This window comes from Cyprinus carpio, chromosome B9 (genome assembly GCF_018340385.1).
Source record: "Cyprinus carpio isolate SPL01 chromosome B9, ASM1834038v1, whole genome shotgun sequence".
NCBI lineage: Eukaryota > Metazoa > Chordata > Actinopteri > Cypriniformes > Cyprinidae > Cyprinus > Cyprinus carpio.
Genome location: NC_056605.1, coordinates 14,984,326 through 15,056,414, shown reverse-complemented (window position 1 = coordinate 15,056,414; position 72,089 = coordinate 14,984,326). Strand labels below are relative to the sequence as shown.

Genomic DNA, 72,089 nt, shown 5'->3' with positions numbered 1-72,089 from the left:
TATGTGTCCATGCTGCTGTTATACATGTTCTCTTGAGAATGAAAGGTGAAACACTTTAATTCACAGCTTGTACTGCTGAAGATGAAAGAATACCACATGTATCCTCCCTGGGTTTTTTTGTACCACTATTTTAAGAGCCTCTGCAACATTGTTTTTTAAGCATATTTTTCAATAATTTCAAACATTACATAAGCAATCCCATATTTTAACAGCTAACCATTTGCTCTGTGATGGAGAGCTGTTTTTATTAGCGCTTTGCTGGTGAACTGGATGTATTCAGGGGATGGGTGAAAGCTTCAAGGGGGAGCCATTTTAGGTTGGTAACATGATTTTGCGTGACCCCTGGGGGCATGAGGAAATGGTTTCCGTTTGGGAGCAAGCACGTGGCAAACTACTCATGGACAGCCTCAGGCATTAAGTCTTTATGTAGCATTCATCAAATCCGTGAACCCGGCGACACCATGCATCATAACAAATAAAGCAACTACAATACACCACAACAGATGTATGAGCGAAGAGAGAAATTGAGTGTAGAAAAGAGTGATAAAGATAAAAAAGGGAACTCGAGAAATAGAGATTTAAAGATGAGCGATGGCAGTGATGAAGAGAAAGAGCGAGGACAGGCATTGTGTTTCCAGTCATTTATTTCTTTAAACAGTTTAATTTTGCAAAAATCAGACAAAGCGAGAAAGATTGTGAGAGAAACAGAGTGAGAACAATGGATTGGAGGCCTGTAGTCATATGTTTTCTCACACAGTTCCTTCCTCTCAATGCTGTGTGTAAACCGCAGCGTGTGTGATTCAACTTACTAAACTCTGCCCTTCAGCTCCTCTGAATATTGATGATTTTCAAGTTTTTCCACCATCAGTGAGGCTGATTCATTGCTTCCAGCATCCTAACCAAACAGAAATCATCTTTGATCTGCACATTTTGAACAACATGTCCCAACATGGGTTTTGCTCGCTGTTATTGGTAAACTAAAAGCGATCTTGCTGCTGCAAATGCAGTTTCTGTTTTAATGGAACAGTTCTCCTGAACATAAAAAATTCTGTTTTACTGTTTTGTTTATTCCATTGAGTGCAAGAGGAGTCGAACATTCATGAGCAAATGAAAAAAAGTGTGCAACATTGATTACAATGCAATCTAGACAGTTTAGTTGATTGTAATGGGAGCATCATTGATTGTAATCAAGGAGGTTTTACCTGGAGAAAACTATCCGTTAGCATTTCCATTCATATTAAAGGGATAGTTCACCCAAAAATGAAAATTCTGTCATTTATTACTCACCCTTATGTTGTTCCAAACCCGTAAGACCTTCGTTTATCTTTGGAACACAAATTAAGATATTTTTGATGAAATCCGAGAGCTTTCTGACCCTCCATAGACAGCAACACAACTACCACGTTCAAGGCCCAGAAAGGTATAAGGATTCTTTTTGATGTGCATAGAAAACAAAAATGACTTTCTTCAACAATTTCTTCTCTTTTGTGTCAGAAGTTTTTGAATAAAGTCGTTACTTTTGTTTTTCATTGGTTTTTTTTGGCACACAAAAAGTATTTTCGTAGCTTCACAAAATTACGGTTGACTTACTGATGTCACATGAACTATTTTAACAATGTCCTTACTCATTTTTGGGTGAACCATCCCAAGATCCACATAAGCCTCCTGTGCGCTGGCGTCCAGGTGCGGGTTAACAGGTTAGAGGCAGCTGCTCGCCTAGTGCAAGATCTCCCAGAAATATGATTTGGTGTAGTGATGACAGTTACCAGCAGGTGTTGTATTTATCTTTTGAGTTTAACAAAAGACACACTGGTGTTTCTTGTCAATCAATAAAACCAAGCAACATGTCATAAATATTCTTTTAGCATGGTTTTGTCATTCGAGCTGTTCTGGGCTCATTGAGACAGGAGTCTGTTTAGCGTTGTGTGTTTGGATCTGATGGGCCACACTGCACTCAAGTCAGTGAGACGGAACGGTATTAAGCGGCACGCTATGGGAATTGGTTCTGCGGGGACTGTGCTGGGGTCAGCGTGAAACAGATTTTAAGTGATGTGATGTGGGAATTGCTGATCCGCATGGGCCACATTAGCGTCTACCCCTGGGGTTTCAGTGCTATGCTCAAGGTCAAGACACAGGACTAACCTTCTCTCTTCCTCTCACATCCCTCTTTTCTCTTGTTACTCTCTCAGCATTTCTCTCACTCTCAGTCCTCTTTGCAACTTCATACTCTCTCCTATGTTTCCCATTCAAAATGCTCTCTTTCTGTCTTCTTTTCTTCTCACATTCCTAGCTTTTCCTTGACCATTGCAGTGTTTGAAACTGTTGTTACAACCTTCTTACAAGATTTTCTTTTCTATGGGAAATGCAATTGGAGTGAAGATGTACAGGAGAAATAACAAATCTCAAGAAGTGTGTGTGTGTGTGTGTGTGTGTGTGTGTGTGTGTGTGTGTGTGTGTGTGTGTGTGTGCGTGCCGAATTCAGGTGTTGTATGGTGCCTTCCTTTGAGATATTGAAAGGGCTGAACACACCTTGATTCTTTCGCACCATAACCTTGCTGTGCAACTGTTGCATAATCAAATCATGGCTCTGTCTCATCCTACACTGAGGAGAAAGCAGTGAGCTGTGCTCTCAAATTCTGAAAGAGATGAGAAAATAGGAGAGCAGAGTATAATGGGGGCTGGAAAGGCAAGAAAGCAATTTTTGAAAAGGCTGAGCCAAATGTTGGGGAGTAATTAACTAAAAGTACTGATGTATACTAACTACATTTTTCAACAGAATGACGGTAGCTCCTTTTCTCTAATGACTAACTTTTCCCAGTAAGTGTTTCATAAGCAAATGCTACAAATGCTGTTTTTAAAGTCAAGTTGTGTTGTACAGTCAGGCAAGCTAAATGAATAATCAGTCATCTCTCTCTCATAATGAAATGTGTGATTCATTGTAGCATTGAACTGCAGTGAATCAGACTAGTGAATCAGTGTGTTTCTATAGCTTATACAAGAATAGTGCTTCGGATAAAAGCGTCTGTCAGATGCATCTATGTAAATGAACTGGTCTCCCCTTCCCTCTCTCTGTAGCTTTTTTTATATAAAGAAGTGATTAGTTTGCTTTTATTCATTGCTATGATTTCATGCTTCAGTCACATAAATTAGTGTCTATTCTAGTTGCATTAAGTCTACATACAGTATATGAATTCAAGTTTGACAAGTTATTCATTAAAAATGTTTTTATACAAGAAAAAAATCTTCAGATTTAAATTATACAATTATTTACTAAGATATTTATATATTTGTGTATATATTAACTATTTTTAAAGAGTAGCTTCACAATGACAGAGCAACCTTTTGTGTCCTGGTTCCTAGATATATCTCCTAAGCAAAAGGTCCTGGTAATCTCACGTTTCCTCTATAGAGTTTCAGAACAGACCTCAACACTGTCTCTAACTGTGCTCCGATGTATACCAAAGTCTGCAGTCAAATGTCCAACATAGGCTCAGTTCTGTAAAACTAAAAAAAAAAAAAAAAAAAAAAAAAAAAAAAAAAAACCTATACAATCGCTGCACTTTCCATTTGAAATTAACATTAGAGGCAGTAAAACTGACAACTTTTATTCCTTTTCACACAAAGTATGATTTGCAGGTCCACAGTTTCAAATAATAAAGCCTAATTTTCCCACAATTACTTGAGGAATATCATGATATGAATTCAGAACAATTTTAACATGCTGCGAAATTTGAAAACTGATACTTCAGGTCAGATTGAGTTTGACCTATCTGGCTCTGCCATCTTGAGTTTCATGACAGAACTTTTAAAATATTTAAAAAATACATCTCAAGCAAAGTTAGGAATAGTTCATCCAAACATGAAAACTGTCATCATTTACTCATCCTCATGTCATTACAAATCAGTCAATTGTTTTCTTCTGTAGAAAATTCTCAGTCCATACAAGTCAGTGGGTTCCACAATGAAAAATAAATAAATTAGAAACAATTCTCACTCAGAAATTGCTAGTATTTTTTATTTTTTTATTTTTAGAGAGAAGTGTTGTTTTGGTCTCCACTGACTTTCATTGTATTTTGTTTAAAAATATATTATGGTCAACAGAAGAAAGTAATACAGATTTAAAATGACATATAGTGATTCAATTATGGTCTCATATGTGTCATATGTAATACTGAGTTATTAACCTCTGAGAAGTAGGATTTTCCACTGGGTTTGCATGACAGGATGGAGCTGTGAAAGTGAAGCAGCAGCTCTTGTCTGATGTTGCTGGACAGATGTTTCAGCATGTTCTGCGCTCTCAAATTCTCTCCAGTTCAAAAAGGAGCACACTCAGTGCACACTACCCCTTTTCAGATGTCAGTTATCTTCCCCTGCATCTCTTTTCTCTCTCCTCTTCTGTCTTTTACAACCAACTAGCACCTCAACATAACTCTCTCATTTCCCTCTCTCTTTCTATACTTACTGTATGTAGCCTAGTATGCTCAGATCGCTGTATCTCTTTTTCACCAACCTGTCTGCTCTCACCGTTGCCGTGGCGACGCACCATTGTCATGGCAACGTAGACGGGCTGGGTGGGGGGATGGGGGGAGTCAGAGCAGGACCGAACGCAAAGAAATATGAAAGAGAGAGACAGGCAGAGAGTGGAGAAAGTCGGCAGTCTTTTCTCATTAAACGATAAAAGAAGGCACACGGCTTCTAATCAACGTTCCACTGCCAGTTTATCAGCACAAAATATCAGGCCGCCATCTCCTCTGAGTAAATAGCAAAGGGACAGTCCATTTGCTTGCATAATGGGCACCATTATTAATAGTGATGCTGGTATTAACTTGCAAGGTTGTGCCTTAGTTTTCTTGCCTGAAAAGTGAGAAGGGAGACGGTGAGGAAACGCATCATCAGGTCTGGTTAGGAATCTTTTATTTTCCATTCCCCCATATCCTGTTGAAGGCAGAGGTGGCTGGGGTTTCAATCGGCCCTTAACAAGTGAGACGGGATGCAGGTCAGTGGTTCTGTATAAATACGTTTAACCCCATTACCGGCCGGTGTGAACGTGAATACAGGGATACTGATTCAGCAACCAGACCAGCGTCCCCAGGGAAACCCTTCACACACACACACACACACATACACAAATGCACATTACCTTACCTCCATACCAGAATAAAGTGTGAGCCAGGCATGGAAAATCAATGTCAGATCAATTTTCCTTATTTCCCACAGCTGGAGCAGCACGTATGGCTCAGCAAGCTTGCTCTCTCCCTCTTTTTTCTCTCTCTTTAAAGTGGGCACTGTATGTTGAAATAGTGCCCTAATAGAAATGCATTAAAAAAACTTCCGAGCCGTGTACTGAATGTGTGGGGGGAGAAATAAAAACAGATAAGCTATTACAAAGATTGATGGCTACACTGAAGAAACGAGTCTATTCGCTGTCTGGATCGTGTGAAGATATGCACAATGCTTCCTCACCTATTCGCTTCCCAACAAGGTCCTTCATCTCAAAAAACCTTTGCTTGCTTATTTTGTAGGACCTCTGTGTGACATTGGCTCAGGTCGTGTTGAAGACCCTTAAGTTCATCTCTGATGTCCCTTTCAAAAAGCGCAACGTTAATTGAATTCATGTGTCTAATGAGGTCGAGACCATCTCCCTTTGATATTTTAACAAGGTCAGCTTGAAGGACAGCAGAGCGAATGGGTTCTGCTCATTTTGTTACGACTGAGCAATCAAGAGACTTGAAATCTCCATTCTCTGTGGTTTCAATCTAAATCCCATCTATTGAAATATGTATTATAGCTCCATGTATATGGTTGTACTGTACATTTCAATGAACCTACATCTGAACAGCTGGGTCGTTTTAAACCCTAAAGCGATGATTTAAAATATCTACTGAAATCTTAAAGAGGAAAATAGTGCCCTAACACTGTAAGTTTTAGCTTGGATGATTTGATCTTGAAGGAATTAGCAGAAGAAAAAAAAAAACTGATGTTAAAATTTATTTCTATTGAATATTGATTACAGACTTTCATATTTTTGCAAATCTGAGCACAGTTTGTGAGAAAACCCAATTGAAGAGACACATGGGACTGTACAATCTGAAAAGTTTTAGACCAAAATTTCTATTTCATCTTCATTGGTATCTAAAATTAACAACTGAGTACCAGCCTCTGATACTGATATCAATCCGAAACGGGCAACAAATAAACAGCCTTGGGCAATGGATTAAATCAAAGTAGGGTTGTCAATGTATTCAATAATTTAATGTCAGTATATTTTAAATATTGGGTTCAGCACATTGATTTAGATGAGACTGTACTTAATGTAGTGGAATATATGTGCATACAAAAACAACATACAGAGGTAGATTTTCTTTCATCTATGGTGTTCTCATTGATTTACAAAAATATGACATTTCATACTTGAAGAGCTGCAGTGCTAATTAAAGTAAAGCCATCAAAAGAGAGAAAATGATTTTAATTTAGATAAACATCTTTGACTAGTAGAAAAATAAATGAATTGTAAAGTTTTACCAAGTTATAAATATTTAAACATACATGTCACATGTCAGCTTTTTTCTTTCTTGTAATAGTACAGATTCCTTCTGTATTCTGTCCTCTTTTATCCAGGTATCCAAGGAGTTGGTATGAGTTTTTTTTTTTTTAAAAGATGTCTCTTACTCTCAAAGGCTGTATTTATTTGACTGAAAATACAGTAAAAACAATAATATTGTGAAAATGTATTAGAATTCATTAGTCTGTTTCACTGCAAACTTTCACTGAGAACTTTTTTGCATCATTTTTAATTCATATAATATGTCCTTGCTGAATTAAAGTATTAATTTCTTACTAACCCCAGTTTTTGAAGACTAGTGTAGTGAATTTTTCAACATTTTATTGTATCACTGCACATTTTAGTATCCGTACACCATGCAAACTGTTTTTGATGCCTCATATTTCCACACAACTCAGAGCCCACATCGTGTGCGGTCACGTCTGCTGACTTACATAGTCGGGGTGGAAAAATGACAGCTTGAAGTATGCTGAATCGGATTTGTTTGAATCCTCCTTGGTCCTCAGCTGCTGATTTTGTTCCCTTTTATGGGCGGAGAACATCGGAGGCCTCGGCATGTCGGGGAGTGAGAGAAGGGCATGGTTTGTTTGGACTATAAGAGAAGATGAAAGGCTTCGGAGGTCAAGTGGTGTGTTCACACCAGAACTCCACTGCAGCGACTTATGATAATCTGAAAGCGTGAAAAAAGGAGCGAGAGAGGGAGGAACAGGGGTGCTGGGGTAGAATAGATGGGGAGAAAAGCATAGAGAGAGAGAGAAAGATCCCTGGCAGGGTTCATTTTGTGGGGGCTGCTGTTGCGAGCTCACTTCTGCCGATGTGCTTTGCCTTTTAATGTGGCTGTCTTAAAGGAAGACAAACTCCCTGTTTGCTACCCTGCTTTGTAGGGAGGTAATTATGTTTGTATGCACAAAGGAAACGCTATAATGCTCAAATACACCATACCCATTCAAAAGCGCCAATTTATCCCTTATGCACCCCCCCCCAACACACACACACACACACACACACACACCCACACACATTCGCATGCCGTCTTTCATTCTTTTCATAACTCTGACGTGCCAACAGTCTTCCATGCTGCTTGCCACCGAATGATTTGGCCACTTTGTGCCCACTTAAGGTTTTTCTCTTTTTCACCGTTCCCTCATTTTTCCCCTCTGATGAAACACGATGAGTACTTTCCGGCCATTCCAACCAGCCGGTTAATTACAATGAATTAAGCACTCTGATTTAATTAACCTTTTTAGAATTGGTTTGCTGGCACTGCGGTGGGTGGGTTCTTACATCCTGTTGACATTGTACGCAACAGCGAAGGACATCATTCTGTTTTGCGTGAGGGCGACTACTGGGCCACATGATAATAGCCTAGCTGTGAGGACAGGAGGAGATATTCCTGGCTAGTTCTGAAAAAAAGAAAAAAAAAAACATGTCTTGCACCAATGAACCACACTTAAGTTGTTTTGAAAAGAGGGGTCTGGGGTTCAGTTTGTGCAGTATGGTTTGCTGTTGATAAGAACGCAATGCAGCAGTGAGCTGCTATTGATTATATATAATGTATTTTACAGCAATAAGCAGCTTCCAGTGATATGAAAATACTGTAGTTATTTGAAAATGTACCATGGTTTAAACTTTAGAGCAATATAACATAATGTTAAGCATTATAAGAGTCTGTATCCACTGTGCAGATTCCATAGGTTTATAAAAGCACATCACACATTTACAAGGCCTTATGAGATTAGTTTAGTGTCATTTTAATAATATTTTTACACGATTATAATATTTAAAGGGATGGTTCATCCAAAAATTTAAATTCTGTCATCATCTAACCCTAGGGAAGTCATGGCCTGATGGTTAGAGAGTTTGACTCCTAACCCTAAGGTTGTGGGTTTGAGTCTTGGGCCGGCAATACCACGACTGAGGTGCCCTTGAGCAAGACACAGAACCCCCAACTGCTCCCGGGCGCCGCAGCATAAATGGCTGCCCACTGCTCCGAGTGTGTGTTCATGGTGTGTGTGTGTGTTCACTGCTGTGTGTGTGTGCACTTTGGATGGGTTAAATGCAGAGCACAAATTCTGAGTATGGGTCACCGTACTTGGCTGTATGTTACGTCACTTTCACTCATGTTGTTACACAATCCTGTATGAATTTCTTTTTTTCTGCTAAATACAGAAGCAGGTATAGTATTTGGAAGTTTACGGTAGCCGTTGATTTCCATATTATGGAAAAAAATATATAATGGTTAATTAATATTAATATTTGATTACCCATTCATAAATGTTTGGAACAACTTGAAGGTGAATAAATAATGACAGAATTTTCATTTTGGGGGGGAACAATCCCATTCAATAATATTTTGAATTAGCTTCTATTTTTATATTTTCAGTCTTTGTTTTCATTTCAGTTTGTTTCAGTAATTTTGTTATGTGCTTTTGTCCATTTTTATTTTTTATATATATGTTTTATATATAGTTTTAATAATTAGTATTTAAACTTATTTGTTTCAGTTAGTTACTAAGGTCTAATATTTTATTTCCACTTTATTTCAACTACTAAAAATAACATACAGATTTAGTTTTAGTAAAACAATAATGACACTGGATTGGTTCTCCTCAAAATTAAAATTCTGCCATTCATTTATTTGTCTTTTACATTTACATTACATTTATCTTTTTAAATCCATATGCTGAAATTTTGAAAAATATTTATGCAACTATTTCCGAAATACTGTTCATAGTGACCATGTCTGTCAAGCTACAAGGACAAAAACATTTTAAAAGCACTATAAAAGTTCACATTTTCAGTAAAAATGACTGAAAAGTTCCTTACACTGGTATTATAATGCACAAGTCATATAGGCTATTCTTGTGATGCTCTTTGTGTTTCCTGTACAACAAATAATAATAATAATAATAATAATAATAATAATAATAGATTTGATTAATTTTGAGTGCAGTGTCCCTTTAAGATGTTCAGCCCGTGCTTTGTTTTCTAGATTTTGGTCATTAAGCCTTTGCATAATTTTCTGTTCACCGACATTCAGCCACTAGTAATCTTCTAACAGGACATAAATGATGAGGTGTGTCTCTGTGGCTTTCACGTGCACATGGACAGTATATTAAATTACTGATGTGAACCTGTCTGCTCGTGTTACACAAACATAGCATTTTGCTACTTGACTGTGACACAATTTGCATCAACTGCCACACTAAACTGATGAAGTCTGTTGTGAGAGCTTAATGAATAAGGCTGTTCTGTCTCATCTCTGCCTCCCCCTCTGATATCAGTCTACAGCAATAATATCTTCTCATTTACTGAGAAGGATGGCTGCGGGACCCCTCATCTGTCGGTCGGTGGGGGTTGTGTGTCTTCCTCCCCCCACGTGCCAGAGCATGGATGATCTATTCTAATCGCATCAATTGCACATTACGTCACATCCCATGATGCATCACTCCTCTTTAGCCAATCCATTACATATTTATCACATGGATGCTTTGTTGAAACCACCTCTGTACCAGCCACACGCTCTCAGACCCATCCGTAGGAAGGCTGACATGTGGCATTGCTGCCACTTGGGGTTTGGTTTGGGATTCAAAACCTAAAAAGCGCAACCTGTGAGCGAAGGGGGCCTAAAGAGGGCTATTGATCGGTGGCCGAGTGACGGATGGCAAAATAAAAGCTTGACAACCCCAACCCAACACCCCCCAGCAACACCTGATCTTCAATCAGCTGAACCGTGCGCCGCAGGATGCCACCAGCTACAGGCGCACGAGCTGCAGGTTTTACTACCCCCCTAAGAACAGTCGCAGGTCTAATTGGCAAACTGCATTCCAATATGCATATATCACGGCAATGAATACTTAAGCAGGGTTGTATTTAAGAGACGCCATGCGCCCAGAGCTCCCCTCTCTGAGCCCAGACATCAGCATTGCAGATTTATGCCGGTCCACTGTGAGGGAAAACATAAACACACGAGGCATTTGATGAAATTTGTCCATTAATGTGTCTCAGCGAGGGGGTTGGGGGCCCCTGAGGTTCATCATCAGAAAGCATCTACAGTGATCTCCTGGCTGCTTGTTGTAGCCGTGGAGTGTGTGTTGGCATGGAGACAGCAGCATGGAACATGCGCCCCTCCTGCGGCTAACAATAGCCTCGCCACAGTCTAATCATGACTCAGCCGTTAGGCACGAAATTAAAGAAAAAAACACAAATTAGGTACATGAGGAAGAGGGAAAGATGGGGAAGGGGCCGATTGCATGTAATTCAGACGATGGCGAGAATAACGGCGCGCAAAAAGCCATTATGTTTGTTATTGTTGATTCAGGCTGCATGTTATCAGATGGGGGAACAGTGCCAATTATAAATGCTTCTGTGTAGTCTCTCCATATCTCTTGCTTGACCACTCTCTCTATCTGCCTCTTTCGATGCAGATGCTTTTCTTTGGCCAAATCAAATTACAGAGAGGGTTAGTTATTTGATAAACGCACAAAAACAAGGAAGCACACTCATGCTTTCTTTCCCACATGCACTTCCTCACTTTATGTTAGTGGACATTTTCATGTTGCCTTGCCAGTTCAGATAATAGTTTATTTTAACCCATTTGTGCTGTTGAGATTGACTTTACCTAACACTCTACATCAGTGCTGTATGTGTGACAATAGTAATGACATATTCACATTTATTTTCTTTTATAAATACTTTTATTACTGTATGTTTCGTTGATCTAATCAAAACCTAGACAAATATTTTTATACGATTGTATATATATATATATATATATATATATATATATATATATATATATATATAAATATAATATTTTAATAAATATAAAAATATAATATAATATAAGATTTGTGTCAGGGGTTTTAAACTTATATATGATGTTTCCTTGTTAGAGACCCACATATAAAGGGAATTATATGATTTAATAAATCAAAACATTTATGTGTAAAACATTATTTTTGGTATTTTAAAGACAAAAATATTTAATAATAGTTTTTAAAATTGACAAAAAAAATGCCTTTTGCACTGAATTTATAAATTCTGAAGTATTACCTAAAAAAAATAATAATAAGTTTTATTATGCTAAATTTAACGTGTATCCAAGATATTTTGATTTTTTTAATTTAATTTAATTTAATTTAATTTAATTTAATTTAATTTAATTTAATTTAATTTAATTTAATTAATCTCACATATTATCCAATTTGGTGAATGTAAAATAAAACGTGATTTATGTTATTTATTGTTATGCATTTATGTTATATTTCATGCAAAATTTTAATTTCATTAACTTTAACAACTGTAAAAAAAAAAAAAAAAAAAAAAAAACCTGTTTAAAAACCTGTGTTATATCAAAATATAGACTTCCCAGAAATGTTATCTACTACAGTATATTTATGGTTCTGTTTCTGTTGATCAGTTTTCCATTTGCAATGAATATTAAAGGGATAGTTCACCCAGAGATTAAAACTCTCATTATTTATTTATCCTCTTGTCATTCCAAACCTGTACTTTCTTCTTTGGAACATAACAGAAGATATTTTGAGAATTTTTTTTTTCTTCCTAACAATGGAAGTTAATGGTAACCAAAACAAGTTACCAGCATTTTTCTAAATATCTTCGGTTGTTATGCAGAAGAAAGGAAGGGATAAAGGTTCAGGGTGACATAATGGTATGAATTTTAGGGTGAACTATCCCAGTTATAATTTTGTCTAATAATTACTCATACGATTAGAAAAAAGTGTCAAGCTGATACTTATGAGTTAAAATGCTGTGGGCTCTCTCAGACCCCACAGAACATGAGTGTTAAGAGCACGGAAGGTAAATTCTTGCTTAAAAGCTTCTCGTTCAGACAAACCGCTCAACACGAGCAGACGTACTAAACTTACTCTCAGCGCCACAAACACAATATTCTGCAATCACGCCGAGCAGAGCAGCTCGCCTTTGCCTGCTCGTGCAGAGTTCACTCCACATTAACTTCCTCAGGTTTCATGTTAATGAGGGATCCTGTTCCCGTTTAATAGCTGGCTGTGCTCAAGCCTGCACTGAAAATCAATTTCCAGTCATTTCCACAGAGCATGTCTTTTGCAGTCTCTTCAGGAGTAACAGAGGCCCTACCAACAGAGAAAAATCCATTATGGAGAGAGAGGGAGAGGAGGAGATATGTCCAGACAGAGAAAACAAGGCAAAAAGGAATCATCGATGAGAGGAAAGAAGCTAAGGATGAGAGGATAGATAAAGGGAGAGAAAGAAGGTAGAGAAAGTAACAGAAATGTTGAACATTTATCAACAAGCAAGTGTAAGAAAGAAGATGGTGTACTGAGAAGGAAGGAACAGAGAAAAGAACAATCAATCGCAGATCTGCCAAACGAATGGGACATTCGGAGATGTTGAAGGCACATATAGGATGCTCAGATTGATGGGAGGAGGAAAAGAATGAAGCACAATGAGGAGAGAGAGTCCTGCACCTAATGACACATAATAGGCCCGTAACACTTAACAGCAAACAGTTCCATTCCACAATGCGGCCACATAGCAGAGGACATTAAATATTCATTTCCACCTCTTGAGATGCCGGTAAGCTGCGTCATCAGTTTGACAGCCGATCATTATAACAGCCTCAGCAGCAGGACACTGGAGAGACAGCAGCCATGAGGAGCACGCTTTCGCTTTAGGATCTGAACACCGGCCTCTGCTTAACTACAACTGTGTCCAGCAGGCAAATATTTTGCAGTCATTGAACCGTAAAACAACCCAAAACAGAGTAAAGCTAGTAGCTTTGAAAAACAAACATTACATTCAAAGAGGAAATGCGTTTGAATGTTGTAGTCAGATTGGTTTTTCATGTAACTTATGCAAAATCACCCTCAAAGATTATGGGAACCAAGGCACATTTGAAATAATTGATGACCATATGCAAATATTTTTCATAAAGTGCTGGATATGGAGGGAAGTGAGCTCATTAAATTAAAATTAAAGTGCAAATGTGGAAGATGGGAAGTGACTCTAAAATTAGCACAGGATTTTCTGTCCAGTGCATTATCTGTGCAGTGAATGAACCTTTGTCGCCGCAAGAGAGCTCGTAATAGAGCAAACTAGAATTGAAGAAAGCAATATTAACAGTAGACTAGGTTATGCTCATCATAATCATGGTCTCACACGCTTCTCATTTTTGCTGTAATTAGTTCAAATGGCTCTATTATGGTTTATCAGATATCCATTTTTAACATCCAGTGTCAATAGCGTAACACTGGCTTACAAGGTATCATCCAGTGTAGTTAAAAATATTTTTATAGTAATTTGTTATTAAATAGTATACATTTGCATTTCTGTAAAATTGAATAAATTAATATGTAAATAAATACATCTTACTTTCAAAAAGGTTATGTCTGGAATGGAAAATTAACATACTACAGAATAATAATATAATAATATTAATAATAATAATAAATATGATCATACATTTTTAATAATACTAATGCAGCACAGTATGCATTCCTATATGCAAAAATATGCAGTTCAAAACTATTGATTTCACAATGACTTCTTATTTCCAGTGAGTGGAGTGCCATTCATTTATCTTAAAAATAAATGTTATTTTCCATCTTTAATCCCATTTTGAATAGATTCTGTTAAAACTTTAACATCTAAGATGTTCAAATAACTGTGTCTGAACTCACTTCTGTTCCATTCGACACTCTTGAAATGAAAGGTGAAGTTCGGAGCATCGTGGGATATAGTATTCTGTGCATATAGTGCAGATTTTCACAAGCACATCTGTTTATTCCATGTATAAAGCCACACTGCATAATACTGCAAAATAAATAAAAAGCACAAAAAGTCTAGTACAGTATATTCTGAGCAAACCCTAAGTCTAAGTAATTCGCATATACAGTAAGAGTACTTCAGCTGCTTCCTCTGCAATGAACTCAAAGTGAGTGTGCCGATGCACTTCCTGACTCACAGCAGGGCTAATGCATGTGTGTGTGTACGTCCTGCCGTGTTTGAGACTGCAGCTCAGAGCCCCCGTTACACAACAGGCTCACTAGGCTATTCACACTTGTGTTGCAGTGCTGGAGTCTGCACGCCATCAACCCCGTTGTGTCCTAGCTTAACCGCTACTCAGGGAGAGCTAGTCTGTCTGCGTCTCACTAACACTGCTGCTATTGAATCTGTTTGATATCAGGCATTAGTCTCTAAATATGGCCATGATGATATCTGAATCTTTAAAATATGTGTTCACATTTTCAGTGACCTTGTATACATCAAGTTACTGTGTGATTCTCATTATATCAAGGTGATGTTTGTCTCAAAGTGAAGTCTTAAGAATGTCAAATGGAAATGGTTATTCCTTAAGAAACTCAAGGTCTTAATGTATACATACATAGCATAGTGCAGCATTTTCCTCCTATGAAACATTAGGATCCACCTTAGTTCCTAAAATCCTGAATTCTAATAACAGAACTGCTAATGAAATGTCACAATAGCCTCTTTGACCTTTCCATGTTCAGTAACACTAGACATTAGAGCAAACATGCCCTTTAGTGCTGCTGTGAAACTACCATCCCTTGTTTAACATTTAGATTTTGATGGAGGAATCCCGGAAATTATTTCACTAGGGCTGCATCCGAAATTACACCCTCTTTGAGTAGGTACTTTTTTGAATATGTAATTATTTCACGACCGATAAAAAGTATGTTCTATATAATATGAATGTGTGCGGTGATGAACTGCATTTGTCAGGTTGTTGTTGTCATGTGACCTACCAGCATCAGTTGCGTTGCTTCTCTGTTATCTTCCCCCATGGCCTCATGGGATAGTAAAGTGTCCATTAGATGCACACTTCAGAATTTCGCCGGAAACAGTAGGTCATTCTGGAACTTTTTGCGTGTAGTTTTAATTCAGACACACTACTCTTTTCATATACTTATTGTCCTGCTATACAAAGTAGTAAAGAAGTATGTGATTTTGGATGCAACCCACCTTTCCATCTTAAAGGAACAGGAAGTGAAGCTGAATGTGCTATCAGGAGCATCTCTCTTTCTCTTTTCCAAAGGGAGTGTGCTGTTCCTGGAAGCCCCTTTTCAGTGGGGGCAGACAGAGTCAGCGACATGTCCATCAAAACACATCAGCCTCGAGTCCCAGTATCCCAGCATCCCCTGTGCTCTCATTCACTCTCTGCCAGCGAGCTACACTTCACTGCGTGCTCAAACACAGTGTTTTTCCCCCTGAAACTCACCATTTTATATGTGTACTTGTATAGCTGGCGTGTGAATATTATGTGGCCGTAAAAAGCGGCTGAAATGCAGCATAACATTATTTACACTAATAAAATGCTGCAACGCGTCTGATTAAACTCGTAGATCAGGATCAGTTCTCTCTATTCATACCGGTTTTCCACTCTCTTTGCACTCGTTAATTAGCATATTAGCGAAACTTCAACAATAAAGGCTCGTTCTCCGCAACAACAGCCGTTTAGCGACAGGGCTCTTGTTCCATTACAAAAGAATAATAGATTCACAAGGACACATTTCCTCCAACATATTCAAGATTCATGCCCCAGGAATGTATCTGCACGTGAGAAACCCAGACAACAGACATCTGGTGTCATAGACATCCCAAGGCGTACCTTATCAGCCGTACACAAACGGTAAAGCACTGCTAAATCCCTCTTCGGCTGTTGAGAATCTAGTTTGTGACTTGCTTCAGTTTTTCATATTCTGTCATTAAACTCCTGACAAATACATAGGTTGTTATATTTAGTTTTTTGGATACTAGTATGTTGGTGTCCCTACAAAGCTTCTCAAGCAGGGTCGGCAACAAAGAATACTACTTTTAATGGATCTAATATGTTTAATGTTCCCAAGAGATATTAAATTAAGTAATTTTGGCTCAAATCAGCATGAATATTGTAGAATTTTGCCAGCTGTGACATTATATAGTGATACGGAGATGTACCCAATATATAACTCACTCTCGAATGTGTATTGAGGATTACAGTATGGATTCAGTATCATTCTTGCTTGCTTCCTCACAATCTACATTCTGACATTTGCATGTTCTCCTTCATCCGTAACCATATTTATCAGTTGTGGATAGACAATGTGAGGTTGCATTAAAATCGTGCCAATAAAATATCTGTTTGAACTGCTATTAGTTATATCTTTTGTTTGTTAATCTATTCCTACTCCTGCTTTAATAATTGGGATTTAGGTGGTGCAGCATTTTGTAACATTATGTGTAACATTATGTGAGTCTGACATGCAGTAGGTTATGTGATTCTAGGGCATTTGCAGATGGGTTGGACCACAGAGAAAGACACTGAATTTGTGTACTTTGTGGTTGTTGCTCAGCATTATGTTTTTGCTAGGATAGGCGATGGTTAGTTTACCATGGCTTAAAATAGTGAATGCAGAATCACCAAAGCCACCATATCTTACTTGCATGTTTGCATTAAGTATTACTTATTTTCTGTGTGTGCGTGTGGTGGCAGAAACAGCTGAAGAGTCTGGAGTGAAGGACAGAGTAAAGTGCTTTTATAAAATTTAACATATTAATTCAAAGTCAAGGAGATTAAGTTGAGCAGAAAAGCTTTGCTTAACTAGAAAAGGTGCTGTGATTGCCAGTAGTAGAAAGTAAGACTTTCGATAAGAGTCCACCCATCTTGACCATACTCATGCTGTTCCTCCTCGTAATTAGGCTTTACGGCTTGATGTGGTCAGAACTTAATAAAATAGGATTATCTGAAGCCTACATTTTGGAGACAAAGGTGTGAGTCAAAGCATATGTTAACCTTGGTTATTTTTTCCCCTAAACGCACCCCATTCTGTCAACATCTGCCTTTCCCCTCCCCACAGAACATCATTTATGTGCATTTGGATTCTGTCATACTCTAATTCATCACTCAGTGGTTCTACTTAGCAGACCTTGACAAGCGTTTTAAAATCCCCCCACGTTTAAATAAAGACACGCATTTATACAAAGCAGAGCAACCTTGAGTTAGTGAGGAGCATTATCCCTTGTCCATAAAGACATCCTATTCAAACTACTTTTTTTTTCCACACTTTTGTGTTTTAGATTGAAGTACATTGAAGCTGCATGTTCTGGGTGGATTCCAGGAGGATGAAAGTGACAGACAGAGAGAGCGAGAGAGAGAGAAGAGGATGTGTAGCTGCATTACCCTTTTTTGTACGTACGCTTTTTTATTTATTATTATTATTATTTCAAATATGTTTTCAAACAGTGCCATCAAATGGCCATTTCTCCAACATACTTGCACTTACATGAAGGCGACTATAATGCCATAACATATGTAAAGTCATAATAATATTCACTTTAGTTGATGCTTGTACACTAACATGTGACTAACACAACATTAATTGAGGGATGCAGTTCTACAGTTTCAGCCAGTTATATTAATTTCGTGGTGGTTTACTGAAGGCAGTTAGATGTATTTGATCACACAACAGCCCTAGACCTACTCAGCTGATAGCTTTATAGTCAGACAGCACCATCTGCTGTTCTTTAAAGAAAATGATATACTTTCTCCGTGATACAATAGTTTGATATTCACAAAGCTTAAATAAAACACTACCTATAAACAAATGACAAAACTCTCTCTTCCTCGGGTTTTCATAATAATGTTGGGGAGTTATGTCTAAGTCTGGAACTTGGATTTGTTGAAATAAATGGTTGCGTAGGTTACACTCTCTGATGTAACTGTTGTCTGTGTAAAGACAAGAAAAATTAACAGCAATAAATAAACTATTTTGGGGTAAAATGACAATCACATCTGGCAGCACAATAAAATAATACCATTACTTAAATGAAAAAAAAAAATAGTAATGCACTATTTTTGGACTGTAACAGGTGTATAATATTAACAAACATCTGCACTCACCTCATCTCTTTTATTTATGTTTGTTTTTCCTGCAGAAAAAATATATTTAAGAGACGAGGTGATGTTTCACAATTCCTGAAGAAAAAAGGTCTTACCATATCTGTTTCGTCTGATATTACGGTATATTTCAGGACTGTTTTCTTTGTTTTCCAGTGTGCTGCTGCGCTCTGCTGGAAGAAGAAGAAAGCTAGACCTTCAAAACAATTTTGGAAAGCTTGTGAGCACAGAAGTCACCAGTATGATGCTAGGGTTTTGTGCAATTTTCAATATATGTGTGTTTAGTCATTTCAATAAAATAAAAATATCTTGCAAACTAAATATATTTAACTGATTTGAATACCTCTGTCATTCCTCATTTGGCTGATATTGATGTAGACTGGTTCAGACTCCTGAGGGTCAGAGCGCACTGAAATGATTGCAAGTAAGAAAGAAAGAATTCATTCACTGTGAATTATTATTAAAAGACAAAAGAGACCATTTTGCAAAAATGAATAACTGATAGTATTTTTGTACTTGACATTCGTTTCTTGTAACAGTAACACAAGAGAGCTCCAAGCAGAATCCCAGTACACAGAGCCAAAACACAGGATGCTGTAGCCTTTGCATGTTTGTTGATTGCTGAAAGAAAATAGAGACTTTATTAGTAAGTTCAAAGTGTTAACTAACATAATGTGTTGATTTTTATTTATTTATTTTTTTACCTGGAACATAATAAGCATTTTCATGTACATAATGAACCTGTAATTTGTATTAAGGTTAAATGTACTGTATATTATTAATGGTTATAAATATAATGTAAATAAATCTTATTCTCAGTTAAGGTGAAAATACTGTATATTAATGGTTCAAAGATATTACCTTGGTTTGTTACAGTTGAAGTTTCTGTTGACAAATCTGATAAGTTAAGACTGTTTGTTATAGGGGCCAGAGCTCTGAGTGTATTCTCAGTAAAAACTGCACACTGCCAGTTCATCAGGTCTGATTCATAGCTGGATAGATTCACTGTGAGATTTAACTTGTCATTTTTCTCAGTCATAATTTGCTGTTTGACCAAAACTCCTCTGTTCCCCTCCATCCTGAGCCAGACCAACATCACTGAACCAGTTACTTCAGAAAGCTCACAGGTAAGAACCACTGACTGATTCCTCAACACACCATCAGGGGGCTCCACGGAGACTGAAATCAACAACAACATGGACGAATTTTTAAATGCACTGAACACATTTACAAAACAATAAGGTTCTTTAGGTGTCTGATAATCAAATGTAAATGAAAAATCAATGTATTTATTACGGATTGATTGATTGATTCATTGACTTTTTGCAAACCTCTGATGGTGTGTAGTGTTATTGTTGTGTAGACACTAATTTCTGTAATACATCTGTATGTCCCTCTGTAATTGAAGTACACAGGTGAGATGTGAAAGATTAAAGCTTGACTGTTGTATTTGGTTGAAGAACGTATCCCTGGTTTAATTGGTCCTTTTAACTGAACTTGTCTTTCTTTTTCAAAAGCTATCAGATCAATCTGTGAATAAGGCCTCGGCTCCCAGGTCCACTTCAAGCTCTCATATTTCCTGCTAGATTTGCAGATGAGTAATACATCACTATTACTGGAGCTTTGTCTGTAAATGAGACGATTTTTATTTTTTCCATACTTTATAGAATCTGGAAAGAAAATTGGTAACCTGGTGAATTTCAGTGAATATATCTCAGGTAAAACATTTAATTTCTATGCATATTTGTGAAAGCAAAAAAACACATACACAAGAACAAACTTCTGCAGAATTCTTAATGGAAAAATGTATAGATTATTAAGATGTTGGAATAAAACTCAGAATTAACATTAAAAATATATATACTTACGTGAAGCTACATTAAGTGTGTGAATCCTAACAGTTTCTATTTTTCCATCTTCCATCAATCTACAGTAATATTTCCCTTCACTGTGTTCATCAACAGTGTGTAAGATGATGAAGGCAGAGTTGTTGTAGATCAGTGTGTTGTTGGATATTTGTTCTCCATCTTTCTCCCAGAGCAACGTGGAGGATTCATTCAGGAGAGGGACATCACATCGCAAAGACACGTCAGATCCAGGCGCAACTTGAGAGATGGAGAGATGGAATGAGAGATGGAGTATTAGAACTGAGTGTCAGAAACTGTATAGATTTCTTACATTTAAAACACTTTAAAAAATAATGTTTAATACTTTAAAAATATTTTTTTGTTCTACAGAAATTCAACTAACCTTCATTTTGGGTCTGGACTGTTTGAACTGGTGGATATGCTGTATAGAATGAATAACAGTTACAACAATTACAATTACAAACACTGCAGGACAAACCAAGCTGCTTCAGCTGAGGACCCTGAACAAAGGTATGTATTTACCAGCATTTTCTAAAACATTTGAACAAAGAGAGGCTGCACGCTTTCTAAATAAAACATTGTTTTGGATTTTCTAGTGATTGGTAATCACTGACACAGATTAACTTTGTTACAGTTGTTTTGAATAAAACAGTTACGTCTTTAAACAGACACTTAATTTGAATTTAATAACATTAGAGATTGTGAAAACTACAGATTAGTGTACTACATAAATTGTTTTTTTATTACTTTAATTTGTTTTTATTAATGGCTTGAACATTATTAAATAATTCTACAATTTATCAATTTAGAGTAAAATCAACAAACACCAAAAGAGGGAAGAATTAAACAATATCTTGAGAGAATAATCTTCCTTTAGACACAATCACTTGGTTAACATGAGACTCACCGATAGCGTGAAATCGGGAACAAAATCCACACATCAGAAAAAAGATTTGAATAGGTGTAAGCCGCATGATTCTTCTTTGTAGTGCCTCAGATAAAGTGAGGCACTCTGAAGAGTTTAAAGAAAGAACTAGCCAGCAGCTTTTACTGGGCGGTGCGATATTCAGAAATCTGCCTGTCATAAGAAAACAATCATCTTATGAATTTTAAACAAAATGTCCATGCAGAGAGCTACTGTACTAGATACTACTAATACATTTTTCAGTGTTATCATGTTAAAATACATTTAGAAGTATAAACAAATACCCTTAAAAAAAATTATTCACTGTAAAAAAAAAAAAAAGGGAAATCTTCTGTTCGTTCATCTGTTGCTTAAATAATTTATCTTATTTCAGTTAAATCGGGCATGTCTGAAAACAAATATTGTTTTTAGACATGTCTAGTTTGCACGTTTTGCTAATTTACAGAGCAGGAAATGGTTTTCTAAACTGAGCTGTTGAGGTTTCTCTCAGTCACCCAAATCTATGATCTAAAGTGTGATCTAAACTCACAAACTTACTAACTTTATTGAGGAGGTCTATTTTTGAAGCTCATTCTCTTTATAAGCACATGAACATATAAATATTGAAATTTTCCCATCATTGCCCATGAAAAATTATTAATTTAATTGAATGTATTGTTATTGTACGTAATTATAATCATAATTTATTAAACAACAAATGTCAATACTTAATATTAGCATTGCTACTGTCTTGTTTTTATCTACAATCTTTTAATATATATATATATATATATATATATATATATATATATATATATATATATATATATATATATATATATATATATATATATATATTATTATTATTATTATTTTAGATTAATTAAAGCCATTGTCTTCATAAGGCCATTTCAAATGTGCCTGACAACATTTAATATTTAAACATAGTAACATAACTTTTTAAAGGCTTCGGTGCAAATAAGCAATGCAATAATTTTACATTTCTTTTAATGAATATCTCATAGTTTAACTTGCTTGCAATGTAAGTTTTTCCCCCACCAGGAAATACATTTAAAACAGTTGTGTGTTATGAAACCGCAGTGGGGTTTCTTTCTGGCATGTGAGCATATTGATTCAAGTCAAGTTGCATTTATGTTTTCTACTGCAAATGAAACCCAAAGAATCATTGCATACAGTTAGTATGCATATACACTCGTACAATCTCACTAGAGCATAAAACAAGAATTATCAGTCTTAATTCATTCTTAATATACCAAAATAATTAATGAGTTACTTGCTATTATTAATAACATTAATTTGATGATGTAAATTCCATCCAATCATATATAAAAAAGAAATACAAAGTTTTACATTTACATTTATTTATTTAGCAGATCTTTTATCCAAAGCAACTTACAAATGAAAAATACAACAAGTGATTCACCACATAAAGAGGCAATAAACTGAAAGGCTAATACAAAGGTGAAAGGTGATGATACACAAGGCAACATTTTTAGCAATTTTGTTGGGCAATGTGGTGAGACACAGGGCCCACAACTGATCTAAAGTATCCAGATAAAACATGTTGCCCATTCACAATGCAGAGTGCCCAAGCAACATCACCCAGCAACATTGTTCAAAAAGCTGCCCTGTGCATCATCACCTTCAGACATCATTTAAAATCATTCAAGCTAGAACAAGGAGGGGTGAAGGAAAAGTGAAAGCATAGAGGAGGAATTTGATTCATTATTTATTTATTATGTAATTATTTATTTATTTTCTCGGCAGGATGCAGTTAAGTTCTCACGGAAGAGATGATTTTAAGCTGTTTCTTGAATCTGCTCTGCACAGCTTCTGTGCCAATGCTGGCTCACTGTGCTGGACTAGCTGAGTAGATGACTGTAGTACTGCAGTCCAGCACCTGTAATTATTGAAATGTACAAGCTTAAAGACTGTATACAGAAATCACAGTCATATTTAACACATGTATCAATAGCACATCAAAATGACAATTTGAAATGTTAATGATAGAAGGTGTTTCACAGCTAACCTCTGAACTTATAGACCTGGATTTAAACCAGCTGTCAGCTCCTGGAAAAATAATCATAGTCATATATTGTTTTCACATTATTTTGATGGTCCCTTTAACACATTCTGTTTACTATAAGTAACACTGCACCTACATGTCTACTAATTTTCATTAAAGTATTAGTAGACTAGTAGAGTTAGGGTTAGAATAATTTTTTCATGTACTTGCAGAGTTACTTAGTCAGTAGAATATCTGTTTGGAGCCCATGAGTCAGCAGGTATTAAGCAGACAGTCTACTAATACTTTGAGAGTTAGTGGACATGTAGGTGCAACATTACTTATTGTCAACAGAATTTTCAAAAGGGGCCATCAAAATAAAGTGTTACCCATAAATATAACAGATTTCTCACCGTAAAGAACACACAGAGGTTAATCTGCAATATTAATGTGATAAGGCAATCTCCCTTAATGCTAGCCTGGTGATTTGGTATCCATTAAGCAACTATTTCTAAGTACAGCTCTTATCTACGTGAATGGAGACAGACCAAAACCTGATCAACACTTAGGCCGATTCAATCATGTTTGTAGAGTAGAAAAAAGGGAATGTCTCTGTGAAAAGGCAATTTCTGTAGCTTTTTAAACGAAAGGTGGGACATTCATTCACCTGCCATATTGAGCATCACAATTGGTCCTATTCTTTTTTCTATGGCCCATCTTCTCCTTCCTATACTGTCTCTGTGATGAGCTCACCTGTTTTTCGCTGATATTTAAAAACTAGAAGTCCCAGCAGAATCAACACACTGACACTGACACCACAAGCCACAGTGATCACGATATGTAGATGACTGTCCTGTGTCATGGTGTCTTCTGCAGAAACATGTTGAGCCCCTAAATTAAACCAGTGTCATGATTACAGTGACAAATTATTTGTGTAAACTACAGAACATTCAGATTGTATGTCTTATGTGTATTAATCTTATTCAAGGTGAAAATACTGTATATTAATGGTTCAAAGATATTACCTTGGTTTGTTACAGTCAAAGTTTCTGTTGACAAACCTGATAAGTTAAGACTGTTTGTTATAGGGGCCAGAGCTCTGAGTGTATTCTCAGTAAAAACTGCACACTGCCAGTTCATCAGGTCTGATTCATAGCTGGATAGATTCACTGTGAGATTTAACTTGTCATTTTTCTCAGTCATAATTTGCTGTTTGACCAAAACTCCTCTGTTCCCCTCCATCCTGAGCCAGACCAACATCACTGAACCAGTTACTTCAGAAAGCTCACAGGTAAGAACCACTGACTGATTCCTCAACACACCATCAGGGGGCTCCACTGAGACTGAAATCAACAACAACATGGACGAATTTTTAAATGCACTGAACACATTTACAAAACAATAAGGTTCTTTAGGTGTCTGATAATCACATGTAAATGAAAAATCAATGTATTTATTACAGATTGATTCATTGACTTTTTGCAAACCTCTGATGGTGTGTAGTGTTATTGTTGTGTAGACACCAGTTTCTGTAATACATTTGTATATTCCTCTGTAATTGAAGTACACAGGTGAGATGTGAAAGATTAAAGCTTGACTGTTGTATTTAGTGGAAGAACGTATCCCTGAACGTTTATTTGGTTCTTTTAACTGAACTTGTATTTCTTTTTCAAAGGCTATCAGATCAATCCGTGAATTAGGCTTTGGCTCCCAGGTCCACTTCAAGCTCTCATAAGTCTTGCTAGATTTGCAGATGAGTAATACATCACTATTACTGGAGCTTTGTCTGTAAATGAGACGATTCCTTTTTTCTCCATTGTATGAATCTGGAAAGAAAATAGGTAACCTGGTGAATTTCAGTGAATATATCTCAGTTAAAACATTTCATTTCTATGCATATCTTTGAAAGGAGAGTCTTGAAGCCTAAAGCTTAAAAACAAACAAACACAAGAAACAACTTCTGCAGAATTCTTAATGGAATAATGTTATAGATCATAATCATTTTGGCATACAACTCAGAATTAACATTAAAATATATACTTACGTGAAGTTACATTAAGTGTGTGAATCCTAACAGTTTCTATTTTTCCATCTTCCATCAATTTACAGTAATATTTCCCTTCACTGTGTTCATCAACAGTGTATAAGATGATGAAGGCAGAGTTGTTGTAGATCAGTGTGGTGTTGGATATTTGTTCTCCTTCCTTCTCCCAGAGCAAGGTGGAGGATTCAGTCAGGAGAGGGACGTCACATCGCAAAGATACATCAGATCCACGCAAGACTTTGAGAGATGGAGTATTAGAACTGAATGTGAGATACTGTATAGATTTCTTACATTTAAAACACTTTAAAAAATAATGTTTAATACTTTAAAAATATTTTTTTGTTCTACAGAAATTCAACCAACCTTCATTTTGGGTCTGAACTGTTTGAACTGGTGAATATGCTGTACAGAATGAATAACAATTACAACAATTACAATTACAGACATTGCAGGACAAACCAAGCTGTTATCAGCTGAGGACCCTGAACAAAAGTATGTATTTACCAGCATTTTCTAAAACATTTGAACAAAGAGAGGCTGCACGCTTTCTAAATAAAACATTGTTTTGAATTTTCTAGTGATTGGTGATCACTGACACAGATTCATTTATTTTGAATAAAACAGTTATATGCATCTTTAAACAGACACTTAATTTTAATTTGATGATAATGGAGATCATGAAAATGACATATTACTGTACTATAAAATTTCAGCCTGGTCTCATGTTTATACGTAGGTATTAATACGTAATATTAACAAGCACAAAACGTACTTTTTTGATCCGAAAACCGATGCAACCGGTTCTTGACTCGAGAACGAGTCAATGTTTCGTTCGTTATCTGGCTCGGCTCGGTGTTCATCTTCTGTTCTCTCTTCACAGCAGTTCAGTCAGTGTACTGTTTGAGTAAATGAATTACTCCGGGATATTGGTTTATTTGAACTCAGAGGGAGTGTCAGCCATGTTAAAAAAGTTAACAGCTTAAGTCATTTGTGGATTAATGCTTATTGTTGACGCGAACCCTTTCAAACGATTCAGTTCGATTTGGTGAACTGGTTCAAGAAGATCCGGTTACATCGAGTGATTCGTTCGCGAACCGGATATCACTAAACTGCAGTGCTGTGAACGCGCTCATAACAGACCCGGGAGAGAAGACAATGCTGAATAAAGGCGTAGTTTTTGATATTTTTGGACCAAAATGTATTTTCGATGCTTCAAAAATTCTAACGGACCCTCTGATGTCACATGGACTACTTTGAAGATGTTTTTATTACCTTTCTGGACATGGACAGTATACCGTACATACATTTTCATTGGAGGGACAAAAAGCTCTCGGACTAAATCTAAAATATCTTAAACTGTGTTCTGAAGATGAACGGAGGTCTTACAGGTTTGGAACGGCATGAGGGTGAGTCATTAATGACATAATTTTCATTTTTGGGTGAACTATCCCTTTAACCTACCCATTTTATAGCGAATATAAAACGCAATTGACCAAAATATGCAGGAAAATAACCATTTTAGTAACAATACAGCACTAAAATATTTTTTAGTCGCTAATCCCATTCCTACCTCTAAACCTAAACATAACTATTTCTGTAATTTACATTATACGAAAAACATGACAGACAGATAAATGCAATTACAATCATTTATTTATTGCAAAAATGTCAAAAGCAGTACCAAAACTAATCCAAATGACGATGCGTTGCAGCCCCCAGTCCTCTCTGGCAGAATACAGTAGGTTTGTGTAAAGCACAGAGCAGAATTTATTTGGTTAATCGCTGAAAATATTATCCAGATTATTTTTCCGATCCACTCCGTGAACTCATGAAGGCGCGCGCGCATCATTCAAAAACACCTCACCAGAAACACTGGATGTCGCAATTTGTGACGAATGCAGACGAGAGCCAATGAGCGTTTGATTATCCTGCTGTAAAAACTGTCGTTTGAAGCGGCAACATTTGAATTTGTAAAGAGCTCTTTAGTCAGCGCGGTCTTTGCTGTTTGGACTCCTGCTCGGGATAGAGATGAAGATCCCCGAATAAAGGCTTGGATTTGGGTCTGTTCCTCGCAGTCGTATGGATTTGGAAGATTTGGATTACAGCTCACAAATAAAATTGTTTCATTACGTAATTATGTTGCGTTTTTGGTGTATTTTATTATAGTTCATGTCGAGAAAACGCCTTTTGTGGCCCATGGCAAACAAAGTAAACATTACATGACAAAGGTTAAACGACTGCAGAAATGTTATTTATTTTAAGGTTTAAAGTGAAGTCTGGCCTATTCTTGGAAACGAGCTGGCAGCAGAAATCACAACAACAACCAAAAATTTTTATATCACTTCATATTAAGTAAACAATTTAATAATGCAATTGAAAACAAGGTAATTGATATGACAACTAATAATAAACGTTTAAATGCTGAAAATACCTCAATATTGTACATTTAGATGCTGAAAATACCTCAATATTGTACGTTTTAGTGCCTGTAAAACGTAAGTAAATGTACGTTTTATAGAACCACATTTTACGTAAAATACATACGAATTATGACATCACGTTGATTTCATTTTTTTCCCAAATGATTTGAACAATCATTCTATAATTTACAGTTTCTAATTAGTAGGGGAATATGCTGTGTACAGTAAAATCAACAAACACCAAAAGAGGGAAGAATTAAACAATATCTTGAGAGAATAATATCTCTAAATCGGGAACAAAATCCACACATCAGAATAAAGAATTGAATGGGTGTAAGTGGCATGATTCTTCATTGAAGTGCCTCAGATAAGGGTGGCATGATATTGAAGTGCCTCAGATGTGATGCACTCTGAAGAGTTTAAAAAGGCAAAGGTAGGCTAAATACTGGGGGGACTTTCCCATTAGGCAAAGGTAGGCGACCGCCTTGGGCCCCCTAAAGCCAGGGGCCCCCCTAAAATGCTTTTCATAGGAGTTGCGTATTAAGCGCTGACACATGACGGGTTGCTTTCTGGTGTTTAGACCACGACAACCGTCTGAGTCCGTGGCGCCTGCAGTTGTACGCTGTACGCACTGTGAGTACCAAGAGCGCTCAGACTGACCTCCGACTTCCCCCTGCAAACATTTCAGCAGTTATCATAGACCTGTGTGTGTCCCGTTTTTCTGTCGACTTTTTCAGCCATGCCATTAATTATGAATTTATCAGTCTTTTGCATGCCAAAGTAAATTTCTGCATAGAAATATTACTACAAAGCATAAAATCATCCTACAACAACTACCATGTTATCTATTTAACAAACAACAATACAACGAAACTTGAAATTCACTATAGCATTTATAAAGACAGCCTTCATGCTTTTAATGTGAAACTAGCCACAGCTATGAATTGAGCTAGACAGAATTTCTTCTCAAACCTTATAAACAGAACTTAAACAACCCTCGTACTCTTTTTGCCACTGTTGAGAGACTGAGCCCCAGTGAAATGCTTCAGTTACCAAATCAATGGCGGTTCTTTTCTGAGAAGATCATTAATATCAGGAAGCAGCACATCCTCAAGTAATGGAGGTCAGACAGATCTGGACGCAATATCAAAAAGATACTATGTCTATTTTTGAAGCAATTGATAGCAAAATTTTGGAAGAAATAGGCAGCACCTAAAATCGTCACCTGCGATCTTGACACCTCTTTTTTCAAAAGTGTGCTTAACTGTTTAGAAGCAGATCTCTTAAAGTGGTGAACGCCTCAGGGGACATTTCAAAACCCCTGAAAACTGCTTTTGTAATCCTGAAAAAGAGCAATCTTGATAACGCCATTCTGAGCGCTTATAGACCACATCTAATCTTCCTTTTATAGGCAAAATTATAGAAAAGGTTTTTTAATCAGCTGAACAAATACTTAAACTCAAATGGATACCTGGACAATTTTCACCGACGCATCACAGCAACCGTCATTAAGATAATAAATGATATTCGCTGGCTGACTCTGCAGTATCAGTGCTGGTATTGCTGATCTCACGCGTTTGACACTGTCGATCATAACATACTACTAGAGAGACTGGAAAAACTGGGTCGGGCTTTCTGGGATGGTACGGTTCAGGTCATACTTAGAAGGGAGAGGTTATTATGTGAGTCTGAGCATAAGTCTAAGTGGACGTCCAACTTCGGAGTCCCCAAGGCTCAATTCTGGCACCGCTCTTTTAGCCTGTAGTTAAGTCAGATAATGAGAAAGAACCAAATTGCCTATCACAGCTATGTGATGATACCCGATTTTAGCCTCGCCAAATGACTACAGCCCCTTTTTTCCCTCTGCCATGCCATGATGAATTAATAGTTGGATGTGCCAGAACTTTCTTCATCAAGGAAAAAACTGAAGTTATTGCATTGGAAACAAAGATGAAATGAATGCATACCTTGACTCAAGGGGACAAAAAACCTAAAAATCAAGAGGAATCTTGGTGTGATTCTGGAGACAGACCTTAGTTTTCAGTAGCAGTCAATAAATGCATATATCATCTAAAAAACTTTGCAAGAATTAGATGTTTTGTTTCCAGTCAAGACTTAGAGAAACTTGTTCATGCCTTTATCACCAGCAGGGTGGACTATTGTAATGGTCTCCTCACCGGCCTTTTAGACAGCTGCAGGATCCAAACGCTGCTGCCAGGATTCTGACTAGAATCACACCAGTCCTCAGGTCCTTACACTGGCTTCCAGTTACATTTAGGATTGAATTTAAAGTACTTTTACTCGTTTATAAATCACTCAATGACCTAGGACCAAAATATATTGCAGATATGTTCACTGAATATAAACCTAACAGACCACTCAGAATTAGGATCGAGTCAGTTAGAAATACCAAGGGTTCACACAAAACAAGGGGAGTCCGCCGGTATTACTATGCCGCCCGCAGCTGGAATCAGCTTCCAACAGATGTGCTAATACACTAGCCACATTTAAACAAAGACTCAAAACTCATCTGTTTAGCTGTGCATTTGTTGAATGCAATGTGCGATAATTGATTGCACTGTATTTTACATATTCACTATATTCTATGTAAAATCATTTTACAACTGTTTTAAATTCATTTTAAATACGTCCATTTCCATGTTTTAAAATTGCCTGTTTTATGTTTTTAAAATTGCTTGTTTTATTTTTGTTATTATTTTTCTTCATGATTATTTTACCTTCTTTTATGTAAAGCACTTTGAATTACCATTGTGTACGAAATGTGCTATATAAATAAACTTGCCTTGCCTTGCCTTGCCTAATTTATGACATGGGCAAAAAAAAGAGGCTAATAAACAATTCACATATCATACAAAATTGTGTTGCAGAAAATCCTTTACATGTTACGGTATTCAGAACAGAGCAACATAAAAATAAAAAAAAAACAGAAAATGCAAGCTATAGGCCTACAACAACAAAATAATTACAAAACATAATACATGCCATTATAATTTGTTTTATTTTTTAATTGTAGAGAATTATAAAATAAAATGCAAATTAGCCTATAACCGGGCCTGTTTTAAGCTTTTCCTTATTTTTTTTATTTTAGATATCCATCAATTATGGTGATGGAATAATGACTTGCTATCTCCTTATTGGACGTGCCTTTAAAAGTAAGAGAAAAAATAATAATTTGTGACAGTAGCATACAGCCAAGTATGGTGACCCATAAACCCATCCAAAGTGCACACACACAGCAGTGAACACACACACACCGTGAACACACACCCGGAGCAGTGGGCAGCCATTTATGCTGCGGCGCCCGGGGAGCAGTTGGGATTTTGGTGCCTTGCTCAAGGGCACCTCAGTCGTGGTATTCCCGGCCAGAGACTCAAACTCACAACCTTATGTAGGGCTGTCACAATATTAGATTTTTCATATCACGGTTATTGTGGCCATAAGAATTCACAATATCGATATACCGTGATATCTATAGAAACCTTGGGGGGAAAAGATAATCAAATTATTTTTTACTTTGTTTATTGAGTTTTTCTTTTTCACCCAACGAACATAAGGATACTGATAAACACAGGGCACAAGACTCTGGCTTCCTCCGTCTTCTTTGAAGCTCCTATGAAATAACAAGAGAGAAAAATACTGTCAAGTTCAACAGTATGATGAATAAATATTAATGGTAACACTTTACAGCAAGATGTCATTTGTTAACATTAATGTATTGTTAATATGAATGAACAATGAACAATACATTGATCACACAATTTATTAATCTTTGTTAATATTAATAAAAATACAGTCATTCATTGTTCATGTTCACAGTGCATTAATGTTTAAAACACAACTTGTGATTTTAATAACGCATAAGTAAATGCTGAACTTAACATTAACTAAGATTAATAAATGCTGTGAAAATATTGTTCATTATTATTAATGTTATTTATATATGTAAACTAATGTAATTAACTAATGACTGCAGATGAGGCATTAAGTGCATGGCACTGCGACCAACTTAACATTTTACAGTTTAATGTAGCAATGTGGTCGCTCAGTTTTTCAAGATCAGCTTTAATCGTTTAACGTTAACTGTTAATAGATTTGAACAAATAAATAAAGTGTTACTATGCACAGGCCGTATTGATTGCAAATACAAAAATAATATGAGTAAAGAGAATGCGGTACTTATTAAAATAATCACCCTTTACGTAAATATATGAACACAGAAAACCGCAGTTAACAGATTAATATAACGTTTCCCATTCTATGACTAGAATAAATATTGCGGTATATCGTCACACACTAAATTAACACGATATGATAATTGTTGCTTTGCATATCACGGTTATCGTAAATACCGTTATATTGCGACATCCCTAACCTTAGGGTTAGGAGTCAAACTCTCTAACCATTAGGCCACAACTTTCCCCTAAAGAGAAATGCACGGATTACGTAATGAAAGAGTTTCTATTTTCTTTCTATTTTATTTCATTTTATAGTAGGCTAGTAATTTAAAGTTTTCTGTATGTTTTATTTTTTTTTTTTCACATTTTGGATGTGTGGCAATTAGCTGAGTTTAGGCTTATCATTGTGAAGCTCTCCTGTTCAAACCCCAGATGACAGAAAGTGTTTTTTTTCTTTATTTTATAAAAGCACAATGATTTGTTGATATTGTGAGTGCACACAATTAAAACTAGCCCCTTTACAGTTTAGAATGAGGTATTACTCTTACCTTTATGAGCACGTTTCAGCTTCCACTCTCTGAACAAACGTCTAGGTTAAACATTTAAACTAACATTGTGATATGCTTGAACTGTTTCATATTTTATTTTAGGCAAGTTGTGATGATTTGAGAAGGCTAAATTGATAAAACATATAGACTATCAATTTCTTTGTCTGCGCTACCCGTTAAAACAACAGCAACAACAACAAACTAACATTTAACAAACAAAAATGCTCCAAACATTTTTCTAAATTTACTTTATAAAAAAACAAAACAAATTATAAACACTTTTCCATTACAGACAAAACTGAACTATTTTAATAGCTGAAATATTAGTATAATGGGTTTTTTTTTTTTTTTGGGGGGGGGGGGTACTAGGGCCTATATTTGAGGCCCCTGCAGGGCTCTACTCCACTTCATCCAATGTTGTTTTGTTCTCATCTGTGAGCTTGCTCTTGATATATGTAATTAAAGCGATTTAACATGTAAATGAAAAATGTAGAATAATTGGACACAGCTATGGGGCACCATTGTGCAGCAGCAAGCATCAAAACAAAAAAGGAACCTCAAGGTTGATCCTAGAAAATGTGTGAAAATGTATAGGGCCCCATTCCTATATTTTGCCTGGGGCCACAAATTCACTAAATCCGCCCCTAATATTCAGAAATCAGAAACACTGCCAAAGGCTGTAGAAAATTAGTAAAAGGGTCAACCCTCAAATAATTTAGAACACAGAAACACTATTTTCATATGAATTTCATCAGGTTCTTAAATCTTACATTGGACCTATAGATAATTCTTCTAACATCCGAACATGGTGTTTGGTTCTTTACAAAAAAATGTAAGATAACATAAACTTCTACTTATGACCCCATGTCATATTTGAACATATAGTGTCCAATAGCTAGCGTTGTAAACCATATGCAGTTCAAATGCCAAGAATGCATATGGTGCATTACAGACCATCATGACCCTAGGCACAATTGCCTTTGCATGTCTCATACAGCTGTCATTATAACAGCAAAATAAAACTAATACCATAGGAATAATACATCAAACTCTAGATCTTTTTGATTCATTTGACTGAATGATCGAATAAATTAATAACAAAACAAGTGCACATTTATTACCTGGAATCTGGGTTAAATGTTATTGTATACCTGACATTGGTCAGAACCTCAATCACTTCTCAGATATCAAATACACTGAAGATAGTCCAGCGTGGACTGGAGCGTTTGCTTTGTGTGTGTGTGTGTGTGTGTGTGTGTGTGTGTGCAGTCACTTTTTTGTTTGTGTGCTTTAGTTTTAAACTGTTGTTCAAGACCTCGAACTTTGCATTTTGTTTGGTGTGCAGATTTTTTGCCTTGGCAGATATCAAATATTCAGACATTGTCATATTAAAGGGATAGTTCACCTTAAAAAATATGACTTTGTCATCATTTACTCACCCTCATGTCAATCCAAACCTGTATAAGTTTCTTTGCTGAACATAAAAGAAGATATTTTGAAGAATGCTGGTAATGGGTAGTTGATGGTCCCCACTGACTTCCATTTCTTTCCCTACTATGGAAGTCAGTGGGGGCCTGGATGGCCATGTTCGGTTCTTCAAAATTTTTCAAGATATCTTCTTTTGTGTTCAATATAAGAAACTCATGCAGGTTTGGAATGACATGAGGATGAGTAAATTATTACAACATTTATTTATTTAATTCCTTCAATACTATAGATGCAGATTTGAGAAAACGATAATTCCCTATTCATTATGTAATAAAAGAGTATAAACATCCTTGAAATCTTCTCTTTATACATGTTTTGGTTAAGACAGCTCTGATAACCCCATTTTAAGTCATCTTAATAAAGCTTGCTGAAAAAAAATATTATTTTTAGACTGGTCTGGTGTGCACATTTAGCTAATTTCCGGAGCAGGAAATGCTAAACTGAGCTAACTTGAGGTTTCTCTCAAGCACACAAGTCTGTGATCTAGGGTGTGATCTAAACTCACAACCTCAACAGCTTCATTGAGGAAGTCTATTTTTGAAACTCTACAAAAAAAGAAAAAGATTTTTAGTATGAGCTGCACTTGCTTGCGCTGAGTTTTATAAAGCATTAGTATTTGTAAAGCTAAGCTATAAAAAAATCTGTAAAGGGCACAATATACAACTTATTTGTATTAATTTTCCATATTTCTCTTTTACAGGTGTTTTAGGGTTAATGGAAATGTCCATACAATTACTGGATAATGTCCTGACAGAAAATTACAAGTAAAGTGTACTTCGGAACTACATGTATAGTGAAAAGTGCTCTAAATAATGCAAATACACTACCATTCAAAATGTGTTCATCAAAAATGTTTTTGGAAGAAGTAATTTGATCAAAAATACAGTAAAACAGTCAGTATTATGAAATATAATTTAATACAGAAAATAAAATGAATCTTTTCTATTTGAATATATTTTGAAATGTAATTCATTCCTGTGATGCCAAACTTGAATTTTCAGCATCCATTTCTCCAGTTTTCATTGTCACATGATTAATTAATATTTTTTCAAGATGCTTTGTTAAATAATTAGTGTAGCAGGATTACATTTATTTCAAATATAAATTTTCTGCAAGATTATTTCTTTACCGTGATTTTTTATCAATTTATATGTATAGTTGCTAGATAAAAGTATTAATTACTTCTAAAAAGTGGTAGTGTAAATTTAATTGAACTGACCTGTTTTGACAACCATTTCTTGACAATAAACAGCCTTCTTTAGAATTTTCAGGAAAAAGTAAGAAGTAAAATAAATATATTTATATGTAATGTAAAAGATAACATAAAAACTTTTATTTATTTATTTAGAATATATTTATTTCCAGTGGAAATATTATTTCATAAATTGCATGAAAGTAGAATAGAATTGAATCAGAACAAAATGTGATGAAGAAGAAGAAGAAGAAGATGAAGAAGTAGTAGTAGTCAATTTTGAACTAGGTGTTTAAAATTAATGTTAATGTTTGTCCTTTGTGCTGGTCTGAGATGATTGTAATCAAGAAACATTTGTTGTTATTTTATTATTATTATTATTACATGACAAAATTTCATATCTCAAAGTTTGCAATAGAAATTACTTTCTATAGGTTTCAGTGTACATAGGCTATTCAATAATTTATTTTTATGAAGATTTCTTTTCTTTCTTTCTTTCTTTCTTTCTTTTTAGTTCTGACTTTTGGTTAGTTGAAACATTTGTTCCAAAACTTAATCATCTCAGCTTCTTCCATTCCAGGAAATGGCGTTCTACATTTAACACGGTTGTGTGTCATGAAACCACACTGAGGTTTCTTTCTGTTATGTGAGCATATTGATCTGATTATACTTGTGTTTGTGTTGCATTTGTGTTTTCAATGCAAGTGAAACCCAAAGCCCCCTTGCTTACAGACAGAGCACACATTGCACTTGAGCACAGTAGTTCATTAGTCTATTGCTTTAATATACCAAAATAATGAATGAGCATGCTATTATTAATACAAAATTCACTCAGTTTTCCATTCCGATAATTCAATAATTTATAAATAAAATAAATATGAAGCTCCCAGTGGCAAGGTTCATTTTGCTTTAATATCTGAGTGGATGACTGTAGATTTTCTGTCCAGCACCTGTAAATATTGAGATATACAAGAGAGTGCTTATTTTTAATAAATCACAAACATATATACTGTAACATGCATCATTACCAAATCAAACTGACAATCTAACATATTTATGAAAGAAGGTGTTTCACGGCAGACCTCTGAACTTGCATGTTTTGTTTTAAACCAGCTGTCAGTTCCTGGTAAAATAATCGTAGTCATATATTTGACATACAGTACATTTCTAACTGTAAAGAACACAGAGAGGATAATGCGATCTTCCTACATTTAAAAACCAGAAGTCCCAGCAGAATCAGCACACTGAGACTGACAGCACAAGCCACAGTGATCACAATATGTAGAAGACTGTCCTGTGTCTTCTGCAGAAACATGTTGAGCCACATAATTACAGGTTTTTTTTTTAACTGCTTACATTTTCAAAACATTACACACAAATCCAAGAATTGCACACACAAAATGCTAAATTCCTCACAACTTTTGCAAAATGAAGCACTGCATTCAACATACAGGTATCACAAACAAATCTCAAAAGCAAACATTAATTATATTAATATATTATTATTTAATAATATTAATTCCTGTTAGATTTTTGTGTGTTACATAGAGATTTTTTTTTTTTTTTGCAAAAAGTGTTTTATGAAGTTGAAAACTGAGAATTAGTGTATGAATTTACAGACTTGGTGTGTGGTTCTGGTGTTTGAGTGTCAGGTTACAGAAATTGTGTGACAAGTAAAGATTTGGTATGTAAGCAGTTGAAAAAAACAACAACTGTAAACCAGTGTCATGATTAAACAGTGACAAATGTATTAGTATTAGCTATAGAACTTTAGGATGTGCAGTGCCTTGCAAAAGTATTCATACCTCTTCATTTTATTTTTATTTTTTCATGTTTTGTTATGTTGCAGCCTTATGTTTAACTGCTTTAAATGAATCTTTTCCCACATCAGTCTATGCTCCATACACCATAATGACAAAGAGCAAAACAGGTTTGTAACAACTTTGCAAATTTATTAGAAATAAAAAACTGAAATGATTCCATTGCATAAGTATTCATACCCTTTCCTGGGACACTTGAAATTTAGCTCTGGAGCACTCATATTGCTTGTAGATGTTACTACACATTCATTTGAATGAGTATGATTTGCAAAGGCACATACCTCTCAATAAAAGGTCTTACAGCTGAAAATACATATCAGAGCAAAAACCAAGCCCTGAGGTCAACATTGCCTGTAGAGCTCAGAAACAGGCTTGCGTCAAACCACACGTCTGGCGAAGAGTTCAGAAAAGAAAAAAAAAATCTGCTGCACTGAAGATTCACAGAAGCATGTAGCCTTCATTATCCATAATGGAAGACACTTGGAACAACTAAGACTCTTCCTAGAGCTGGCCTCCTGGTCAAACTGAGCATTTGATGGAGAAGGGGCTTGGTTATACTGGTGACCAAGAAGCTGATGGTCACTCTAGTTGAGCTCCATGATCATATATGCGGATGGAAGAAACTTACAGAAGGACAAACATCACTGCAACTCTCCACTGATCTGGGCTTTATGGCTGTGTGGCCAAACTCAATCCTCTCCTCAGTGAAGACAAGGGTGTGTCCCCCAGTGCAATGTGGAGGATTCAGTCAGGAGAGGGACATCACATCACAAATATACATCAGATCCACGCAGAACTTTAGAAAAGGTAAATTAAATCAGAGTGAACAAATATCTAGTTGAGTTTCTCTATCACAAAAATTGATGAAAGATTAGAATTATTATTTAGCGATAGGGTTAATCAATCACATCAGTCACAAACATAATTGTTACTTATATATTAAATATGATATACATTTTGTAATTATCTGACTAGATTTACATAAATGCAATCATGTCACAAGTGCATATCCTTGTTAAATGGTTAAGAAAATTCAAAATATCCTGTTTCACTAATTTTCTGGACAAATTCAACTCATTCAATAATAAAATAAAGCAAAATTATGAAACTATAGCTATATTGTTTTTATTAGGTTCATATCAGTAACACTCACCTTCTTGAGATTGGTAACAAACCCCACTTCTTAACATTATTAGAAAAATAGAGATGATATGCATGGTGTTGTGTTCAGTCTTATTTCTGAGAGGATGGTGAAGTATCGCTCTTGTCATGCAGAAAAAGTGGAAATGTGAAAAAGTGTTTTAGAAATCGACTCAACATTAGACCAAACAGCTACAAACAAATGTAGTAGCATATTGCAGCAGGATAGTCTTGAAATATGTTGTGGTAATGATGATAGCCTTCATAAAATTTTGTAATAAAATAGTTTTTAAATGACTCAAGCAACTACTCCATGACTGTCCTGTTATGCACTGCTATTTAAGTTTTTTTGAGTTTAGTTTTGTTTTCAATTTGTCATTGTTTTTCAATGTAATCTTAACTTTTAGTATTACATTTTAGATATTAAAATAAAATAATACTATAATTTTATAGACAAGTTGGTTGAGCTGAGCTACAGTATTAAAGCGTCCGCTGAATAAATTGTCACCGCTTGATGAATGCTGCCCTCTTCTGGTAATGTTTTAGTAAACAATTTTTCAAAGAGCACCTCTGGAGCTGCAGCTGGAATATTGCTTACACATTTCAAAAAAGAAGAAAACATTCTTTACAAAAACATACAAACACATACGGTAGTATGCTATTTTGTTCCCTGCAAAAAAGTACAATCACTGGTTTGTCCTGCCTCTTGTCTGTGTTTGTAATGTCCAGTAATAATTAACTCTTATCAGTAGATGTGCAGAAATTTCCTTTGAAGATTCGCTCTGAAGTCACTGTAAAGATGACGGAAAGAATGTTTGAAGAGAAACAGCATGCCTCCCTCTAACAGAAATATCGATTTGATCCACCAGATGAGCTGAAGGAGCTTATTCTCCAGTATCTGGACAAAAAGGTAAGACGTTTGTGCACGACAGCTAAATCACTGCATGTTTGTTTGATAACTGTGAGACCCTTCCAGGAGCACATACATTATAAAACAATTTTAACATTATTGTGATACTAATGACAATAAACTTTAAAAAGAACATACTAATGCGGTTATAGTTATATTTATAGGCTACTACTAATAATAAATATAGAAATATAAATTAATAGTATAATATAATATTCATTTTGATTGTATAAGATAGCACTGTGTGGTTTATTAGCATTTTACCAAGTCTAAAATATATCATGGTAACACTATGGTACTGTTTCTAAGTGTGGTGTCACCAACTGTCCTGTGGGTGGCACTAGTGGGATGTTTTAGTAATTTAAGGGCTGACAAGAAGGAGAACAGTTTTGGAAGTAAAGAGGATGTGTTCATAAGTTACCTGTGTCCTGCGTTTGACTCTATACTAAGACATAACATTTTGGTAACCATTGAAGTCCATTATAAGGAGAATAATCCTGGAATGTTTTCATCAAAAACCTTAAATTCTTTTCGACTGAAGAAAGAAAGAAAGACGTAAACATCTTGGATGACATGGGGGTGAGTAAATTATCAGAAATTTTTAATTTAAAATAGTGAACTAATCCTTTAACACCTCCGAAGTCACACAAAATGGAACTGATGTTACAAAACCTATGCCAATAACTTATTTACTGTATATTATTTAATATGTGAAAATACAATAAGCTATTCTCTCATATAATGTTTTATGGTACTCACATGCTTCTCAGAAAGGAAAGCCCCATCAGCTGGCTGTGGATTTGGGCTGTGGAACGGGGCAGAACTCTCATCCCCTGACGGCATATTTTGAACAGGTAGTGGGCACTGATGCCAGTAAATCTCAGGTGGAGCAGGCGAGAGCAGTGCCAGGGTTTCCTAACCTCAGCTACAGGTCAGTAATGCATGGTTCTACCCTTCCTTAAAAAACAACAACTAACATACCATTCTTGTTCCATGGATTATTTGATCTGATAATGTAAAAGATATGGAACAATGTACCATTATACCTTTGTATAAGTTTAAAGACCAAATTAGGTTTTTGTTTATCATTAAATGACAGAGTAGGCACAGCAGAGGAGCTGCCATTCCCAGATGGCTCAGTGGACCTGCTGACGGCCACAACTGCAGCTCATTGGTTTGATGCTGAACGTTTCATAAAGGAGGCTACACGTGTCCTGAAGCTGCGTGGCTGCTTGGCTCTCTTTGGCGATGGAGACGATATGAAAATACACTATGAATCCTGTGGTGATCGACTTAATAACATATATGAGGAAGTAAGCCTATTCCATATGTGTATATATACATATAAACAAGAGTATTTAGAGAATAGGTTTAGTAAATATGTAAATGCAAAAGCTTCAGCTTGCTGAACGCATGTTTAGCAACTTCAGCTTTTGCAAGCCATTTCACTAAAGGTTAAATATGCTCATAATAACTGCTAATATTATAATAATATGTATAATTTATCCTGCTAGGTAAAGCAAATACTGCTGCCTTATACGAACAGTAAGATAACTGGGCCCAACCGCAAGCTTAAAGATTTATTTGAAGCCATACCCTTCCCAAATAAAGAGAGGTAAACCAGAGCACTGCATTCACTGTAATGAATAATTAACCATTTGTGTCAATGAGCCTCTACACAAATCTGCTTGTCACATTTTCTTTCTTTTGTATAGGTACATTTGTGTAAATAAAACATGATATTATGTTTATACATTATTTAAAAAATAAATAAATAATAATAATTCTAAAAGCATTATATTTTACATGTTTTGTTTTAAATAATGTCAGCACTGACATGAGTTGCAGTTGTAGATTCTAACAATTTTGTAATAATCTTCTGTTTTTGTAAGATTGAAATAATTCCAATAAAGCAGCAGCTGAGCATCAAGAATGTAATTGGTTTTATTCAGACATTCTCCATGTACCAAGCTTATCTGAGAGCCAATCCATGCACTGCATCTGCGCTGCTGGAGAGAACAACATCACGGTAATTACTTCTTTCTGAGAAACTTCAACACTTCAGGCGCTTTTACTGTCATGCAACATTGATTGTATAACACAAAATTAGACTGCATGTTTCTTATTAAAGGAAATTTGCTTTTTGGTCTTTATAGATCATGTTGTTTTTCTTGTCGCTTATTCTGTTCCAGTATTCTAGAGGAGATGAAAGTGTCATCAACAGAGGCCAAAGTTGACTTTATAATTGAGTACTTCTGTGTGCTTGCATGTAAACCTGAGTGACACATGACTCAATCCCCTGTACTATCATCCCAGGTATTTAGCTACTGCAGTTCCTACAAAAGGTTTAATCTTACTTTTTTAATCAAATTGTTAGCAAATTTGTGGTCTTAGAAGTTCACAGTATTTTTTTATAATTAGAAGATTCTGAAAATATAAACCACTTAGTATTTGTACTATGCATTATGATGTTGCACAATGTTAATTAGAATTCATTTCCTCTACAAAAGGCAGGCATTGGCGTAATGTTGTTTAAAATAACAATAAAATCAAGGTTTTTTTTTTTTTTTTTTTTTTTTTGCAGTTGTGTAGTTTGTTCACATGAATACTAAAAAATCCCTGGATGTCACAGAAATGTTTACTCTATCTGGGTGTTGTAAAAATGTAAATTAATATTTCTTAAAGGAATACTCCATCCCAAAATGAATATTTTGTCATTAATCACTTACCCCCATATCGTTCCAAACCCGTAAAAGCTTCATTCGTCTTCGGAACACAATTTAAGATATTTTGGATGAAAACCGTGAGGCTTGTGACTGTCCCATTCACTGCCAAGTAAATTATACTGTCAAGGTCCACAAAAGTATGAAGTATCTGCCATCAGTGATTCAACCGTAATGTTATGAAGTGACGAGAATACTTTTTGTATGTGAATAAAACAAAAATAACAACTTTATACAACAATTTGTCTCCTTTGTGTCTCCACATCATTGTAGCACCATTTTGGAAAATATGAGCTGAACGTAGCCAGCGTACACTCTTCTGTGTCAGCCACGCCACAAGGCAGTGAATGGGACAGTCATAAGCCTCCCCGTTTTCATCCAAAATATCTTAAATTGTGTTCCGAAGACGAATGAAGCTTTTACGCATTTGGAACGAAATGAGGGTAAGTGATTAATGACAAAATTTTCATTTTGGGGTGGAGTATCCCTTTAACATACACAAATTACATTCACATACACACTTTACATTCACATAAGTTTGTGGTTCTTTAGCATGTATCAGCATCTACAGATAATCATTATGCCTTTTTTATGTGCTCTCTTTTCATTTTGTAAGGTATTACCATTTTCATTAACTTTTCTGCTTACATCACTTCTTTCGCAAAAGATCTCATGATTCTAAACTAAACAGAGATGTCTTTCAAAATCATGCTAACATTGAGACCGCATTTTTTCCATGCCCTGATATCACTGTGAATGTTTTATTTTATGTTTCTATGAATATTTTATTCAGCATAACATCTGGTTAGCCTGGAAACCTTTGATCCCTTTCCGGTCATTGAGATGTTTATTAATTTTGAAAGAACTTTTAGTCCAGAGTGAACGTGAAAAGTGTCTGTGCGAGCCTACAGTCCTCATTAGCAAACTGGGCACATTGTGGTTGCCTCAAAGGAATGTTTTAAACAGCTTTGCGCTATTTGCATGGTTGATACTATATCTCAGTGTGGGAAGAAAGAAGCAAAGCTTGAAACCTAAGATGACTCCTCCCCTTTATATCCAAATTTGATTTCCTCGGGCTAGTATGCTGACTGTTTAAATCCTTGCAGCTTTCTGACTTGTACAGCTGTCAAAAATGGCTGTACGTTTGTTTGAAGATAAAGAACATGCAAACTTATACTGGAAGTACCGAATTTCTCCTTCTGAAGAGCTCATCGAAAAGGTTCTACAATTCCACAGGAGTAATGTAAGACTTTTATAACTGTTTGTTGTTTTTATTCATCAGTCTGCCATCTTTGTCATTTTATTTACAATTGCATTTATTGTTCACTGCATTTTCTCAGAAAAATTCAGCCAATGACCTGGCAGTAGATGTTGGCTGTGGGTCAGGGCAGGGAACGTTGCTCCTAGCACCACATTTTACTCGTGTGGTCGGGACAGACATCAGTCCTGCTCAACTGGAGATGGGGAGGAAACATGTTAACGTTTCAAACATCTCTTACAGGTGGGCATGACAGTTAGGCATGTGTGACAGCCAGGGCTGGGAAGGTTATTTTTAAAATGTATTTCACTACAGATTACAAAATACATGCTTTAAAAAGCAATCATTAATGTATTTCGTTAGATTACTCAGGTTTAGTAACTTAATCTAAATACTTTGAAATACTTAAACTATACATAAAGGAACATAGGCTATTAATGTCGTTTTTATGTTTCCAACTCTAAAGAAAAGTGACATCTACCAGTCATTAGATTTGCGTTTTCCTTGCATTTTATTTTTTAACAACATCAGTTTTCCACAGCATTCCTATGAACAACAACAACAAAAAAATGTTGTGCCATTTAAATCTACCAATCAATTTAAATTCGATTTGAATACAATGAATGGGATTCCGTGCTGTTTCATGCTGCATTCCAAGCTTCAAAATTAATCCAAACATATCATAAAAGTAGCCAAAAACAACTGGCACAGTTCTCCAAGTTATTCAATGGATTTGTTTAATGAATGGACCAAACTTTAAGTGATTACATCACTGATAATTCTCTCTGGAGAAGCGATCGGCACAAAAGAATCGCTGAGTCAAAATTGACAGGGCTCGTTTCCCAAAGCAACTACGGTCGTACGTAACTTAATGTCGTTACAGTTCATTGTAATTTAACAAACACAGTTTGCTTATGATGCTTTTGGGAAACACCCCCCAGATCTATCCAGTTTAATGTGAACCATTCACACTGGTATCGTTAAACAAAATAAATGATTCATTCAAAAGATTGAATCAAAAGAATAATCTGTTCACGAATCGGATAATGAACTCGCATTACGCCTAAGATAACATTTCGAATGAATAAAGACTTCAAGTTCATCTGTTAATCACACAAAGCTATCGTTTGAATATATAAACTTTTATTTCATGCATGATTCGTATGGATCTATTAATTGAATGCAAAGTATTAGTTCTAAGAGAATTCGTTGTCATGTTTTCAATTTAATTAGGCCTATAGTTACGGGATAAAATTTTTCAAAGATCAAGAATAACTTCCCTCAAGATGCTTTTTCAGATTAGACATTGAATCCTTCGATGCTGATAGAAGTTTTGTTGCAGGTAGGCACTGCATTGCGCTGAGATGTTAGCTGTAGATTTCCTTTTTCAGATTTATAGGTAAATGGCTTTCCACGAGAGAAATGCATTACGCGAATGGCTTTGTTGTTGTTTCGCGATGAGCGTATGCACTCTCACCAAGAGTTGCTAAATGAACAGGCTGCTGCACGCAATTTCAACGGAGAATCAGTTGCCTTATTGGTTAAGATCCCCACCCTTAAATAATACATTAAGAAATGACATTAAAATTCTAAGTAATCACTTTGGTAATCTAAAATACTTTTCGGATGTAACTGTAATTTGATTATCACATATTTAAAATGAAATTATAACGAAATAGAGTTAGCCTACTTATATTTTGTATTTTAAGTAGGCTACGTAACGCATTTCGTTACTCCCCAGCCCTGGTGACAGCTTTACTTTGTGTAAATATCCTGTCTGTTTACATTTCATCACCCAGACATTATACAATCATTAACACATAGCACTCAGATTAAGTGTTAATCTGAAAAGTTGTGCAGCTGAGTATTATGGCATTACAGTATATTCATTATGGAACTCGGCCATTATGGCATTTCTGTCACAATAGACATCTCTGTCACCCCTGCATATGCACAGCATATCAAACTAATCATGGAAAAAGTTTTGTTCATAGAGTTTTGTTTTTCATATGAATTACATTTCATTCATTTATTAATTTATTCCAGAAACATTTATTCAAAGTGACTTACAAATGATCTGCATGACTTTTGTCATGATTCAGCAGCTAGAATCTGCTAACGGTTTCCCATTTTCTGTGCTGATTTTGGGGGGACAATCTGCAGATTTACACAAAGGAAAAAAAAAGTTGAAAGCGTTCGTCCAAAATTCTAAAATATTTCATAAAACAATATGCAAGGGGCGGGCATCCTATATATTACTATATTAAACATTACTAAACTGTTGCTTTATTAACATTTAAATATATACATTTTCCAGAGATTTCTGAGTTCTCTGTGTGTGCATGTTTTACTTTTGAGTTGTATTTTTTAAAGCAATATATCATTATAATATTTGTTGTATTGCCTGTTTTTTTAAAAGAGAAAAAGTTAAGTATGTCCAGACAAAATGACTCTCATTACTGTATTACAGCAATGACAATCATTAATGTGCCAAAATAAAAAATAAAAAATATTTTAGAGGTGAAATAATGTGATTATGCTCTTGATTTTGTTCTCTTCATGAGTTTCATCCATTCATATGCACATGCTTCTCTTTTACTTATTGGAAACACAAAGGGAGAGTCCGGCTGAAGAGCTGCCTTTTGAAGATGGCTCTGTAGATCTTGTGACAACCATGTCTGCATTCCATTGGTTTGACAGTTCACGTTTTCTTCAGGAGGCTCACAGAGTGCTTAAGCCTCATGGCTGCCTTGCAATTCTCAACTACACCATGAACATGGAGCTGAGCTATGGAGACTGCTCAGAGACTTTAAACCACATCTGTAAAGAGGTGGGAATCATAACAGTGGCATTTCTGACATTTCAATGCTTGTCAGCTGTCTAAACATCTGTGTATGTCACATAATCTGAGAACATTTTAGAATTGGAAAGAAAAGGGAAAATGATCCAAAAATATCTAAATTTCTGCTCATATATGACCCATAACTCATAGTATTAAATAATTTAGTAAACAAACATTACTCACAGCATTTAACAGTACTAGACTGATTAAACTTATAGTTCACTGTTTGTTCTGCAAATAGTTCATAATATATTACATGTTTTTGACATAAATTAACAAAAATTCTGCTACATGTGCATATACATCTGTCTCATTACAGTTTTATGCAGCCCTGCAGCCTTTCCGGAGCCCTTGCCTAGGTTCGAGCCCCTTTGAACTTTACAAGAAAACATACAACTCTCTCCAGTATCCAGTCAAAGAATGGTAATGTAGTTGTATACAAACTAGCTGTTAAAATGTTCATTTTATAGATAATTAAGTAGGTCAAGAGAGACAGTTCAAAGTGCAATCAGTCTTAGGTTTAGAAACTGAAGAAGGTTTTATTAGCCTACGTATAAGTAGCATTTGTTATATTGCGACTATAACCACAGTTATTGCCATATACAGTAACAAGGGCTTGTTATGCCTTGAACACCTTTTATGTAATGGATGCTACATTAGAAAATAAGAAGGATTTTAATTTGAACATTTAAATGTAATTTTATTCATTAAATGTCCCTGGCATAACAGACTGTTGCTGTCCATGATAAAAAAAAAAAAAAATGCTGTTACTTTGTTGTTTATAACACGGCTGGAATATTGCATTGACCAATCAGAAGCCGGACTGCAACTGTGTTTTGTCTCTAGGCAGGACATTTTTTGGGTGAGGAAGCCTGTCCCCGTCTCTGGCTACATCGGCATGGTGGAGTCTTTCTCCACTTTCCAGACATTCTTAAAGAAATATCCAGAAGAGGCCAGACGACTCTCACAGGACACTGAACAAAGGTATTAGACTTAGAGTTCTCTTATGTAATTTCTGTGTAATATATAGGATACTCCTGTGTGTATCACATTATCTCTCTTTCTCTTTTTCTCACACTTTTCCTGTCAAGACTGTTGCGTGCAATGGGTGTGACATCCTCGGAGACAGAAGTTATCATGGAAGTTAAATACTTCTATTTTCTAGCCTGCAAGCCTGCAAATGACTGAACTAAATATTGTACTATCCTAACTGACCATACATCAGTGGAAAGCTTATGATGTATGAATCTCAATTTCAAAAAATTGACCCTTATGACTGGTTTTGTGGTCCATGGTCACATATTCGAGAATGATCAGCTGAGTTACTAATTTCCATAGCCACCAAGTTTCATAACCATCAAATAAAAAGTTTCCATACACATGAGATCTTAATCATTATTTTCAAAAATAAATTTAATTTTAGTTAAACTTGATTTTTTTATTATTTTTATTTAGGTTATTTAGTTAAAAATCCAAATCATTACAGAAGATATGTATTCAGGTCATTGTCTCTGTGCATAAATTGCAGCCTATATTAAATGTTTGTCTGAATAAATGAACAGACGCTGACAAACACCGTCCTTTCACTGACCCATGTGTAAAGCAGTGTATTTAAAAAGAGCGTCCACCAGGGCGCAGTGTTGACTCGATCATGCAGCAGTACCTGCGAGAGAAAAGCAGGTCTACCAAACATCCACGCAGCTGCCTGTGATGACACGATCACCAATTCCACGGTACAGTGATTTAACACAGGCTCAATACACAGCTTCAAGAACAAACAGAAACAACGGAAACTGAGAGTTACATTTCTGTGTACACTTCATAATGTGTACCGCAATTCTCTGAAGCAATCCAGTGCTTGCTTGAACCACTGGTTTGTTTGTTTTTTTAAACTGTGAGGTTTTAAATCATGCTTACTTATATTTTTATTTACAAATGTCTTTGACAGTAATTGTCATAGTTCTCTTTTGGGTAGGCCTACAAGCCAGACCATATATTGTAATAAAATGTGTTAGTGGTTTGGGATTGTGTGTCTTAGAGCTAGCTGATCATGCACAAATAGCCAAAAGGTGAATGGAAAGAATGTATGACAGGATCTGTGTTCAAATCGCTTACCTAGAAAAGTAATGCACATCAAATGATAGCACATGAGACAGTGAATGTAAGAGAATTAAGTGCCTATGCTCAAATGTGAGGCAGTTGATAGGTTACACTACACAAACAGTTGACTTACTTATTCTTATTAATACATCAAGTTTTAAATGTGTGTATTTAAACACAAGTTTAAATGTTAATTACGTTGAATACGTTCTGGGGAAATGCATCATGGTACTCTCCAAAATGTTGGAAGACGTTAACTCGGGGAGAAGAATTGTTGAATAAGTTATGTTATTTTTGTTTTCTTTCACACAAAATGTATTCTCGTAGCTTCGCAAAATTGAAGTTGAGACACTAATGTCACATGGACTATTTTAATGATGTCCTTACTACCTTTCTGGGTCTGGGAACATTTCAGTTGTGTTGCTGTCTATGCAGGGTCAGAGAGCTCTCAGATTACATCAAAAATATCTTCATTTGTGTTCCGAAGATGAACGAAGGTCTTACAAGGTTTGGAACGACGTGAGGTTGAGTAATTAATGACAGAATTTTCATTTTTGGGTGAACTAATTCTTTAATACTTGATTAATGTCATTCAGTGGTCTGATATTTCCTAATATTCGCTGTCACCCATGGCAACACTGTATATTATATCGGTCCGCTAATATGGGTAATGCTCCACTGCAGCTAGGGAACTTTGCTCAACAATGCTAGAGCTCCTCAGCTTTGCAGTGTGTCTGTATAATCTGTGTGAAATCTGAATGAGATATAGTTATATGTAAACAATATGATGAACTAAATCCAGCAGAAACTGGCTTGGATAACAAAAGTGTATTAATTACTGTAAATTGTTGCAGTGTTTGTCTTTTTGCTGGGCTGATTGCTTTGTACGTTGCAATGAACTATTTTTTTGGTTCCACTTAATATTGAGTGGCCTTAACTACTATGTACTTACATTTCAATTAATCATTTGGTACAATGCACTTATTAAGTACATACAATTATAATTACACTGTTGACCCATTCCTTACACCTTAACCCATCCTTAAAGCTACCCATACCACCAAACCTGTCCCTAACCTTACCCACATCCCACCTCAATAGCAGCAAAAGTGTTTTGCAATATAATACATACATTGTACTTATTTTTTATGTAAGAACATAGTAGTTAAGGCCACTTAATTCACTGTATATTACTGCAAACACATTTATTTTTTCTAAAGGACTCAGTCAATTATTTTTCTAAAGTATGTCACAATTGCTGTCCATACTGCTTTGCTTATATTGAACTTTGAATGTTAGGCTACACTATAATTCTCTGCCTTTGTAGGAAGTACGTTTTCCTCAGTATATACAAAGGAAAACACAATTCTTAAATTCTGCCCTCGTCTGGGTCAATAAGTATAGAATATTATAATTTCCAGTATAGCATGATCAGCAGATAGCAGAATCCTCTTGAAATAAACAGTTTTGCGAAATTAAACATTTCTGGCATATTTTGTTACTCGCCTCCACCCCCTTCTATCTGACATTGAACCGTCCGAATACACAGTGACCCATCACACGCCACATTTTAATCCATTGTGAAATATATTCATCCTGACTGAGCCGATGGGCCTGAGCTGTTGAATCATCTGCACCTTCACACACACACACACAGGATCTGAGACCTGGGCTCACCTTTCCTGTAGCTCTCGCATACTAAAATTTGAGCCCTAGTTTCTCATATCGGTGTGAAAAGATGCTAAGTAAACTTTTTGCAACACTAAAATTGTTATGAACAGTACTAAACATATGCAACAACATGGTGAACAAAAGGACAAACAGACATTCATTATCAACGAGCAGCATTTTGTTAGATAGAAAATGCTTTCATTAAACAAAGGCAGTATTTGTGTGGCTCAGTTTGATTTATTGAACATGGCTTCTTAATAAAATAGGCAGTGGGATTCTGATTTCAAATGAAGCTTATCTGCACAGCATTCCCAGTATATGCCATACACCTTTTAATAAAGCCAGTGCAGCTATTCTGTTCATAAAGCTCATGAGGTTTTCACTGATGAATAAACTATAGCTAATTTGCACTGAAATAAGTTTGGGCTAAAAAAAATTAAGTGTGAGTGCAATTCTATAGCATGTCTTATGGATATTGCTAGAAAATTATATATTCTAGAAAAAGTGTGTTGTTTGTTACACAATGTATTCTTTTAAGGTACATTCATCTCTTCATCTCTGTGCTTTCAAATGACAGGATATGGTTTTCTAATAAAAAAAAAAAAAGTTGAGTCCATTTGCAAGAGCTCTGCCTCATCAGCCCTAGTCTCAGCTTCAGACGTCACGCCCACGGAGCACTGGCTAAACGTCTGATGCATATGGTACACAAAAGTGGAATCACTTCAGGAGTGTCGAAGTCGTCATCGGATTGGTTGAATCCTACAGGATTTCCGTGAGAAGTGTATGTCGTGTACTTTAACATTCCGCCTGGGAACAAAGATACCGTGGCGCCAAACCACCTCACGAAAGAAGAAAGGCACCGTGTTTAAAACTGTGACGACGAGCGCTTATCAGGATCAACTAAATGCTGGATTTTCAAAAGTATGTGAAATATTTAAAGTTCATGAAAAAAATATATATATATCCGAGAGTTTTACACACCGGTCTGTTATTGTGGTGACATTTCCACGCCTCGAAACGTGACGTTGAACGAAACAAACTGATTGGTTGTTTGACATGTCAGTCAAGCGGCCTCATGGGCAGGCCTTGGCCAATGAAAGCTGCCATGAATTCTAGACCTTCATCTGAAGGTCTGGCTTTAAAAGAATGATGACGAAACATGCATAATTGATTAGATAATAGGATTATTCATAAGAGGTGTCTCAAGACTGCATATCAACAGATGGACCCTAGAAAATCTGATTTTCAAACCCATATCCATAATTCATAGTTTAACCTATAGGTGCATATTCAAATAAATATATATTTTCAGTATCTACATGATCCATGAGCTATAGTTCAAACATTGAAACATAGTATGCTCATCTATTATTTTATAGCAGATATGATAAAAAATCAGTCAGTTTATGACTGTTGGATATAATTTGCCCACATATTTAAAGTGATTTTAGATAATGAAGATAAATGTTAGCGATAGAGTTGTTTTTTCACAGTTATCATAGTAAAATCTTTAAAGAATAAAATTAGCAGATTTAAAAAATCATTGTTGATGTGCTTGCAGATACTAGCATTTTCAAAAGTCCTGCTGCTGGGGAATATCATACCACCATATCAGATTAAATGAGAATTGTTTGTCATGAGGGGCAATAGTCCTCATGGGTAGCAGGGCCTCATGTTCATATATCATGGCAGGGTGTGAAATGAAACACACTATTGAGTTTCTCATAGCTGCTCCGCATTAGAGGTAGTTGTGACCTTAGGCTCTGGTTACTACTGACCTGCTATGTACAATTTATTTTCCTTGTAATACACCTCTCACAAACAATTCATCATATAATGAAAAAAAAACAAACACACACACACACTTGGTACAGACTGTGTCCATTCAAAAGGTAGAAAATAACAGAAAACAAAGCGAGAAGGTATGTAATATTGTCTTGTAAGGGTCCTGACACCCAGGACTGGCCATCGGGAACACCAGGAGAATTCCCAGTGGCCTGGTATGGGATAAGATCTATGCCACAATTCTACGCGCGAAAGATCATATTTTGAGTGCACAAAAGTGTGTTTTGTACTCCTACGAACAGAGTTTTGTGGAGAAAATGTTTGTCTCGCAAAGAAGAAAGTATTCTGAGCTAACGAAAATCAATTTTGCATTTAAAAATTTTTTTTGGATTTGTGCAGACCTTCTCTTTTTGCCGTGCAATGTTTCACTTGCTTATTCACCTGATGCCCGCCCTCTAAATGCTAACAGCTCGCTTGTTTAACACAAGCCAGCATTACAATATGCCATAATTCCAGCCAATCAGAGACCAGGCTGCTAAATTCTGATTGGCTGCCTTGATAACCAATCACAACATTCCTTGCATTACCACAGGAAAAATCAAGCGGCAACCTCCTGCTCTCTCTCTTGAAGCCAACAAGGACTAAAACTGCAATTCATCGACTGGCCACTAGAGGCTGGCTGCAAAAGGGAGTCAATCCCATAGACTCCGCATGTTAAAATGTCCAACTTTACAGCAGAAAAAAAGACATGTTTACAGCCTGGTACAAAAAAATATTTTGGTCTATATAGCTAATTTTGCCCTTCATGACAACTGTGAGGGGGGTGATTTTTTTTTTATAATACATCCGTTTTATAACACATCCGTTTAAGCCTTAAAGTTCTGCATAATTAAGGGAGTGGCCACTTGAGTGACAGGTGGATTGCCACTGCTGACACTGCCATCGAGCTAGGTAGGCGTGGCTTCAGCAACCAGCTCCTGCCTTTTTGCCCATTTTCAATGATCCGGGAGTGACATGCGGTGATGCGCTGCCAAGATGGAGACGACTGGGTCCGCCCACGTTGAGCTTTAGAAACGCTCTTCAGAAAACTACAGGTGACGTCACGGACACTACGTCCATGTTTTTATACAGTCTATACTCAAGCTGATGTTCTGATCATATTTTTTTCCAAGCACATTTTACCAATTCCAAACAACATCAATCTTAAAAACTACTATTAATCTTGTATTTAATCATTTATAATTGATATATAAGTATTCATGAAGGCTGGAAGTGAAAAATGTGTTATATTCAGTGCATAATTATTTCCAATCAAAAGCAGTTATTTTAAATAATAAAACTATTTCACAATATTACTGCTCTTGCTGTACTTTGTATCAAATAAATGCAGACTTGGTGAGCAGAAGAGACTTCTTTAAAAAACATAAAAAATCTTGCTGTTCAAAAACTTTTGGGTGGTAGTGTATATTTGTGTGACATATAGGTTTATTAAATCCAGGGTATTTAAGTCATTTTAAGAGAAATAACATTCTTTGCTAACAAATTGAAATGAGGTGAATGTTTTCAACAAGGTGGACACAGTTCAGTTCAGCTATTGTAGACATTATGTATCTTTCAACACAGGTCTTCCTTATAGGCCAACAAGATGTCACAACCAGCATTAACATGCTGTCCTGAACTTCACATCCAGAGGGGTTAGTTAATCATATACAGATAATTATTTAGAGGTTTTTAAGGTACACTAGGAAAAAAATACTGAATACTCTTTAACTCAAAGGAAAATTGTTGGCCCTATTTCCACCAAACATATGTGTTGTTGGTGATAATTGTCGGTAATTGTCATTACTGTTTCCTGATGTTAAAATGCCTCTCAGATATATCTTCTTTTACCACTTGCATTTGAAGTTTTTTTAAAACTTTATTATGACTTATTTTGTCATTTTGTGGGAGCGCCAAGGGCTGCTCACAAATATGAATAAATAGACAAACTAATTTCATGCAAAAACATATCAGTAATTTTCAGATTTTCGTATATAAATATTATATTTTAATTTTATATTAAACATGGGAAATAACATTCATATATTCATTAGTTTGACTTTGTAAAGAAAGCAGAACAATCACTGAGTGATAAATCCAAACTTAAGACACAATATTCTCACTGTAGCAGGGGTGCCCAATGTTGCTAATTTTAATCAGCATTAATATTAATGCATTTTTCATTGTAACCAGAATAACAATTTAATCTTAATTGCCAACGTAATAGCCAAGAGATTGTCTACTTAAAACAATGAAGCATGGTTTACTAGATTAAGATTAATGCATTAGGCTAACCTAAACACCAAGTTGCGGCCTGAAAAAGGGAGTTGGGCTAAAGTTCATAAGAACCACAGATTGACCAAAACAATCTGACATATTTTAAACAAAAGCAGGTTGTTGTCTATTCAGGGATTTTGAGTAGGCTAGGTCAAGCCGTAAATGCATTGTCTACAATTATTGTGGCTCTAATTGGCATTTGAATAGCATTCATTTGTAGCCCTAATTGCTTGCCTATGGATCCCTTTTTAAGTTTGTTGTAGTTATTTTTTGATGAAAGAAAACCTAATGACTAGTAACAGAGGAGACAGAAGGTCTGCTGTAAGATAACTGGAAAGTAAAGGCACATTGATGCAGAAATATCACACCCTGTGCTACACAAAACACATCATTGTGCACCAGTCACAAACCATCATCCAACAATTAAGCAATCTGCTGCCATTTTGCATGTGAACTTTTGAACTTTATTTTTATTTTGTAAATGTGCTAGATTTTCCATTTGCTTGTGAGTTCATGAACTTTTGTATTGAGGGAAACAGGTTCAGATATGTTGCTGCTTTTGTTAAGAGTTACTCGCCTTTGTCCATTGGCCTAATTTTTCTGTCTAGTGGAGTTCAGTCAGTACTGCTTAGTGTGTCATAATTTGATGCTGTTTGTTTAGGAATGCATGTATTTAATTGCTTGTTAGTTCACATTAACCTGGACTTGAACTTTGCAGACATGATTCATAACAGTTAGCGATTAAAGACATTCAAATTGTTCACTGTGCCTAAAAAGTTATATTCTGTTGTTGATACAATAAGTGTTATGGTTCGCCTTTTGTTATAAATGAGCTTTTGCTTTTATTTGATCTATAATTTGAGTTGTGTGAGAAAAGCATTTAAACGAACATCCATCATTACAGAAAGCCAGATGTAAGCATAATTTATAAAAGTGTAATGAAATGAAATGACGAGAAAGTTTGTTGTCTGTGCTCTCTGTGCTGAGAGAGAATGTTGCCACTATCCCGTCAGCGGAAGGTGATTGATGCTTTCAGACACGAACATCCTCTAGGGACCTCGGAGGCCTCTCACAGGTCTCTGTCAGAGACCATGTGCAAGAAGGAAAGAATCTTATAGTTTCCCACTCTTTCTATTCTTATTTTCTCTTTTCACTTAAAGAAGATTTCTTGTGACAATCTTAGATGGTTTTGATAAGTTTGCCCTAGATTTTTCTCTACAGAAATCTTTCATCTCCTGTGGCATGTACTGTGGGAACAGCTTGGTTTCCTCACTGCCGGAGTCAGCGATTTTACCATCACATGTGCAGCTGAGAGCCCTACACTTCAATAAACACCACAGCGGGAGCTAGTGCTTTAATAGTTAGAACTCACATTGCACTCTGTGCTGGGGTATAATTTTCTCCCAAAACATTCACTTTTTTAAGGCTCCCTCGCTGAGCCTCAGGAAATTCACAAAACTGTGCAATTTAAAACCTAAATCTTGTTTAAAGGATATAGTAAGGTTCCTCTCTGGCTGACAAAGCTGGCAACTGTTGAATGGACTTGTGAATGAAGGAGAACATTTGGCTTGTTTTCTGATTCTAGTTTTGTGGAGTTCTGGGTGAGCTGTTGAGGGAGTACTTTAGGAAAGAAAAGTAGATTTAACGGGATGATGAAAAGTCTCAATTTCTTTTGAAATAAAATGGTTTATCTTTGCAAGAGTGTCTAAAATCTTTTTTTTATTATTTCTTGAAATTGTTCATTTTTAATTATTGTTCATGTGATGCACACAATAAAGCACACTAGAGGCGAGGCCAACAATTTTAAAGTAAATGGACCTTGGTTAAACAGGGTGGACCTAACTGAAGTACATCATTTCACAATACATCAGATAATTTATTTTAAATTTTGACAGCTAAAAATGGCATTATCATGTTTTGGCTGAAAGAGAAAAGGCCAAAAATATATATCTAAACTGAACATTTTTATTAAAGCTTTTACACTTTTGACCATCAATCTGAGTGATCCTTATAGCCTTGCTGCTGAAGTACACTGATATTTTTTATTCAGTGTTAAAGTGTCATTATCATGTTCTTCTTTTTGTTAACATAGTTTCCTGGTTTTCAATATTTTATTAAAAGGCAAAGTAAAGTGTATAATAAATGACATGCTGCTGGCTGTATTACTCATCTCATTTCCCAGATCACATCGGCTCTGATCACCTCTCTCTTGACACACTGTCGGCTAGCTCAGCTTCCAGACAGCTCAGGACTATGACTCAAAGACTTTATTCTTTGGACCCCTTTGTCAGCATGTTTTTATTACCTTGCTTTTTTAGTTGTCCACCTCATTGTTTCATGTGCTTCTTTTTTTCCTTGTACTTTTGTATTACTGAGGTTCTTTCTGTAGTGTTTTTCCACTCTGTTCAAGTTTCTTGGCTGCTGTTCAAATACAGTGCTGATTTAAGTGTTTAAGTAAATCGAAAAATTCTACCTTCAACGTGTGTTCTTTAAACTGGCAGAAAATAATTAATGGTCCTTTTCAATAAAGTTCTGTACTTTGTTTTTCAAACCAGCAGTACATGCAGCAATGCAAATATTAGAGTTTATTTCCCTGGAGTTTAAAGCAGCAGAATAATCGGTTGCATGATTTCCACAAAACTGCGAGTCCTGATGCACATTGACTCAGCTGTACAGATCTTTTCACTTCTTTGAGGAATGGTTAAGAGGAAACTTGTGAACTGAACATTTAGCCTGCAGCTTAGCTTGGAGATTTTTGGAGAATTGAATTTGATTTAGTCTTTAGTGCTTTTTTTTTCTCTCTTCATATTTCCTAGAAAATGTTTTGTATGTACGTTAGAAGGTAACTTTGTGTAAGAGCATGCTCTGAGCACATCATGTTTTTTTGATGAATATTGAACCAAACATTAGAAGGCTCACCTCCACAGTTCAGAAACATAACCTCAGCTCAGGGGGCCGGCTTGGGATAACAGGGTCTGCGATTATCTCAGCTGGAAAAGTCTCCGGAGCACAGACAACACCACTAACTCCCACAGGGGTCTTTGCAGTGCCAGCTTCTCTAACATTATTTATGCTGAGATTGTTTACAGCACAGATACAAACAATGGCCTCGAGAGGCAGAGCGGACCTGCTGACTGACAGTTGGTGTCTGGTCACCTGTGTGTAGTTCCACAAAGTGTGCATGTTTATAAAGCAAGGGCTTGTGTGCTTCAGTGAGCTGTCACGTTTTGTTCAGTGTTTGTGTTACTGTTGGCTTGAGTTTTGTACTTTTGTACTAAAAAATGCATTTCTGTATTCCTGTGTGCTCCTAAATAAAACATGAGAAGTCAATCTTTTTGTAAGCTTTTTTTAATGCTTTAACACTTTTTTTATCCCGAACTTTGATGTGAAAACTAAAGTGTTTTTCTAAAGTGTGGTAAAATACATTATGTTGAAGAGGAACTGGTGACATTAAATTAAATTAGGATTTATAAAAAATTCCCAAAAAGGAATTCAACATGAATTCCATTATATACTGTTTTGATGCAGAGCGTCTGCTACAATTTCAAATTATTTTAAAGATAACCTAAATGTTTAGTTCACTCAAAAAGACTTTTTATTACTGTGGCAAACTACACAACCCTTGCTCTTCATTACTCACATCCGAGTACTGGTGAACTTGTAAGTATCACTTGGCCGGTCAAATTTGAGGAATAGATCTAAATGTTGTGCAGTATGAGAAAGATTATCATTCCTCTGGAAGTCTGATTACTAGCCATAAAGTTGGTGTTAACAGACCCTCTTCAGACCTTTGTTGTTATACCGTAATCCTGTTAAATGCACTGAGAGATCCACACACCAAAGTCATTTTGTAATTCCTCCAGCTCTGCCTTTTGGTGTTTTGCAGAGGTTGCAGAATCAGAGGCCAGCCTCAGTTTAATGCCGATTCTCACAGTATAATCAGCATATTGTGGATACAGGAGAATAAATCATGCTTCACACCTGATTAATTACGGTTTAGCCTATAAAATTCTAACATTCTATCTGGCAGTCTTAAGGTGCATAGATATGTGATTGTGTGTAGAGTTTTTGTTTTATAATGTCTGATGTTGATGTCTTATAGGCTATATCATAAAATAGGCAATATATTTTGAACATGAATGATTAATCATATATGCTTTCATCTATGAGTTATACCATTTACCATGCAGTCAGGCTTTACAGCGCAATTTTTCATGTACAAACAACATTGCAACAACAATAATTTCTAGCATTAGAATGTAAGGAACATGTTTTTAACAATGATAAATATGTATATGTGCATATCCAAGTGTGACGTTTTTCTAAATTTCACACGAGCCACGAATGGGAAATGAAGGATAAATAATTATTTTAATAATTAAAAAAACATTTAAAAAAATCAGCAGTGAACCTTTTTTAATGATTCGAATAGCTGCAACGTTACACTTTCCCTGTAAAATATCAACAATCAAGTTTTCATTACTCAGTATTTTTGGCAGATGTTTAGAACCAGGTGATTTCTGATTCAGGAATGAATCATTCTTTTGAGTTGGTCAAACCGGCGTGAATCGTACAGTCGTTTGGAATCTTGTCTGAATCATTTATTCACAAAATTAACTGTTTGGAGAGATTTCACTCTCAGTAGGTCAACGAACGAAGAGAAAAAAGATTCAAGTAGTACTTTAGTGAAGGTTTTTATTAAAGATAAAAATATTAACGTGCAGCTCGTGAATTATTATTTGAGATGTCTGAAGTGTTGTTTTTACCGCCATACGCGGAGAAACTATAGAAATTAAAAAAAGACTTGAATTACGACAGAAAAAGATATATTTGACTAAAAGATTTGATTTGGTGCAGAAATGTTAACATGGTGTGCACACCATTAAAAAGCTTGAAAGTTAGATAACAACCAAATACAATTCAGGCTGTCAGTGAACTCAACTGGCCTGAGGTCTTGCATGTCTTAGTCGCATTGAGTACTGATGATTCTGCTCATTTGTTAGGCCTTCATCAGATAGCGCTTTAAAAACAAATTAGAGTTCCTGTGATTTGGGTTTATTAAGACTACTTGAGTATCTATACTGAATTTTTAGTTTTCTCCTTTTAATGAATTTTATCTTGAAGACCTGTCTTCTTCAGAATAGCAGTAATATTGTTCATAGTAGCCCAATTTTCAAGTTTTCCTTAAAAGCACACTACAGAAAATGTTTCACTGGTTGCAGCTGTGGACTCTGTGGCATCACTATCTTAGAGCTTTCTGTGGATACTAGGATAATTCTGTTTCTCTTTTCATGGCTATCTTCAGTTTACTTTTATTCATTTGCACTGTACTAGGACAAAATATTTGTTTTTCCACCCCTTCCTTTCCAGCATCCAGTAGTTCACAATTAAGACTTGAAACATTCTGTAGGCAAGTACATGATGCATCCTTTTAGCTCAATAAGCTCTTGTAGCTGGACAAGCTCGATTTCTCATGCAATGTCCCCTTTTTGCGGAATTTGTGTGAACAGAAATCATAACACAAAGTGCACTTTGGATTCTTAGGCTAATGCAGCGGTTCTCAATTCCAGTCCTTGGTGCTCTGTACATTTTGTATGTCTCTCTTTGTCAACACACTTGGTTCAGATAATCAGCTCCTTAGAAGTGAGCTCCGAGCAAAAATTTGTTACCCATTCTTAGTGGGAAAGTGCCCAAGAAACAGCAAATTGCTCAAAAAGTTGCCCCATGTATCATCACCTCTAATGTTTTCACAGGGGTGGTCCAGCAGGAATTGTTAATGATTTGGTTATGTTATTTCCTTCTATACTGTTTACTTTCATTTTCTTTTTTTTTCTTTTTAATGTTCCTTAAATGATTTATTACGTTGTCTATTTTTAATGTGTGTCATGTTTAATTGTTGAATTTTGTGTGTGTGTGTGTGTGTGTATATATATTTATTTATATATATATATATATATATATAAATATATATATATATATATGTATATATATACGTCTTGTGGTAGCAAAGTCTTTTATTATGACATTCATTCGCATAAGCAGATATATTTGTGGCGTGCTCAAAACATTCTAGTATGGAGTGAAGCTGAGCACATGGTCGATTCATTCAAAGGTTTACAGTTAAAGAGAACTTCAAGGATTTATCTCCAGGATTAAATGCAGAATAAGGTAAAATATTGTCTTTGTTATCTGTATTGTTTTGGATTTCTTTCTTTATGTTAGGGGTGCACGATAAATATCGGCCGATAATTAATGCACATCTCTAATCAGCGGTAAATTCCATCAGGTACGTGATTTCACATAGAGCAGCTGTTACTACACAGAGCCGTTGTTAACTGACAAGCTGCGCAAATCCACGTTGATAATGAACCTGGACTTGCCCAGCTTGTCAGTTAACAACGGCTCTGTGTAGTAACAGCTGCTCTATGTGAAATCACACACCTGATATGCGTTTTATCATAATGATAAAAAAAATAAATAAATGTATAGCCTGAATGCACTGTAAGTTGCTCTGGATAAAAGCGTCTGCTAAATGCGTAAATGTAAATGTAAATATGTGATGGAATTTACCGCTGATTAGAGATTAGAGCATTCACAATTCACAATAGAGCATTACTGACGAGATGCGCATTAATTATCTGCTGATATTTATCGTGCACCCCTATCATGCACATGTAATGTAGTATAGTTATTTGCTTATGTGATGTTAGGTGTGTTAAAATCGTTTATGTATTTGTATTAACTTGTATTGGATTTGATGTATATTTGTTTCAAGGTTTATTTATATTATGTTTTGTGTTTGTTTTTCATTATACAAAGCTCTTATGGTGATTTGTGATGTCTTATGGCATTTAATGGTAATTACTGCTAATCTACGGTGTCGGATCTTTAATAAAGCTCATTATGAATCATCAGTCGAAGAGTCCAACATTTAATTTTTTTTAAAGGAATACTCCATCCCAAAATTAAAATTTTGTCATTATTCACTTACCCCCATGCCGTTCCAAACCCGTAAAAGCTTCATTCATCTTTGGAACACAATTTAAGATATTTTGGATGAAAACCGGTAGGCTTGAGACTGTCCCATAGACTGCCAAGTAAGTAACACTGTCAAGCCTACCAGTTTTCATCCAAAATATCTTAAATTGTGTTCCGAAGACGAACAAAGCTTTTACGAGTTTGGAACGACATGGGGGTAAGTGATTGACAAATTTTTCATTTTGCGGTGGAGTAACCCCCTTAAGCCAGGAAGCTACAGAAATTAAATGTTAAAATATTGTTAAGTTCTGTCAACAGTTTGAATCATGTCTATACAAGTAAAGTTAGCTGGCTACCTAAATAAAGGTGCTTTCATGCTATGTCATGACTTAAAAAAATACAGACTTGTAAAAAGTGTCCAGGTCCTTGTAAGTACACTGAATTTCCTCAAAAGCTCTACCTTTTGTTACAAGACCATTGAAACATCAGAAAGTATGGAAACGCTCAAAACGTCAGTGGATTCAGCAGAAAGAAGTAGCTGTCTTGTAATATTTCTGTTTGATAATTTTGATAATATCTGTTAATGTCTTAATGTCTAATGCAAGTTGAATCTGAAAATTAACAAAATACAAGTAAAATGGGATTTAAAGGGATAGTTCACCCAAAAATGAATTACTCAGACTTCAGCTGTTATGGCGCAGACACGGTGTTACTCACCTATTGAGAAGAAACAAAGCAACCTCAGCGTCCGATAGCAGGCCTTCCGCTCCTTGAGTTCTCTCAAGCGCTGGAAAGCTGATCCGATATTTACATGGGTCCTACATCTTGCCTTAGGCCTTCTTGTTGTAGGATATTGATATAAGCCAAGAGGAGACTGATTTTCCTTTGCTGTAAAGAAAATTTCTCTTGAGACTATAGCATATTCTCACTGGAGCTTATGCTATCCGCCTACGTCCTACATTCTACGTCATCTGCTGGAATGCCACTTGGAAGACCCAGGACATTTATTAATATAACTCTGATTGTATTCTTCTGAAAGAATAAACACATATACACCTAGGATAGCTTGAGGGTGAGTAAATCATGGGGTATTAAAGTTACTATCCCTTTAAAACTTCCAATGCTTTGGCCAAAAATACGTTTACATATTTGTAGAAAGTCTGTTTGTTAATAAGTCTGTTTGCTCTTAGCGAAGGGTTTGATTTATGTCTGTCTTGTATTTCGTTTTTTGTTAATTTTCTTTTGCCTTTTCTGTTCATTATTTACAAAGAGGATTTACATGCATTTAAAATCTCTAATTGCAGTAGAGAGGTGTTATGGGACCCTTGTTGAACGCTGAACATTTTATGTTGCCAACTGTGTGTGCTTTATTTTTACAGTAGAGGAAATAGGACTAAGTATTTGAGCACACTTTGTAATAGCAACACAGTCTGTGACCTTTAATTTCAAAGTTTGCCCCTTCCTGAATTAGAACCTGAGACTCTCATGTCAACAGCCTCTCATAAATCCTTAAACTACTAGAATATGACATGGTTTCTTTGCTCCCATTTTGCTTTTGTGTCGTTGGAAAAATAGATTGAATTTTCATTTTGTTCTTGCTTAAAAGCTTAGCGCAGTTTTAAGAAGAGTTATACATTCCTAAAGTCAGTTCACATCATGTGAAAGTCAGTCCCTCAGGTACAGATCTTTTTTAATGCTTCTGCTCCTATTTTCTTTAAAGAGCTCTTTATGCACGATTGCATTACATTTTCACATTCCACAAATGAATAATTGAGGTCCTAGCACACAGACTTATCATTATGGTTCCCTCAGAGTGGGAAGAATGTCCCACACATCTCTGAAGACCTGCCAGAACAGCTCAGTGATATGCAGAGCTGGGATTTCATGCATTTAAATGCAGTGTATTTAGGGGCTGTGACTGCAGAGCTGTCACTGCAGGCTGCTTTAGGGGAGCGTTGTCGTTTTGCTGTACTGTCAGTGCTAGTAATGTATGAGAGCCCTCCACTGTAATGTAGCACCATGCATAGTTTGGTGTCAGGCGGTGTTTGCTGAGTGGCAGTGGAGCTTACTTGAACCAGTGCTGGTGCAAAGCAATTATGCTGTTCTTAAGCTTGAGTGGTTTTCACTGCCATGTGTATTGCACTTTGAAGAGTAACTCCGAAATCAGTTGGAGTATTTAAAAGCAATTTCAGGATTAAAGCACATCTGTTTAAAACTTTCCAAATACAAAAATCACAAATCAAGAGTAGTTGTGATACCGGTGGAATCAATATTAAGCCATTATATCAATAATATAACATAATATTAAGCAGGTGATATATACTATAGTGTATATATAATATGTGCTGTATATACACTAAATAGCTATTCTCATCTTCTTGATTGCTTTATCATTGCAAAATGATAAATTGCAAACTACATTAACACCCAGCTCTAATCCGCTAAACAGGACTAAAAGGCATGAAGATATTATGATATTATAAACATTACCATCATGATTTTCTGTAAAGCTGCTTGAAATGGTTTGTATTATGAAATGCAGTAAACCTAAAAAATATTACATGACATGACCATTGAGATGTTTATTAAAGGAATTTGTTTTAGCATGTTTGGTGAAAGAATTAATGCTTGTTTGACAGGTTGAGTATGAAAGATGAGATTAATGTTTCAGCAAGGATCACAAGGACTGAAAATACTACTGTATGCTGTGAAAATTGCATCACATCACAACACAATATCAAGAGAACAATACAAGCCCAGATAGGTGGCCTTTCTATAATACTCCATTCCAACCTTAGATAATGTAATATGTACACAGAAACCCAAGTCAAGGCAAGGAGTCTGTGAAAAGTCTATAAAGTCAACAGTGTATTATGAGATTCTGAAGGACATGCCGCAGAGCGTACACAAGAAAAAAGGCCAGCGGTCGCATGGATCATCCTACATGCATGAGTTTGTTTATTGTTTCTGTCATAGCTGATAGCTGCTCTCATGATGAGGCTTGTATCGTATATCAGGAGGTAATCAGGAAACACTAGGTGATATTGTGTCTCTGACAGCTGCTGTCTGGAACGGAAATGGATAACTCTCATCACTGTGTCAACTTATCTCTCCTCTATACTGCCAGTTCATATTTGTGTTGACATTTTTTTTCCTTTTGTACTCTGCTGAGCACCTCTCAGTGCTTAATACAGTCTCTGCAATTTTAATATAAATTATAAATCTATAGATCAAAGAATGAAGCCCCATTTAGGGAATATGTCAGCAGAAGTGAATGTGATGAATTTCAGTTTGTCTATGCATAAGCCTCAGTCGATATACTAGCATAAGTTATGCATAAATATATGCCATAAATTCATTTTTTATTATAACTCCCATTTCATGATATCATTGAATTATAAATTAAATAGAATTGGGTATTTGTTAGCATAGCTAATAAATTAACATGTAAATTCAGTTTGTTCTAGGAATATTCCGGGTTTAGTACAAGTTAAGCAGAAATAAGCAAGGGTTTCCTTTAATCATTCAAATTATTAATTTATTGACATTCATTTATCTTTCTTTTTGACATCCCACAGTGGCAAGAACTCCCACATTTATAATTCTTGTTTCTGCAGTCTAAAAACTATCCTTGACCTCCTCTATTATTTCATCAAGGAGAAGCCACTCATGTTTTGCCCACAAATGAGCTTCAGTGGTCTTTACTCATTATTCACACTCCATTCCCCTTTTGTTCTATATGGAAAATGGATGTACTTGTGCAAACGACAGGACTACAAGGTCACTGATTGTTCTCCATGACTGTATGATCCTTTAAAAGAAATGTGTGTGCACCTTGAATGACTCATTGTTTAAAACCTGAATGTTTTTTTTTTTTTTTTGTATTGTGCCACGTTTACATGGTTATGTAAATATGCCACATAGCAGCTTGGGTTGTTAATATTTTTTTTTTTTTTTTTGCCTGTTTTCTGGCTTTGGTAGCACTCTCCACTGAAATATGTGGTTCCCTGGGCATTTACATGGAGTGCCATATGTACTAATGTGATTAGTGTTGGATGTGTGTCTCCATACTGATGTGTTTTTTTTATAGGGGTTTAAAGATGTTTTTGGCACCTTCCAGTCCAGGCATTCAGTGCCTTTCAATTATTCATTTGGCATATGCTTTTATGTAGAGTGGCTTACATTTTATCGGTATGGTTTCCCTGGCAATCACGACATTGAGGGACTGCAGTAACTGTTAGGTAAGACTGGTACCATGGTTGTGATTTATCTGATGGTAACATAACATTACTTTTATTTAGTGCTGTCAAACGATCAATTGCGATTAATCGCATCCAAAATAAAAGTTTTTATAATATAATAATATATTATTCATGCACACACATGCATGTATATATTTAAGAAAAATGTTACGTTTATATATTAAATATATTTATATGTTATATAAATTATATGAATATAAATATACATGTACATGCATGTAAATATTTTCCAAACATATGCTGTATGTTTGTGTATTTATGTATACATAATAAAATACACATACATATATTATGTAATCAAAAATGTTTAATTTTGGAATTCTATCTATCTATCTATCTATCTATCTATCTATCTATCTATCTATCTATCTATCTATCTATCTATCATTGTTTATGACCCATTTTGCATTCTAATTTTTAATAAATAAGGTTATGACACGTATGACACATTTCATATACCAGTGCAATTTCAAAATTAAATTTATAAGAAAAAAAACAGCTATATATGTATGAGTTGCAGCACCTGTTGAGACTTTGATATGAAACTCGATAGAGGGCCTCTGGCCTGTTTTTTGCCTGATGACGTACATGAATATTTATCACAACGCTGGTCTCCTCTATCATCAACTCTGATATATGACACTGTTGCTCCTGTGGAAAGCTGATTGATTATGTGCACTGCATTACTAGTTTATAGTTCTAAACAGAAGGCTTTAGTCCAGGGTTTCCTTTGATTTTTCCAGCAGCTAAATTATGAATTTTTCTCTTTTTTTGTGCAACTCGTTGTTTCATTGCCATGTTGCTGTCACTGTCACTCAGCTCAGCTCTGCTGCAGATGAATTGGCTTATATATGACCCCATCCCATAGCCTTTTAAAGGAGCACCCACTCTGTGTTGAGCGTGACTGCAGGCATTTGGGTTCCATTATGATCCTCTTTTTCCATCTGTTATTTTCAGACCATCATCATGTAAATTTGAGCTCTTCTTGATCTGCTACCTTTGCCAAGTCAACACAGCAAGCTACACATGAGAGCTTGATCACCATTACTCTTGCACATGCAGTTACATCCATTTCTCTCTGTTTCCTCACCGGGAATCCTCACAGCTCTTGGCTGGGCTACAGCCAACCACTGCTGCAGTTAAAGTTGCACTGAGTGCCGTGCTTGTGTTTAGTAGTCACCACCGCTGTTCTGAGTCAAAGCAGTCTTTGTCATAGTAAAGACCTTTTGTGTTGACTGTGCAAAATGAGATGTTGCAAACATCTCATAATGCCCTTCCTGTGGCCTGACTTTTGCTGATGCGGAAAGGAAAGTTGTTTAACATCATGTTAAATGACTTTTATCCTCTCCATTCAATGAAGATTGTAGTAGGCTGACGTAGACAAGCTTAAGCAACTCTGAGTAATTAGTAATTTCTTAAATAATAAAATGGATTTGAACTTCTTAATTAACAAAGCTCTGTATACAAAATTCTTTATAAAACTGTGTGCTGCAGTTAAGAAAATTAGAAAATTCTGATGGAAATCACTTTTGAATTGCCAGTGAACAGATAGATAAAATCACATCAAACCAGGCATATAATTACATTAGGCATATATTGAATTATGTTTTAAATTCTATTTTGCATTTTTTTCTGTGGCAGATGGCTGATTAGATTTGGAAAATGAAAGATTACAACTAACCCATTGACTTCATATTAGGCATTTGCTGCAGTTTTCATTTGATTAAGTCACTCTTTAATGGATTTCATAGCTTTTAATGCAGTTGCCTGATAATTTACTCTTTGGCTGAGGCCACAAATGCCTCTGATATCATTATCACTCTGCTCAGAGCTATCTGTTCTCTAACATGTGGATGAAGCCCGTTGGGATCTGTGCCTGTTGGGAGCTGTAATGCTGAGAAATGTGCTTAATTTATTTGCACAGGTTGTTTGAGCATGTTTTGCATGCTTGCTCTCTCTTTTTGACTAAATATGTTGTTGGGTAGCGTTTATCTTTTAATACATATTTTGTGTCTCACTCCCTGAACAAATGCAGCATTGTTTAAAATGTTTGGCCAATAAAAGCAAAACAAAACAAACCAGAAAACTGAAAAAATAAACAAACAAAAACACAAGAAGTTGGCTGTTTATGAGTTGGTTTGGCGTTAACAGATTGTAATTAACATTTAAAGTGTGATTGTTGTTTTTCTGGGTTGTAGAGGGATGGAAATACTGGAGACTGAACCCTGGTGTGTGGTACAAAATTACCATGTCGTATGGAAAAATAACAGTGAACCTGTGGGACATTCTCCTCTCAAGATAACAGGTTTCCCACATCTATCATTCACTTTTTGTTTTTCTTTTACAGACTTTCTGAGAATTTACTTTCCCAATGCAGTTCAGAGCTACAGGGTTTTCAGACCTACCATTTAGGCATTTAATATTCTGACTAATATGAAATTTATGTCTAAATTCAGATTAGCTTCCCTTTTTTTCCTCAGGATATTTTAAGCTGAGTTTGCAAATGATAAGACATACATTTTAAAGTAGCTAACCCATAGCCTCCATAACTAAAGTTTAAATATTCTATTTCTGTTAATGTGGTGATCATCTTTGGATTGTGGACTAAAATGGTTTATGCAAATTAGTCAAACTGAGTATTAAAAATTTAAAAGGAAACAAGCTGGCTTCAACTACTTTTTAGTATATCTCAGCTGTTTAAAGAGACTGTATTTCTGTATTATCAGCCCTTTAACTTTGAATAAAAATAAAGTGGCTCTTTTCTTTAGATTATCACCACTTTGAATGAATTTTTTTTTTCTCTCTTTACATATTAAGATACTACAAGTGTGGAGAATTTTGGTTTGAAATGGATTCTAAAGTTAATTCTAAAGTGAAGTGAAATACAGCCAAGTGTGGTGACCCATACTCAGAATTCGTGCTCTGCACTTAACCCATCCAAAGTGCACACCACACACCGTGAACACAAACTCGGAGCAGTGGGCAGCCATTTATGCTGCGGCGCACAGGGAGCAGTTGGGGGTTCGGTGCCTTGCTCAAGGGCACCTCAGTTGTGGTATTGCCAGCCCAAGACTCAAACCCACGACCTAAGGGTTAGGAGTCAAACTCTCAAACCATTAGGCCACGACTTCCCCAAGGATGTCTTTGAAGCCTACAGCATGTTGGTAAATGTCATATCAAGTCATATAAGAGGGGCTGGTATTGGCAAAGTGAGAGGATATGTACTGGGGGAAATAATAATCATTGAAGGTCTTTTTTAGTATGGAGGACTATACCTTCAGAAATTAAAAATAAATAAATGTAATAAAAGGTAAATAAATAAATAAATAAATAAATAAATGATGTGAAAAAAACAAAAATAGTTAATTTGTAATAAAATTGAATCCTGAATTTATATTTTAAATTACTTTTTTCCATTATGTATTTATTTTACATTTATTTTTATTCTTTTTAACTTTTATTTACTTATACTTTCATTCATTTTTATATTTAATTTATTTATTTTTAAATGTATTTATTCATGCATTTATTTATTATATGTATTTATTTATTCCCACATGTATTTATTTCCAGATTTATTTATTACGCTCGATATTCGCAAGTTAGGGACCATCTCTAAGGTTACAAACGACATTGGTATATGTGTTAGATTTTTTATATTTATAAAATAAACTCAAATCATATGTAAATATAACTGAATATACCTGACTCGTAGATGAACACTTTACAGTTGGTTTTGTGACTATAAGCTATTCTCTTAAAATGCTATTGGAATCATAAACGTGTATACTAATGTCATATTTAATTTTAGAGATGGTCCCTGAATTTGCAAATACAGAGCGTCTAACATTAAGCCAACTTTAAGGCAGTGGGTCGCGTTTCCGAAAAGCATTGTTAGCCTGAGTAGACCGTAGAGACCTTAAGGTATAACTGGTTTACGATGTTGATGGTTCCGGGCTAAATGATGTAACTATAAGGATAAGTAACTGAATTCAGTCGCTTAGTCGTTTTTATCACATAATTTATTATTGTATTTTCCTTTTATTACATTTATTTATTTATCTATATATTTATTTATTTATTTTTAATTTCTGCAGGTTTGGTCCTTCATATTTTAGATCCAAACGAATATGAAAATAAATGAAAAGGATCAGGGCCAACTCACCGATCAGGGATAATGCTACAATAAATTGTTTTTGAATTAATACACCATAAGCTGCAAACTGCATCATTAGGTTATCGGTCTTCTCTGAGTGACTATAAACCATAACACTTATGTTGAAGACAGGTTTGTTGATTATAATGGAGGCATTTTTGTTTTGTCACGCCATTCATTCTCTGTGTAGATGGAGTATAGAATTTGATTTTATAAGACAGCGGTGCTTGCCAAAGAAATTTGTTTTGTCCAGCACTCAGGGCCAATGGAAATTGGAGCATTCCTGTTCTCACTGCCTTTAGCTGTAAACCATCAGTCTTGCAGTTTTATCTCAGATCTCTGGTTATTATGATTGATTGGGTGATTTTGATCAAGAGGGCCATTGATCTTGCTGTCACCCAGAGCTGCTGCCAATAAATTTACTGCTGACTTTATAAAGGCATCAGTGCTGTAACTGTGCTATATAGCCTATTAATGGCGTTTAATAAGTCAGTAAATGGTAGTGTTTACTGCTCTATGGATTTAGTGAGGGTTTAATGTGTTGTAAACTGCTTTAGAGAGCTCTATAAATCTTGAAAGCTAGTATGTGTGGCATACTGTGAACAAGTTAAATTACTAATGAATTTAAAGTAAAAGCTACAGATAGGACAGCTCATTGCACATTATTACCAAGCATTATCATCACATATTATTATTACATTGCTCTTAATGCCAATTTTATGATGATGCTGTAGTTATGGAAATATTTGCTTGTTTTTATGTTCATGAAGTTAATTATGTAGGAATGAACATTTTCATTATTATTAGTGGCAATCAGATCCTATTTTAATATTTTTATAAAAAAATAAATATTAATAATAATAATACTTTCAACACATGCTTAGGTAGTGGGTTTTACTTGAAGGAATAGTAGACTCAAAAATGAAAATGTGCAAAATGTACTTACCCTCAGGCCATCCAAGATGTACACAGATGAGTTTGTAATGTTTACTGGAACAGATTTGCTGAAATGTAACCCTACATTGCTTGCTCACAAGTGGATCCTCTGCATATCTATAATTGAATCAGGAGGGAAATATGCACAGATCAAGCATGTTTACAAGCGAAAACTGCCTAAAACAATTGTAAACAAATATGTTGGTGAATTTTGATGTTGGAGGACAAGAAGTGGGATATTTTCACTGAAGAGAGCATAATTATGGATTATGGAATTATATTTTGGCCAGTTTAGACACCTTAATGATTGATTTGTTTCTTATATACTTGCAGCTTTTTACTTCAAAAATCATTAGGTGGACTTACCTGTGTGTAAGATAACAGCTTAAGTGTAGATTACCTGTGAATTGTTGTGATGTTTTTATCAGTTCAAACTTTCATTCTGACGGCACCCATTCACAGCAAAGGATCCATAGGTGACAAAGTGATGTGTTGTTAACTTCTCCAAACCTGTTCCGATGAAGAAACAAAATCAACAAAGCAATGCTCTTGGATGGCCTGAGGGTGAGTTAATTTTTCTTTTTGAATGAACTATTCCTTTAATAATGTGGCATATTAACTTTGCTGTAATTAGCAAATTGATACAAGCCTCTGATTAATGACACTGGTAGTCACCAGCTAGAACTCTAAAGCTGAGTTTGAAACTTGCTCGTTTTGGTAATGGCAGTGGCAATGGATACAGTGCTTCCAGGAAAACTTCTTGTGAGATCTGCAGTCACACACAGAGGTGCACATCAGTGTGTAAATTTATGCAGTGAAGTTCCGGTGAAGTACTGTGCAGAAAATGTCATTCAGAAAGATATTCATTGATCTCTCAGTCTCACAGTGAAAGATCTTCATGAGTAGTTTCATAAAACGTTGCCATAAAACATTTGAACTGAAGGGCTGATGCTATTAAAGGAGTGCAATTTCAGTTGTGTGTATGCTAATGCTATTAAAAGCTAAGCTGAACTGTGTCATGAATCTAAGTATATATAGAAGCCAAAGGGGAAGAAAGACTGACTGAAAAGCTGTTTTCCATGCTGGCCGTTGGAAAGGAAGTACAGATGTTAATCAGACATTTTAGCTGCTAAAGCCTTATTACCTGATTCTGTGACCGCAAATACTAAGGCAAATGGCACTATAAATATTGCTCATAATTTTTTTCATAAACCCTAACATTAAGTATTAAAAATTAGTAATTTATTATGCACTGTTTTCATAGTTACTATTTTTTCTTTTTACTATTTTTCTAGTTGCTATTCAAATAGTAATTAACTATTTGGTTTGATGAATTACTTAAGTTGATTTGGTTAGAATCCATTTTTTAATGCTCCCAGGTAGATATTTACAATTACATGACCTACAGTATCTACTACTTGAATGGGGAAAAAGTAGTCTACAAGTTTCCAAAACCTGGCATGCTTAAAGTTGTGTCCCAAATGACATACTACATACTATGCATATATATTACGCACTGTGTACTCAACTGTCTAGTGTATGAACTTGAGTATGTTTTGTCATCCAGCATTGGAGTCTGATAGTGCCTTCCCCTCCGGTACCTAATTAAAGCTGTGACAGTTGAGTGCATAAATTTTCTTACATTCCACTTTGTTTTTCAGTTAATTAAGTGCATCATTCATTTGAAGTGCAGTATTTGCAGTGTGAACACACTCCCTGTTTATATTTTTACATACATAACAAAATAACACATCAAAACTCTATTTTTTTCAGGCTGGTCATGTATGTTCTAGAGCAAAAAGAACAGTAGTGATGCATTTACCAAAAAGGTGATTGAATCTCTACATTTAAACATGGGGACATAATTTAATACAGCTGCATACTGACTGCTGAGATTCCTCCCATTACGATGACCCGTATTCTGATACGACTGCTGCACTTCATTAACTGCACATTTACTTTTCACAAGTGTCTTCTTATCAATACTGAAAGTTCCCCGTCTTCTGAATCAGCCGTGATTCATGTGAGATGTTCAGTGGCTTAGC

General features: G+C 35.6%; 2 protein-coding genes, 1 long non-coding RNA gene and 1 pseudogene across 3 annotated transcripts; 2 read left to right on the top strand and 2 right to left on the bottom strand.

Moving 5' to 3' along the window:
• Positions 1-17,642: 17,642 nt before the first annotated feature.
• Positions 17,643-25,598, bottom strand: LOC109097077. The gene is made up of 8 exons (XM_042731132.1): positions 25,304-25,598; positions 24,747-25,085; positions 19,323-19,640; positions 18,978-19,082; positions 18,805-18,870; positions 18,560-18,631; positions 18,465-18,493; positions 17,643-18,290 (listed from the first exon to the last, which is right to left on the bottom strand). The coding sequence occupies exons 1-8, from the start codon at positions 25,356-25,358 to the stop codon at positions 18,222-18,224; spliced, it is 1,053 nt and encodes a 350-aa protein (XP_042587066.1). The 5' UTR covers positions 25,359-25,598; the 3' UTR covers positions 17,643-18,221.
• LOC122138472 lies at positions 20,326-21,337 on the bottom strand. Its single transcript, XR_006155597.1, has 3 exons — positions 21,237-21,337; positions 20,712-20,750; positions 20,326-20,566 (listed from the first exon to the last, which is right to left on the bottom strand). It is a non-coding gene; the product is annotated as an uncharacterized LOC122138472 (long non-coding RNA).
• A 13,290-nt stretch (positions 25,599-38,888) lies between the features above and the next one.
• On the top strand, positions 38,889-41,877 carry LOC122134315 (annotated as a pseudogene).
• Positions 41,878-42,036: 159 nt separating this feature from the next.
• On the top strand, positions 42,037-47,219 carry LOC109068397 (putative methyltransferase DDB_G0268948). Its single transcript, XM_042731131.1, has 6 exons — positions 42,037-42,983; positions 43,081-43,241; positions 45,615-45,828; positions 46,160-46,263; positions 46,687-46,824; positions 46,932-47,219. The coding sequence occupies exons 1-6, from the start codon at positions 42,873-42,875 to the stop codon at positions 47,026-47,028; spliced, it is 825 nt and encodes a 274-aa protein (XP_042587065.1). The 5' UTR covers positions 42,037-42,872; the 3' UTR covers positions 47,029-47,219.
• Positions 47,220-72,089: the final 24,870 nt, after the last annotated feature.

Excerpts from the sequence above, each read along its gene's own strand:
- LOC109068397 (XM_042731131.1), top strand. The coding sequence starts at position 42,873 with ATGGCTGTACGTTTGTTTGAAGATAAAGAACATGCAAACTTATACTGG. Across the intron at positions 43,242-45,614 it reads GTTTCAAACATCTCTTACAG|GGAGAGTCCGGCTGAAGAGC; the intron begins GTGGGCATGACA and ends GGAAACACAAAG. Across the intron at positions 45,829-46,159 it reads TAAACCACATCTGTAAAGAG|TTTTATGCAGCCCTGCAGCC; the intron begins GTGGGAATCATA and ends GTCTCATTACAG.
- LOC109097077 (XM_042731132.1), bottom strand. The coding sequence starts at position 25,358 with ATGGAAGATGGAAAAATAGAAACTGTTAGGATTCACACACTTAATGTA. Across the intron at positions 19,083-19,322 it reads TTCAACTGTAACAAACCAAG|CAATCAACAAACATGCAAAG; the intron begins GTAATATCTTTG and ends ATTTTCTTTCAG. Across the intron at positions 18,291-18,464 it reads ACATAAATAAAAGAGATGAG|ACAACAGTTACATCAGAGAG; the intron begins GTGAGTGCAGAT and ends GTCTTTACACAG.